Below are 72,089 nucleotides of genomic sequence, written 5' to 3'. Positions count from 1 at the left end.
TTTTCCGATTGGTACACGTTTGACTGAGGAAATCGAGGAGAGAGAGAGAGAGAGAGAAGTGACGGAGGAGAGAGATAGAGAGTGTAGAGAGAGAGAGAGCACAGAAATTAGTGGGGGGGGGTCTCTGCATTCTTTTAAAACAAATTGAATCCTGAAGGATCCTTTGAGATCCTCGAAGAACGTTTGGCCGAGGAAATCGATGAGAGAAAGAAAAGTGACGGAAGAGAGAGATGGAGAGTATAGAGAGAGAGAGCGTAAAAATTATAGGGGGGTCTTTGCATTCTTTTTAAACAAATTGAATCCTGAAGGATCCTTATATACATTATATTATATTATTTAATTATAATTATATTTATATTTATTTATTTTACACTTCCATGCATATTAATTTTCTGAGGCATTACATTCTCCCCTCCTTATAGGAAATTCGTTTTTGAAATTCGATAATTATGACCTCGAACGACATCAATTGTGATTCCCACAAATTTAAGCTAACTCATGAACAATCTTATCTTCCTATTCCTATTCCCCTCCTAACTCATCCTATGCCCTGGTAACATCATTTATAGAGTCTACAGAATTTATTTTATAAGCTCTAATACTAACTATAACACCCCGAATCGGAAACTACGGTCCGGAGTGTTATTTAAAATAAATCTATGATACCATATAACAAAACAGCGAAAAGTCTCCATAACAATTATCAGAACACTAAAAATTAATCTGTATTACAATAAAAATCCCAATACAACAGTAAGATTTTGAGATCATAAAAAATATAAATAAAATACTTAAAAATTCTAAACTAGACCTTCAATCCCATCCACGCTTCCACTGCGCACTCTGATTACTATCATACTCCTCATGGCATATGAAAAATGTTAGATATAGATAGGGTGAGACATTTCTCAACAAGGATAGAATAAATTATTATCAGTGCGTGACAAATGAGTTCCCGTGTATCACATATAAATAATATACAATACTTGTATCATATAAATAACCTTCTATACTGTGGTTCATGTTTACATATTAAACCATTAAAACTATCTTCTCAATTTCCTGGGTCATGTTTACATGTAAAATATTATATCCTTCGATGACCACATTTGGTACATATTCAGGCACTTACCGTCATTAAGGCGCCTTCTACATTGTACCCCAATTCAATAAGCCCTCAGACTACTCAAAGAATCGAGGTGTTACATATCACTGTCCCTCTTTGCCTAGATACCACCAAACAGATACCCCAAATATGCAACTTTACAATACCATGGTACCATATCCATAAACATATTTCATATTAATTACTTTCAACAATATCACAATTGATTTAATTTATACAATAACTTGAAATAATCTCATGCCACACGTTTAAATAATAAAATCATACTTTAATAATACTCAAAAAATCATATACCTCATAATATAATTATATATTCAAATTTAAAACCAACATATATTTAGATTAAAATGAGCCTAATATCCATATAATTATATTTTTTAATTTAATTTATTAATATTTAAAATAATAATTATTATAAAATCCTTAAGCTCACAAACATTAATTTAATCAATTCATAATAAATATAATAATCCAAAATCTAATATCCATATGCCAAAATATTCAAAAAAAAAAACGTACATATAATTACTGCAATCTCAAATTACAATTTAATCAGTTAAATTATAAAATTTATGAAATAATTTATTCCCCTTACCTCATCCCAATAGTGGTGCCTACGACGCTCTTACAACAAATCCACTCCGATTAAAATGTCGATGGCGGATAATGAAATCTAGGGGTATTTTTCGTTCTTCGACTAGTGCACGTTGGACCTAGAAAATCGAGGAGAGAGACAGAAGTGACACAGGAGAGAGACGGAGAGACAGAGTGTACAAAGAGAGAGAGAGAGCATAGAAATTATGGGGGTTTTTTCTACATTCTTTTAAAACAAATTGAATCCTATAGGATCCTTCATGTTACTACTTATATATATATATATATATATATATATATATATATATATATATATATATTATATTATATTATTAATAATAAGTATTATTTAATTTTAATTTTAATTTAATTAAAAAAATTTTACACTTCCATGCATATTAAATTTTTGGGCGTTACATCTTAATATTGCCATTTTTAGGAAAAAAAAAAAAACAACAATACAAACATGCTTCCTAATAATTTTATTTAATCATTCTTAACACAATATTTAAGGATTTTGAAAATAAAAGCATGCATAAAATGATATCATTTTAAAAGCATAGTTAATTGGGTTGTTTACAAATTTCACCCCAATATATTACAAATATATATATATGCCGAATTAAAACCACAACCAATTTAATTTCAGGTAATTTTTGGAAAATAATATGTTATATGTGACATATTTTCATAAATAAATGCACTAATATTAGTATTTTTTTTTTGAAAAATAAAAATAATGTCCTCTTGAAAGGCATGTTAATTAGGTCATATATGACTTTCACAAAGATTTGAAGAGAAATAAAATCATTAATTAGGTCATCTAAATTCTATTTTTATTTTTTTTGTCATCAAACATTGCAAATATCACGAGCAAAATAAAATCTCCACAAATTTCATTTTCTGGTGGCTTTTAACACATGTGTCATTTTTTTCATAAATAAATGCATGCATTAGTAAAACATTGACTGTAACAACCTGCTTATTTTATCTTATATTTTTTTTTTCCTTTTCTTCCATAATAACAAAACCAATATAATAAACCCATCATATCATAATCGACTTGAACCCGTAGGTACCAGGGATACAACAAAGACACAATATGGAAGCCTAAGCAGCAGGAAATAAAAAATTATATACATCCCATAGTATCATTTATCACAATACCAGAGTTACTATATTTGTCACGGTCCGAACCCCCGAATGGGACCCAAGGGTGAAAATGTAATCTAACCTATCCTTGTATCCGACCCCGTAGGATTCCCAGGCACCCTCAACGCATCCATACATAACAGAATATACACTGCGGAAGAGGTCATTCTATATATATATAGTACCATATCAGAGTCTATACAAGAGCAGAACATGACTCTATCAAAACGTACAAACGGGTGCCCAAATACATCTCAAAATGGCAACCCACCAAAATACAATCCTAGCACTTACCCAAGCACTAACCGCAGTACACCGACTACTACACTCCCTACACCAGGACGCTAGTTCCGTTTACTCGAAGGACCTGTAAAAATGTATGTATAGTAGGGGTGAGACACCTCTTAGTAAGGAAGAACATAGGTTATATCGGTGTGTGACATTTGAGTGTTATCATGATACACTAACATGCATGGATCAATAGTCAAAACAACCAAAACAGTTCCAGTATTTTCACAAACCAAGTAATACAATTTGGTGTCGTCACACCTTTCAGCTCGAAGTCGGACTGTCTGGTGGTATTTCACACCCTTCAGCCAACGCCGGCAGTCTAGTGGTATTTCACACCCTTCGGCAAACGTTGGTGCCCCCAGTAACCTGGCATAGCATTAGCATTGAACAGGTGCAGATATGGTGTTCGCACACCCTTCGGCTCGAAAGCCGACCAATCTAGTGGTATTGCGCACTCTTCGGTAAAAGCCGGATTTTCAAACCTATAACAATTCGGAACCCCATTCCTATTTCATCAAGATACAACATATGCATGCTCATATAACCAAACAAACCACACCCATTTGGTAATCTAAATCATGGTTTTCCAACAAATACAGTTTAAACAAGTCAAGGCACGACCATCCCAATATCACAGTATAAATCAACATATACCATCGGTTTTCAACAAAACCAGGGATGCAGCCCGTCGCCCCCTTTTTCCCAAAACTGTAATAATGAAAAACCCATAGTTTTTCTTGTTAGATCCCCCCAAATGAGTAGTCAAAACATACATAGGACCGTGAACCACAGTTCCACCAAGTTCGATTTCAAAAATAACCGATATAAACACAGTTCCCCTTACCTTTTCCCCGAAAGCAAATCCTGAACTCCAAAGCCCCTAAATAGCGAACCGAGTTCCAAAACCTATATATCATAGTACAGAATATACTCACAAGACTGTTATCTACAAAGCTACTGGATCAGAATTGAAAACCGAGCCTTACCTCGATTTTAAGCCGAAACCCGAAAATCTCCAAAACGAGATTCCGATCCGTAGAAGTTGTAGAGAATCCTTTCATGATCCTTGTGGTAACTTTAGATTTCCGATTCCATCAATGATCGGCGAAGAAATCTAGAGGGAGAGAGAGTAGGGAGAGGTTTAGAGAGAGAGCGATATATATAATTGAGTTTTCTTAATGAAGAAGTAATGAAAATTTCTATTTATAGACCTTTGAGCCGGCCCAATTCCCCGACGAAATGGTGCCTTCGTCGACGAATCTTTCATTGACTTCGTTGACGAATCGGTGGCCTCATCAACGAATTTGGCAGCTCCAATTTTTTCGAGACTCCTCGGCTTCTCCTTGTCGACGAGTCTCTGAATTTCGTCAAAGAGAAGAACAAAGGCTTCATCGACAAGAAATATGGCTTCGTCGACAAAATCTGCCAAAGTCCCAAATTTTCCCCTCTCTTATTTATTTAACCCATTTATCATGGTTCGGGTTCTTACAATATTCATCATATACATCCCAAAACAGTCAAAACTAATCCTAGGGTCGTCGCCTAAAATCCATCCGACCTTATCAAAATACTTACCCTTCAGAAATGGCAGACCAATTGTATCTATCTCAGCGGAGCTTTATTCGCCCTCCTATCAGAGGCTCTTGAAATGTTCATATAATTCGGGGTGAGACGTCTCTCAGTAAGGGAAAATAAACTAATACTAGTATGTAGCAATATGAGTTTCTCTATATTATACATAAAACCATATATAAACGTATTTAATAAAACTGTCTGTATCATATATAGGAAAACATATATAATCATAGCGTGACAGAACATACTGTATTTCCATAAGCATAATTCATTATATATAATAATAATACAAAACAACTCTGGTAGGTTAGCTGAATGTTGTCATGTATTACCCCCACATGATAAGGTTGTGTGGCCCGAAGGTGGGACCTGACAAAGGTTGGTCGACCACTGCCAAGTTAAAAGTATAGTCTGTAAGTTTGATGGGTTTGCCAGACCTCGTCCGTACACTAGGGGCACCAACACTTTTTATAAACCACATCGACTATCCATCCTCATGCTGCCTCATGCGACAACGTTAACACAGTATCATGATGATCATGAACACATAACATCGGTACTGTACAAGTGCTAGCCTAAACCAAGTCAATCAGGTTTTGATAATATATAACATATAATCAAACCGTGACACATGGATATTTCATTCTAATAATTGTCAAATTAATATCATCACATCATTTTGCATATGTATATAGATCATGAAAATCATCGGCCCGTACGCCGACATTTCACATTTTACCATTCACAGCTCGTACGACATCATATCATATTCATAGCTCGGCCCGTATGTTGGCAAATCATATCCATAGCTCAGCCCATACGCTAGCGAATCATATCCATATTTAAAACTCTATATTACTATTATGTTCCCTGAAAAGAATAATTCATAACAAATTTCACTCATGCCACACAAAATTAGGTTTTACGTATATTTAAACATATTGTTGTTTTTAGCAGTATTTCCCAAACGTAGTGCATATATAAATATATATTTATTTTCCTAAAATCAGATGCTGTAAAATTATACATATATATATATATATATATTTCATAAAATGACTAGTTTAGTTTATCCTCTTACCTGATTCCTAAAAAAAACCCGTAAAGTATATTAGTCCAACACCCATTGGGTTTCCCGTTCAACACCCTGGAAACAATATCTCCCATAACTAAACTTTAGTATTTTTTCATATATAACATTACCTACAACTATAGTAAAACCAAATTTTGAATAAAAGCCTTACCTTGAATTTGGGGTGAATTTCAAGCTCGCCCCACCGATGATCCACTATAGCAGATATGCAGAGAACTTTTTCAGGAGTGTCGTGGTGGCTTCGGATCGCCGATCCTATGAAGAACAAACCCAAAAAACTAGGGAGAAGGTGTGAAAACCGAAAAGGAAGAGAGAGAGAAAAAAGTTGTGCACGAAATTTAGGCCAAAAATGAGGTTTAGGCCTTTTTATACACTGGTCCTCGTCGATGAGCCACGTCACCTCGTCGACAAGGTCAAGAAGGTAATTCGTTGACGAACTCTCCCCCCGTTGACGAAATTCAAAATCGCCCAAAATATTCTCTCGGTATCTTCTCGTCGACGAGACACATCCCCGTTGACGAGTCCCTCTTGTGCTCTCGTCAACGAATTCCCTGTATTGGTCGACGAGGCCCTGTTCATTTCCTTTTTCCCCTTATTTAAATACCATAATTTCTCTAAGTTACTACATTCTCCCCTCCTTATAAAATTTCATCCTCGAAATTTGCTATTCATATGATTTATCATCTCTTAAAAGCAAAACGGTCTACTTGTTTTATTACTTACCCTCACTTATGGTGGAGGAATAGTGTGGTTACATTTCGAGTCCTAAAAGATTACATACACAAAATAAAATTCTCCCAAAACTAAAATACTACTTACTAATTAAACTGTTACATGTACCTGCAAAAGAAATGTTACCTAATTACTTACATTTTACTTGGTTAAACTTGTTGGAATAGATATGGGTACTTCTGGCTTATCTGCGCCTCAGACTCCCAAGAAGCCTCTTCTACTGCATGGTTTCTCCACAAAATTTTTACCAAAGGAATATTTTTATTACGTAATTCCTATACTTTCCTATCCACAATCTATACTGGAACCTCCTCATAAACTAGCGAACCACTAAGCTCTAATTCACTATAACTGATAATATGAGAAGGGTATGGAACGTATTTCCTCAACATAGATACGTGGAATACGTCATGCATCCTGGATAATATAGGTGGTAAAGCTAACTTATAGGCAATCGGTCTCACTTTATCTAGAATCTTAAATGGGTCAATAAACCTAGGGTTAAGTTTACCCTTTCTTTCAAACCTCATAATCCCTTTTAATGGAGCTATCTTCAAGAATACATGGTCACCAATGTCAAACTCCAATTCCCTACGACAGTTATCGGCATAACTTTTTTGTCGGCTCTGAGCTGTACTGATTCTATCTCTGATGAGTCGAACTTTATCACACGCTTGCTGTACCAGCTCTAGCCCCACAACTCACCACTCACCCATTTCATCCCAAAATAAAGGAGAACAGCATCTCCTACCGTATAGTGCTTAAAACGGTGTCATGCCAATGCTGGTCTGATAGCAGCATAAATTGAGTCTAACTACCCCCGAAATCTAACCCACATGCTCAAAGCATGTCTTCTAATATTTATATCTTCTCTCAGTTTGCCTGTCTGACTAAGGATGGAATGTCATGGTAAAAGACAACTGAGACCCTAATGCTTCTTGCAAACTCTTCAAAAAGCGTGACATGAAATGTGAGTCTCGATCTGACACAATAAATATTGGCACCCCATGAGAACGAACTATCTCCTGAATATAAATCTCTGCCAAATGGTTAAGGGAGTAGTTGATCTTGATAGGTAAGAAATGGGCAGTCTTGGTCAAATGATTCACAATCACTCAAATTGCATTTTGGCCATGCAACGCCGTTGGCAGCCCTGACACAAAATCCATAGATATATGATCTCACTTCCACTTTGGGATAAATAATGGCTGCAATTGTCCTGCCGGTCTCTGGTGCTTAACTTTTACCTGCTGGCATGTCAAACACTGGGTTACATACTCGGCGATCTATTTCTTCATACCACTCCACCAATACAACTCTCGCAGATCTCTATACACTTTCATACTACCGGGATGAACTGTGTACAAAGATCTGTGAGCCTCCTCTAAGATGGTCTTTCTAATGTCAGTATTAGTAGGAACACATAATCTAGAACGAAACTGCAAAGGTCCGTCATCCGCAATACAAAATTCCTCCCCTTAACCATTATGCACTCTGTCCTTCACTTCTTCTAATTTTAGATCATCTTTCTGAGCAACTTTAATCCTTTTTTGCAGAGTAGGTTGCAATATTAAACTAACAATACACACTGGAGGATCACTTTCTACCAACTCAATGCCGAGTCTCTCCAAATCCATCAGGATCAGATACTGGATTTCCATAGCCGATGCTGGTCCCACAGACTTTCTGCTCAAAGCATCAGCTACCATGTTTTGCTTTCCCTAGGTGATAACTGATGGTACAATCAAAATCCTTAATGAGCTCTAACCACCTTCTCTGTCTTATATTCAATTCTTTTTGAGTGAAAAAGTACTTTAAACTTTTGTGATCAGAGAAAATCTCACACCGCTCACTATACAGATAATGTCTCCAAATCTTCAATGCATGTACTACTGCAGCCAATTCAAGATCATGGGTAGGGTAGTTCTTTTCATATTCTTTCAACTACCTGGAAACATACGCTACCACTATGCCATGTTGCATCAATACACAGCTAAGCCCTTTTAAGGACGCATCACTGTAAATAACGTAACGTTTACCCCCTGACGGGATGATCAGTACTGGCGCCGTGATAAGTCTCTACTTCAGTTCCTAAAAACTCTGCTCACAGCTATCGCCTCATACAAATCTAGTATTCTTCCTAGTCAGTCGTGTCAGAGGCCCTAATAATGCTGAAAATCCCTCAACGAAACGACAGTAATATCCAGCTAACCCTAAGAAACTCCTAATCTCCTGGACGTTCCTCGGTCTAGCCCAATTCACTACCGCCTCAATTTTCCTAGGATCCACAGAAATACCATCTCCTGAAATAACATGCCCCAAAAGCACAACTTTCTCAAGTCAGAATTCACATTTACTGAACTTGGCGTACAACTTCTTTTCCCAAAGCGTTTGTAGAACCTGCTTCAAATGCATCTCATGCTTTTCACAATTTCTCGAATAGACCAGTACATCATCAACAAAAACAACAACAAACTAGTCTAAATATTGGTGAAAAACTCTATTCATCAAATCCATAAATACCTCAAGAGCATTCGTTAGACCAAATGACATAACGAGAAATTCATAATACCCATATCTGGTCCCAAAGGTTGTCTTTGAAATGTCTTCTGCTTTCACTTTCACCTGATGGTAGTCTGATCTGAGGTCAATCTTAGAATACACCCGTGCACTTTGGAGTTGGTCAAACAAATCATCTATATGGGGTAGAAGATATTTGTTCTTGATTGTCACTTTATTAATCTCCTTATAATCTATACACATCTTTATAGACCCGTCCTTTTTCTTCACAAATAATATTGGAGCTCCACACGGAGATACACTAGGCTGTATAAACCCCTTATCAAGTAAATCTTGTAACTGATTCTTCAATTCTACCAACTCTGCTGACGCTATTCGTGTAAGGTGCTTTAGAAATCGGCGCTGTAGCTAGAAGTAGATCAATAGGAAAATCGACCTCACAATCAGGTGGCAAGCCTGGTAACTCATCCGGAAAAACATCTGTAAACTCATTTACTACAGAAGTGCTAGCGAGTTTCAAAACATTCCCTGTCACTTCCTTCACAAATGCCACGAACCCCTGACAACCATTTAATAGTAGTCTCCTCGCTTGAATAGCTAAAACCAATTGGGGCGAAGGTTGCACTAGTGACCCTACAAACCTGAATTCTGCTTTTCCTGAAAGTATGAATATCACTTCTCGTGGATGGCAATCTATACTGACAAAATTAACTGCTAGTCAATCCATGCCAAATATTACATCGAATCCATGCATATCTAGCACTATCAAATCGACAGACAGAATTTCCCCTTGAATATCAACTGAGCAATCCTAGAGTACCCTACTACACTTCACTACTGACTCAGTTAGTGTAGACACTAACAATTCAGTATTCAACAGTTGTGTTTTTGCCCTACACAATTTAATATACTCCATAGATACAACCGAATGCGTGGCTCCTGAATCAAACAATGCAATAACTTTAAAAGGAAACATGCTAACCATACCTATCACCATGTCACCAGCTGTCTCAATATCATCCGGCGTCAGAGCGAACACTTTGGAATGAGCCTATTCCTCTACTGGCCTTCTCGTGGCACCTGGTAACCTCCCTGGTACGGTCTAAAAGTAGGAGCTGCATCTGGCAGTGTAGGACAATCTCGCACCATATGCCTTGATCTACCGTAGCGATAGCAAACAACTCCACCTACTCGACACCCTCCCCAATGTCTCCTCCCACAAGTCTGACTGACAGGAGGACTCTGCACTGCCTGAACCTCGCGACCTATAGTCTCCTGCCTCCGTCCTCTACCATGGTTTCCTCTCCTCCACTAGCTCTGTCTAGGACCCTGCTGGTAGCTCGAAGATGCAGATCTCTTCCTCTGTCCCTGATCCTTTGCATCCAAATGCTCTCTAATCTCTACCAAAGCTACTCTATTAGCTAACTCAGCAAAATCCTGGATCCTCTACACTACCACCTGCTTGAATATACCTCGCCTCAAACCTCTTTCAAACTGTCTCACTTTCCTTACCTCAACTGGAACAATATACGGAGCGAAGCGAGAAAGCTTTATGAAACGCATCGTATACTGCTGGACCAATAACTGCCCCTACTTTAGACTCAATAACTCTTCCACTTTAGTGTCCCTAACAGTAGCTGAAAAAATTATATCGAAGAACAACTCTTTAAACCGGTCCCAATTCATTGCTATCGGCGTTGTCCTCTGCTGCTTCAGAAGTCTCACGGCAGTCCACCACCTGTCGGCCTCCCCCGTCAGTTTATAGGTGACGAAGAGAACCCTCCATTCTTCCGTGCACTGCAACACGGCTAAGACTTTTTTGACCTCCTGCATCCAATTCTCGGCGGTTGTAGGATTGACTCCTCTTGAAAATGTCAGAGTATTCATCTTAGTAAAATTCTCTATAGTGCACCCATGGCCTGCAGATGAATTACCCTACTCTCTGGAGCTTCTAGCAATCTCATTCATAACCTATTGAGCCACACTGCATAGTACTGCGTTGGAATTAGTCCCGCCTACACTCGAGGGCCCTGCTCCATCATTGCCACTCGCATGGGTATTACCTTCTCCTGGATCCATCCTGAAAAATAATAAACTTAACTCAAAAAACTTATTCTTATAATTTACCCGCCTAACCTATCCTTTTATCTTAACATTCTCGGCTTATTTCTAACTCCAATCCTACATTCTAGGAACATAACCCGACAATAGTTTACTATGATTTTCTTGAAATCGTCACCCCGGGAAAAACACAGAAACCACCATGGAAGTCCTGCCTCTAGATTGTAGAACAACATCTCAAATCATTTTTCTATACTCTGGTATCGTTTCCATTGCACTTTAAAGTCTACAGAACCTAGCAGCCTAGGCTCTGATACCAAACTGTAACGACCTGCTTATTTTACCTTATATTTTTTTTCCTTTTCTTCCATAACAACAAAACCAATATTATAAACCCAACATATCATAATCAACCTGAACCTATGGGTACTAGGGATACAATAGAGACACAATACGGAAGCCTAAGCAGTAGAAAATATAAAATTGTATACATTCCATAATATCATTCATCACAATACCAGAGTTACTATATTCATCATATACATCCCAAAACAGTCAAAACTAATCCTAGGGTCATCACCCAAAATCCATTTGACCCTATCAAAATACTTACCTTTCAAAAAGGGCAGACCAGTTGTATCTATCTCAGCGGAGCTTTATCCGCTCTCCTATCAGGGGCTCCTTAAATGTTCATATAATTCGAGGTGAGACACCTTTCAGTAAGGGAAAATAAACTAATACTAGTGTGTGGCAACATGAGTTTCTCTATGTTATACATAAAACCACACATAAACATATTTAATAAAACTGTCAGTATCATATATGGGAAAACATATATAATCATAACATGACAGAACATACCGTATTTCCATAAGCATAATTCACCATGTATAATAATAATACAAAACAACCCTAGTAGGTTAGCTGAATGTTGTCATGTATTACCTCCACATGACTTGATTGTGTGACCCGAAGGCGGGACCTGACAATGGTTGGTCGACCACTGCCAAGTCAAAAGTATAATCCGTAAGTCCGATGGGTCTGTCAGACCTGGTCCATACACCAGGGGCGCCAACACTTTTTATAAGCCACATCGACTATCTGTCCTTACGCTACCCCGTACGACAGCGTTAATATAGTATCATGATGATCATGAACACATAAGATTGGTATCGTGCAAGTGCTAGTCTAAACCAAGCCAATCAGGTTCTGATAACATATAGTATATATAATCAAACTGTGGCACATAGATATTTCATACTAATAATTGTCAAATTAATATCATCACATCATTTTGCTTGTGTATATATATCATGAAAATCATTAGCCCGTACGCCGGCATTTCACATCTTACCATTTATGGCCCGTTTGCCATCATATCATATCCATAGCTCGGCCCATACGCCGAAAAATCATATCCATAGCTCGGCCCGTACGCCGGAAAATCATATCCATATTTAAAACTCTGTATTATTATTATGTTTCTAGAAAATAGTAATTCATAACAAATTCCACTCATGCCACACAAAATTAGGTTGTATATTTAAACATATCGTCGTTTTCAGCAGTATTTCCCAAACATAGTGCATATATAAATATATATTTATTTTCCAGAAATCAGATGCTGTAAAATTATACATATATATATTTCATAAAATGACTAACTTAGTTTATCCTCTTACCTAATTCCTAAAAAAGCCCTTAAAGTATATTAGTCCAACACCCGCTAGGTTCCCCATTCAACACCCTGGAAACAACATCTACCATGACTAAACTTCAGTATTTTTTCGTATATAACATTTCCTACAACTACAGTAAAGCCAAATTTTGAATAAAAGTGTTACCTTGAATTTGGGGTGAATTTCAAGCTCGCCCCACCGACGATCTACTCCAGCAGATATGTAGATAAATTTTTCAGGAGTGTTATGGTAGCTTCAGATCATCGATCCTGCGAAGAACGGACCTAGAAAACTAGAGAGAAGGTGTGGAAACCGAAAAAAAAAGAGAGAGAGAGAGAGAGAGAGAGAGAGAGAGAGAGAGAGAGAGAGAGAGAGAGAGAGAGAAGTTGTGCGTGAAATTTTGGCAAAAAAATGAGGTTTAGGCCTATTTATACAATGACCTTCGTTGACGAGTCATGTCATCTCATCGACAAGGTCAAGAAGGTAATTCATCGATGAACTCTCCTACGAAATTCAAAATCGCCCAAAACATCCTCTCGGTTTCTTCTCGTCGACGAGTCCCTCGTGCGTTCTCGTCGATGAATCCCTTGTGTTCGTCGACGAGGCTCTGTTCATTTCATTTTTCTCCCTTATTTAAAAACCATAATTTCTCTGGGTTACTACATTGACATTTAAGGAACTTCACAAACAACCAAATGTCTATAAAAAAAAAAAAATACAAACTACTTTCATTTTTACTTTGATCCAAGTCAAAGCTTGCAAATGTTATGATATTGAAGAAACAACAAAGTTTAAGAAGATTTTGAAATAAAGAATCCATAAACATTATTGGGACAAGTATTTATCATATAATGACTTGAAGAAAATTGTTTGGTTGATATTGTCAATATTATAAACGTTACAAATTTAGTAGTCATTTGATTGTAAGCGAGACAAAAACGGAGTAAAATAACACAGTAAGAGAATGCAAAAATTGAGCAACCATCTTTCTACTTTTTTTTTTTGTTTTCGCATTTTAATAAATAATATTAATTTTATCTTGCAACAACTAGTGTGAATAATTTTATTATGTTTTAAAATTTGGTGCTGATGTAGTACGAACAATCTCTTTTAACAAATTTTCACTGCACGATCACACTAAAAGTTAAAAAAATATTTTAAAAAACCACACATAAGTTTTCTATTTAACTTTGAAGAGTTATTATCAACATTTTAATTAATGAGGAATTATTTTTCTCTTAAAAAGCATAATTCACAAGCAACAAATATTTTTCACAATTAAATATATATTAATACATTGTGCAATCAAACATCCTAATTATTAATAACCGGAAGGATGTGTATGATAGTTTGGGTTTTGAAGTTTTTATAAATTAAGAAGAATTTTTATTAGGGTGTACACAGTTTGTTTGGATTGGATCTTTTAAAATTTATACACTTAAATCAAATTATTAGGTTCCTAATATTTATGAATATGACATAACCAAATGATGACCTAAAATAAAACCAAATCAAACTAAAAATATTCGATTCAATATTTTTTCAATTTGATTTTTGTTGGTCGGTTTTACCTTATATTGAGTCTTGATTATGCTAATTGAAAATTAAAATAGATCTTTTTAAATCATACCAAAATAATTATAAAATTTGATCAATAGATTTCTCATTGAAAATACAATTGAATATGCCTTGTGAAAAGTTAATGGTTGAATTGAATTTTAGGGACATGTAAAAAAAATAAAAATTCAATTAATTATGTTATTTAGAAAATTTAAAATGGGTACTTAATCTGTAACGACATGAAAAATAATGGTATTTAAATAAAAGAGAGAGAGAGAGAGAGGGAAATGAAATCAGTAACAAAATGAGGCAGTAGACTTTGTCGATAACATCGCATTTTGGAGACGATGATAATTTCGAGGAATTTACCATGACCTCGTCGACGAGAAGAATATAGGAGATTTGTCGACGAGAAAATACCGAAAGAAGAATTTGGGCTACTCTGAATTTCGTCGACGAAGGGTAAGGTTCGTCGATGAGATGACGTGGCTCGTCGACGAATTCTGCAGTATAAATAGCCCTAAAATCATTTTAATCACAGAAAATCAATCGCAAACCCTCTCCTCTCTTCGATTCTGGCCTTGTCGGTCGCCGGATCGACGATCTGAGGCCACCACAACGTTCCTAGTGGAGTTCTTTTCAAGCCTGCCGAAGCGGATCGTTGGTGAAACGAAGTCGGAATTCATCCCAAATCCAAGGTAAGGTATTTCATTCAGAATTTGGCTTTCTAGCAATTGTAGAAAATATTATAGACGTAGAAATAGTAATATTTTGTTTTGGGATTTATGGTTTTCAGGGTGTTGAGTGGAGAACCCTTCAGGTGTTGGACCAATTATAGTAGGGAATTTTTAACAAGAAACAGGTAAGAGAAATATGCTATGTTAGGTTATTTGAGAATGTTTTCAGTATAAAATTATAAATGTTTCACCAGAGTATTGTTTAACACAAAGATTTATACAGTTTATCAAATAAGATTAATATGTTTTAAAATTACCGTGTGGCTTTAGAATATAGATATAGTATAGAAACATGCTTTACAATATTTTTTAGAGATGTGTTTTACAAGATATATAGAGAATGTATTTTACAGCAATTACAGAAATACCATGATACAGTACCATGACATACAGATATATAGTTAATTACAGAAACACAGTTGAGATAGTTACAGTTTTCCACAGCGTCATGGCTTATACAGTCATTACAGAATCATGGTAAAACAGATAGTTGTATATAAAGATGTATTATATAGTATCAGACCTTATTGGACCATATAGTTACAGAGCACGGTACCGTAGCTACATACAGTTTATAAAGTGCAACCACCTATTTAGATAATACGTGGTATAAAGGTCGATCGTATAGAGCCCACGAGTGGACAGACTCCCCATCAGATATGGGTTGAGGAGGGCTGATTAGACTATGAAGTATAGTGATTTATTCTTGGTTGGCCAGTTAGGGTAAATTCTGCCTACGGGCCGCACAAACCTGTCATGAAGGATTAAATCATGACACACAGTTATCCACAGGGAAGTTTACAGTTATTATCATGTTTATACAGTTTTACAGAAATAGAAAAAAAATATATATATATATATATATATTAACAATATTGTGAATAGAAACCTAAAGTACAGAATTGTTAAGTAACAGGTAAAAGATGAAGATTATATTACTAGTATTGTGCTTTACAGATTCAGTGATACATGATTATATAGTCATAGATTTTCACAGTATTATAACTCATTTGCCACACACTAATAATAATATATTTTGTCTTACTGAACTTTGACTCATCCCAGTGTTGAATTATTTTTCAGGTAAGCCAGTTGGGCGAGCGAACAAAGCTCGCAGATAGAGGGGTCACAGTACTGCCCTGTCAGAGAGAGTGAGTATATTTTTGGGAGTATTTTTGTATAGCTCTCACTAGTTGAGGATATTTGGGGGACAGTCATATATGTGTATTTTGGGAAACCTATTAGTACTCTGGTATTGTATATAATTATATATGAATATGTTTATTTGATTTTCGCTTCTCGCTGCTTAGGTTGATGATTGGGTTCAATCCAGTATGATATCAGAGCATTTTAAATGTTATAATATAAAAAAAAAACCCATTTAAATAGCAAGATGTTACATAATCTGTCTTCTGGATTCCAACCTTCCATTTGATTTTTTAAAATTTAATAAAACTCAAAATAAAAATAAAAATCGATTAGTTCCAATTTAATTTGGCATGGTTCGTTTCATTCTTCAGTTTTTATAGGCTTTCATATGCCCCTAGTTTGTGTCGCGATAAAAGTAGACCTGACAAAATAGATAAAAATTCGCTAATTCAAACTGAATTCGATCCGCTTTAACTGATTATAATAAAACCGTTTGTTAAATGAGTTAAAAATGGTCTTCCATTTTATATCTGCTCCATAACAGATCGGGTCGCGTTTATTCGGCGGATATCCGCAAACCAACTCAAAAGCCCATTAATGATTAACGCATAAAGCCCAACAGCCCCCCACCCCACTTACCCACGTCCGATTCACTGCCAACTGCCCGGTGCCCATGCGCACGCGGCCACACAGCCCACACCCCCGGGCCCAGATTATCAGCACAGGCCACAGACAGCACACAGCACTCACGTGACCACGCCTCACTCATCTGAATCTTTTGATCTTTCTCAATTCTCTGCGTTCTCCCTTCCCAGTTCCCGTTCACTTTCGTTTAAGGTTTCATACTTTCATTTTTCGTCGCCGTCGTCGATTGTCGCCCATCGCTCGCTCGTGGAGCCTTGCGAGTCTGTGACAACCCTCGCCTTGCGGTGTTGCCGTACCTTCGCCAGTTCGTTGTTCGCCCATCGCTCTCTCGCTCGAGTCGCTCGTTGTTACAGTGTAACAGAGTTGGATCATTTTGGGTTTAGCTTGGGTTTTGCGAAAGAGTTGGATCATTTTGGGTTCTGTTCATCTACATCATAGACGTTTTGTCCAGCTTAAGTAGGGTTTGTAATATAATTTTTGCATTTTAGGGCTGCGGTTTGCTAAACCCTAGATTGTCTTGATTTAGGGTTTTCTTACTGCCGTTTAGACTTAAATATGGCGCATCTGGGAGGTGGCGCGGAGGCGCATGCGCGGTTCAAGCAGTACGAGTACCGAGCCAACTCCAGTTTGGTTCTGACCACCGACTCTAGACCACGTGACACTCACGAGCCCACCGGCGAGCCTGAGTCCCTTTACGGCAAGATAGACCCTAAAAGCTTTGGTGATCGGGCTTACAGGGGAAGACCTCCGGAGTTGGATGAGAAGCTTAAGAAATCGAAGAAGAAGAAAGAGCGGGACCCCCTCGTGGAACCTGTGCCGGGTCGGCAGAGCAAGAGACGACGTCTGCAAGAAGAAAGCGTCCTCACTGCCACTGAGGATGGAGTTTACCAGCCTAAGACTAAGGAAACGAGGGCAGCTTATGAAGCAATGCTTAGTGTTATTCAGCAGCAGTTGGGCGGTCAGCCCCTGAATATAGTCAGCGGTGCAGCGGATGAAATATTGGCTGTTCTTAAGAATGATAATTTTAAGAACCCTGATAAGAAGAAGGAGATTGAGAAATTATTGAACCCAATACCAAACCTTGTTTTTGACCAGCTGGTTTCAATCGGAAGGCTTATTACAGATTACCAGGATGGGGCCGACGCTGCTGGGGCTGGTGGAACTAATGCTGATGATGCTCTTGACGATGACGTTGGTGTTGCAGTTGAGTTTGAGGAGAATGATGAGGAAGAAGACGAGAGTGATCTTGACATGGTACAGGAGGACGAAGAGGATGATGATGATGTTGCTGAACCGAATGGGACTGGGGCCATGCAGATGGGTGGTGGAATTGATGAAGATGATATGCAGGAAGCAAATGAAGGCATGACACTAAATGTTCAGGACATCGATGCTTATTGGCTTCAAAGAAAGATCTCCCAAGCTTATGAACAACAGATCGATCCTCAACAGTGCCAGAAACTTGCGGAAGAGGTGTTGAAAATACTTGCTGAAGGTGATGACAGAGAAGTTGAAACCAAACTGTTGGTGCATCTTCAGTTTGAAAAGTTTAGCCTCATTAAGTTTCTCTTGCGTAACCGTTTGAAGATTGTGTGGTGCACCCGTTTGGCAAGGGCTGAAGATCAAGATGAAAGGAAGAAGATTGAGGAAGAAATGATGGGGTTGGGCCCAGACCTTGCTGCAATTCTGGAGCAGTTGCATGCCACTAGAGCAACTGCTAAAGAGAGGCAAAAGAACTTAGAGAAGAGTATAAGAGAAGAGGCTCGTCGGCTGAAGGATGAGAGCGGTGGAGATGGGGAGAGGGATAGGAGGGGACTCATTGATAGAGATGCAGATGGTGGTTGGTTGAAGGGGCAGCGCCAGTTGCTTGATCTTGACAGCATTGCCTTCCACCAAGGTGGTCTTTTGATGGCAAACAAAAAATGTGAGCTTCCATTGGGGTCATATAAAAATCATAGCAAGGGATATGAAGAAGTTCATGTGCCGGCCTTGAAGCCAAAACCCATTGGGCCAGGAGAAGAGCTTGTAAAGATTTCTTCTATGCCAGATTGGGCTCAACCGGCTTTCAGTGGGATGACACAGCTGAATAGGGTGCAGAGCAAAGTTTATGAAACTGCTCTTTTTACAGCAGAGAATATTCTTTTGTGCGCACCGACTGGTGCAGGAAAAACTAATGTTGCAATGCTTGCTATACTCCAGCAGATTGCATTGCACAGAGATGCTGAGGGTTCGTTCAACCACAGCAATTATAAGATAGTCTATGTCGCACCAATGAAAGCTCTTGTTGCAGAAGTGGTTGGTAATTTGTCTAATCGCCTGCAGCATTATGGTGTCAAAGTTAAAGAGCTAAGTGGAGACCAGTCTTTGACGCGGCAACAAATTGATGAAACTCAGATTATTGTGACAACTCCTGAGAAGTGGGATATCATAACAAGAAAATCTGGAGATCGCACCTACACACAGCTAGTTAAACTTTTAATTATTGATGAAATTCATCTTCTTCATGACAACAGAGGACCTGTGCTGGAAAGTATAGTTGCTAGAACTGTTAGGCAAATTGAAACCACAAAAGAGCATATTCGATTGATTGGATTATCTGCTACACTACCTAACTACGAAGATGTGGCATTGTTTCTTCGTGTTGATCTAGGGAAAGGATTGTTCCATTTTGACAATAGTTACAGACCATGCCCTCTTGCTCAGCAGTATATTGGGATTACAGTAAAGAAGCCATTACAAAGATTCCAACTGATGAATGATGTCTGTTATGAGAAGGTAATGGCTGTGGCAGGAAAGCATCAAGTTCTAATTTTTGTCCACTCCAGGAAAGAAACAGCCAAAACAGCTCGTGCAATTCGGGATACTGCCCTTGCAAATGACACTCTTGGAAGATTCTTGAAAGAGGATAGTGTTAGTCGTGAGATTCTCCACAGCCAAACAGAATTGATCCGGAGCAATGATCTTAAAGACTTGTTGCCTTATGGTTTTGCAATTCATCATGCTGGAATGGCGAGGGCTGACCGACAACTTGTCGAGGAGCTTTTTGGTGATGGGCATGTTCAAGTGTTGGTTTCCACAGCAACTCTTGCTTGGGGTGTCAATTTGCCTGCTCACACCGTCATAATCAAAGGGACCCAGATTTACAACCCAGAAAAAGGAGCATGGACTGAACTGAGCCCTTTGGATGTCATGCAGATGCTTGGTCGAGCTGGAAGACCTCAGTATGATTCTTACGGAGAAGGAATAATAATCACGGGTCATAGTGAATTGCAGTATTACCTTTCTTTGATGAATCAGCAGCTTCCAATTGAAAGCCAATTTGTGTCCAAACTGGCAGATCAACTTAATGCAGAAATTGTTCTTGGAACTGTTCAAAATGCTAGGGAAGCCTGCAACTGGATTGGGTATACATATTTGTATGTTCGCATGCTGAGGAATCCTACTCTCTATGGTCTAGCACCTGATGTTCTGACGAGAGATATTACTTTGGAGGAGAGGAGAGCAGATTTGGTAAGACATCGACATCCTCCAGCTTATTTATTTTTATTTTTTCTTGTAGATCTATAGTTAAGCATCATAATTTTTTCCTGTATTCTCTATCTCTGTTGCTTTAGTTGATATTTACTTTTAGGTCATCTTTTGTTCTCTCTCTCTCTCTCTCTCGCTCTCTCTCTCTCTCTCATTGATGTGCTGAAGTCCTAATTATGTATTATAAAATATATAGTTTCCTCATCAATAGGTGGAAATTTTGCAATTAAATGCTAAGGCAACTGCATAATCCAGTAAGCAAGAAGAGCAAAAATATGAGGTCAAGAAAACTTTAGTTTCATTATCAACAATGTATACGCTAACAAACAAGCAATATGTTTCCCATATTGATTATTATGTAAAATTGTACCTGGCTTTCAGTAGAATTTAAGTATTGTTTGTATGTGGCCATGAAAAATATTGTTTTGTTTTGATCATTGTACGCATTATCGCAAACAGTGGCTAGAATGCATTAGTCTTAAAAGTTATGGCTCACCCGTAAAAAAGGAATGCCTGGATTGTTAAATGATTTAGCCCTTACTTCTTTTGATAGTAAAAGAAGATAATTTATAGAATAAGAAAAATAAGGACCGGAAATCCTCCACAACAAAAGAAAGGAAAAACAGAAAATAAAAATAAAACAAGAATACAAAATCCAATGATCAGACTAGCAGAGCTCACCAATCCTTTTGGATATCATAGAACCTCACCCCTTTAAAACGGCTAGCAGAAGCACACCAGAACATGCCCAAATAATGGGTTGTTTCCCATAAGAGATAAGTTCAGATTTTCCCCCATAAATATGCATTTTGTTCAGTGCATAAACCCCACAGAATTGCAAAAACCACACACAAACATGAAGCATATGCATCCTTCTTTTACCAAAACCAGAAAGAAATGCCTAGCATGTGAATCGTAGATTGTTAAATGATTCAGCCTTTGCTTTTAAAAGCAAAACTTGTAACAACATATCCAAAAAGCAAATGTTGCCGCAATGAGAAAATGCTAAGGTGGTTGAGTAGTACAATGTTAAAAGGTAAATTAAGGAATGAACATGTTGGTGGTAAATTAGGCATATCACCTGTGAGATAAGATCACGAGTGGCAGATGAGATGGTTTGGGAACTAGCAATGGAGGTCAGGTATTGCACTAAGTAGGAGGAGTGAGCTAGTTACTGATAGTGGTAGGAGTAGGGTAGACCTAAAATAACTTGGAGTGAGATAGTAAGGATTTAATAACCTTCAAATTATAGAGGATATTGTCCAAGATCATGTAAATTGGCGGAAAAAAAGATTCATGCAGCTGACCTCAGCCGGTAGCAATTAAGGCCAGGTGGTCATTGTTGTTTTTTTCAGAAAAAGAGTGACCCAGGCCCTCTACTTTATTTGCAAGCCCAAAATTTTTTTCTTCTAGAAAAACTCTGCCCATCTTCCGTAACATCAAACAGAAGGCCCTTGTTTCTTTCCTTTTTCATTTTTTTCCAATACTCAAACCAACCCCCTACTCTCACTGCTACATCTTCATTCGTCATTTATCTCATAACCCACCACCTGCAGCCATGCATCGACCCCACCAGCAGACTGGCCACATAATGCCATTGTCAGCAGCGGCATGTCTGCATGTTGTTCATTCCATACAGTAAATTGCACCTGAAGTGTGGTTTAACTCGAACCAGATGTTGCTGAAGCAATACTGTTTTTTTTTTTTATATATGCTCTCCCCCTCTCTCTCTCATGCCCACGTGCATTCACACACACAGATAGTCATTGTCTTAAAAATGATTGAATTTCTATGAAGTCAGTCTTCATTTGATTCCTAAGGTTTAGTTATGTTTCCCCCCCCCCCCCCCTTCAATTCCAATATTAGTAAGAAGCAATTGACAATGGCAAAGTGAAAGTTGTATATGGAACCCATGATAAAATTTACAATGAAGAGGAAAGAAAGGTAGATAGAGAGAAGAGAAGGAAGAAGGAAGAAGGAAGAAGGAAGAAGGAAGGAAGGAAGAGATACAAAGGGGAACACATGTTGACTTCACAAATGAAATTCACATAACCCTACAACAATGCAACCCACCGATATATAGAGAAAAACTGAAATATATAAAAGCACGGAGAACCCTTAATTTTTTTACCAAACTTCTAAGACGCATGTATTAAAAACAAACCCCCACAAAACATTGCCCTAATTAATTATTCCTGATTATTTTTTTTCTTCAAATTCAAAAAATTCTTCTTAGCTTTATACATATGTCATCGATCCTACATTGGATCCGCCTCCAACATGTGCTGAAATCTTATAATTTCTTAATCCAATTATTAATCAGCCACCAACAAGGGCCATCCATTGTGCAGCTTCTTGTTCTACATCACATTGTTTTGTTTCCCTCTAACCCCATCTTTGATATTTCATTCTTCTCCTCCTCTTCCGAAGATAAGTTGAAACACCAGTGGCATATAAGATGTTTTTTTGTTTTTTCACAAATCTATTGGATCTGTGATCATTATTGCTATATATTTACCAAACCATGACAATTTGTTGGGTGCTCTTCATAATTTAGTAGCATGGATTTTGACTTCTGATCATAAAAATTTCCTTAGTAGGTGAAATGGCACTTTTTTTAAAAAAAATAACCGGGATGGGGTTGAATTGATGCATTTTCAGTTTTAGAATTATATTAATATTATGGTTGTAGGGGCTTAGTCATTTTGAAAAAAATTACAGAGGCTTTCCTAAACTAAATTGTGGGCATTTTGTGTCATCGTACTGTGGTGTCCTTTAACCATGGCAACTCTGCAGTATTTAGTAAGATATGCCTGTGACGTCCCGATTTTCGTACAGATTTTTTTTTCAATAATAAATAAATAATTTACATGTCATCGACCATATCCACAAATCGGCCACGTCAACAACCCTACTATCATTCATACGATCCGATCCGCATTGGGTACCGGGTAAAAAGTTATTTTATTATACAACCTAACAGCAGAAGATAGTATATACATATCACTCAGAATACAATACCCAGAGTATCAACATACATAAATACACAATACTATTTCATATCCAAAAATAATACAACCCTAGGGAATCACACTTGCCTAGTCCAAACTCACCCTGTATATCAGGGTTCTAGCTCCCTATGATCACGGAGTTCTATCACCCGATCTATCACTGTTTCCTGAAAAATTTAGATAATTTGGGTGAGACACATCTCAGTAAGAAGGAATAAATTATTTACAGTGTTTGGCTATATGAGTTCAGTTATAATGCACTTTACTTTTCAAACCATCGTTTCCTCTAAGAAAATACATTGATATACACATTCTTATAATCATATAGATATACAACACAAACTTTTATAAGCTTTAAAACCATTTCTTAAATTCAATAATTTCCAACACACATTTACCATGAAGTTCTTGAGAATAGGGAAGGTTACCCGTCCATACAGATAGCTTCTCTCTACCCTAACATGTTATGCAGTTAGATATGGTCACATCTGATACCTATTAGGACGCTTACTAACTTCAATAAATAAAAACAATAATCATAACCAACTTAATAATAAAAGAAGAAATAAAAGAAAAGCAAAGAGAGAGAGAGAGATAGAGAAGGAGGAGAAACAGAGTCGTGGCCTTACTGGTTGTGTTTGGGGAAGCCGGAGCTTCTGGTGCTGCTCGGGTTCCAGCAGGTGGCTGTAACAGAGGAGGTTGATCTGGAGCTGTTGCAGGCTGCTTTGATGGGTGGTTGGAGGATGCCCACTGGCTCGAGTGGTGGCTGTTCTGCACGCTGGAGCTTCGGAAGATGGTTGCTGGAAGTGGTCAGGTTACAGCTGTGGTTGGTGCAGTGGGTTGGGGTGGAACAGCAGATGGCTGCTGGTTTGGCTGTGTGCGGGCTGTTCTGGTGGTTTGAACAGAGACCTAAGGGGAAGGATAGAAGAGAATAGAGGGCAGAGAAGAGAAGAGAGGCAAGAATAAAAGAAAACTGAAGTAGGAGAAGAAGAAGAAGAAGCAGATGGAGAGCAGCCCGCAGAGCTGTCTGGGAAGAATCAAGAGAAGAAGAAGAATTTAAAAGATATTGGGGGAAGCCCTAGACCCGGTTTAGCCAACCCGACTCGACAACTTGACCCAACCCGGCTTGCTTGGCCGGGTCACATTTTTGCTCTCTGTTCACCGCAATATTTGACCCTTCTGAAGCCAGTTTCTCACAAAACTCAAAACACGAAAGTTGTAGATAATCCTTTCCTCTTTCTCCAGAAATTTGAATCGCCTCAATCGGAGTTCGGACGGAAAAGTTATGCATGAAATACGAACAGGTGTCAGTTTTGGTTCCCGGGGCTTTTCCTGCGATAAAAGAATTATCAAAAACTCGTAAATTGCACAATAAAAGTCAAGAATGATAATTTCGGCACTTTATTAAAATATTGGACAAATTTGGACACTTAATTAAAAATATAAGCCGTAAAGACCGGATTAAAGTGCCCAATTACGCAGTTTTGACGCGTAATCACTCACCTTACTCAGTAAGCCCTCAGGTGGAAAGTTTCACTTCGCCACAATTATTTATATTATTAACTCACACGGTTCTATTTCTCAATTTTATTATTCTTTATTTCTCAATTTCTATTCTTTCTTTCATTTCTCATTTTAGCCAATTTTATCATTCTTTCACTTTCCATTTTCATTTTATTTTCCGACTCATGCGTATCCTTGGTATCAAATATCAACATCGTGTCTGTAACTCATGACCACCCTGAGGATTTTTCTATCCACGCCATGCTTCCCCCATGGTCAGGGTTATGCGGCCCGAAGGTTGGATTTAATTGTGGTTGGCCGACTTGGTTAGATCAAAGTATCATATCACATATCGCGTCTGTAGTACGACTAGCCGACCTATAACTCTGATCCGGACTCAGGGGGCCCCACAACCCTACACAATGGCTTAGTCGACTGTCATGCCACACACTCCAAGAGTCTGTGTGGTTGTACTAACACCACTAGCAACGGCACCGTGCTTAATATCATAACCATCCGACAGGGTTTACTATCACATACCTGCAATCATTATCCGGTATTGACATTTCATCAATCATATTCCAGTATATCATAATTAAGTTCAATATAAATATTCTCATTGTTTTCTGTGCACATTTCATCATCTCGTAATAACATATATCATATTTCACGTATTTTTCACTTTTTCCTAAAATACTCATATCAATAATTTGTACAAACTCATCTCTCATGCAAATAATTTCTACTCACAAATAAATACCACATTTCATTATTTTTAAATATCAGAAATTCACAAAATCTCATCTTTCAGGCAAAACATTTCTACTCACATATAAATATCATATTTCATTATTTTTCACTAATCACATCAATAATTCTCATTTCAATATTTTTTTTAGAAATTACTCATCATTATATTTTACACTCCAAAATATTCCAATTTAAAATTGCTCAAATGCTACACAATTTATCTGATATTTATATAATAATAATTTTCAGACAAAATATCATATGCTCATTTTCACATATTAATTCAAATAGTAATTCTAAAAACATTATTATAATTTATTCCCCTTACTTGACTTACTGAGAATCTCACTAGAACCCCAAATCCTACGCCCTTGGCGCCTGAAATTCAATTCCTATAATTTGCATTTTTCTCAGATTAATTAATCTATTTCTCCAAAACAATACCCATCTAACCTTTCCTGGGCTTCATATACCTCAAATTAATATTTAAACTAACATTTAACAGCCCCACTTAATTTTTTAAATTTTGCCTGTGGGTCTCAAAATTACATCTGCGGTGCTCACCTGGACCTTAAATTTCAGAAATTCTACTTTAACTCCAGATGCTCAACATTTTATCATTTTTAAATTAATCTTAATTAATTGAAAATAATTCTCTTAATAACTCTCCTACCCCAAATTTGGGGTTTTGCCCACGACGACTGTACGAGAATTTCATCCCACTAGATTTGTAGAGAATCATCTCTAGATTCTCATGGTGGTGTCCGTTCGTCAATTGAACTTATAATTTGTAAGAAATTAATGAAAAAAGAAAAATTGGCTTACCCCAGGAGATACGTTTATACCGCTCCTACCCCTGATCCGCTCTGATAGAAATGATGGCAACAAAAAATATTTAGGATAAAATATAATAATAAATATTTAATTAATATTAATAATAATATATTTTTTTTAATAAAAATAAAAATAAAAATAAATTTTAATTATTTTTTTCTTATTTTTTTTTCTTATTTTTTAAAAATCCGATTAATTAATTAATTAATTATTATTATTATTATTTTTGGAATCACTCCACTAATCTTCTATATCCCTTTTTGGGGTTATTACAATGCCAGTATTGATTTGATCATGTTGCATGAATACTTTGGTGATAATGGCAGATTAGGATAATGTATCCATTGTATGATTTTTAATTTGATTTCACCCTAATCTTAGATGCTTACTTGCCTCTATCTCTCTGTGTGTAAAGTTTGGATCTTGGTGCCATTTAATGTTTTGTTTTATTTCAAAATGAAGGAAAATTTTGGAAAAAAAAATTTCAAACTTGACCTTAACTTCATGGATGATTTATGCAATTATCTATTTATATCATGACACACATCATAGATACCTGTATGTTTAGGTCTGTTGGATATGCGTGCATCATATTGAACTGAGGCTTAGATTCTTAAGGGGGGTGGTTTAATGCTTGGGAGTAATAGGAAGATTATTTCTTGCATTAGAGCTAAACTTTTTTCTTTTTTTCCTTTATGCTTGCTTCTAGTGAGTGGTAATTTGGCTAGATAAATTATGACCAGTAATAATTTCTAATGTCTTCAGTATATGCGACTAGTTACAGTTTGAGGATTTAACAATCCCAGGAGAACTATGAACAGGTAACAGTAAAGGAGGTAGAACTGTTATTCTGCACTTTTTTTCCTTAAAAAAGAAATAATAAGAACTATTCTATTGCATGTTTGGCTGATTGTGGATGCTTTGCTTTGTTTTACAATTCCCATATGGGATGGGATCTTCAGGTGGTTCTGTTTAGTGTTTGTTGTCAGTCATGGTTCTCCTTTTGTTATGGTAATCTTTACCTTTCAGTTGTCATCAATGCGATTTCATGAGTCTATGATTTTTCTTTTGTATCACTATATGCTTATTTCACAGTAATCTTATGATTGTATGCATTGTATATCTGTGTACTGATGTTCTGATGTCCTCCTGCAGATTCATTCTGCTGCAATCATCTTGGACAGAAATAACCTGGTAAAATATGACAGGAAAAGTGGATATTTCCAGGTTACTGATTTGGGTCGAATTGCCAGCTTTTATTACATAACTCACGGGACGATATCTACATATAATGAGCATTTAAAGCCAACAATGGGTGACATTGAACTTTGTCGGCTGTTCTCTCTCAGTGAAGAATTCAAGTATGTGACTGTGAGACAAGATGAGAAGATGGAACTAGCGAAACTTTTGGATCGTGTTCCCATTCCCATCAAAGAAAGCTTGGAGGAGCCTAGTGCCAAGATCAATGTCCTGCTTCAAGCATATATTTCACAGCTAAAGCTTGAAGGGCTTTCACTGACATCTGACATGGTGTTTATAACTCAGGTTTGTTAAGTCACATTTTGTTTTCCTCCCTTTCTCTTACTTGTATTTGTTGCTTAACGTATGAACACATGTGTGTATTTATATTTATATTTCTATTTGTTCACTTGTTCCTTTTTTTTTTTTGGGGGTGTTCCCCTCCCCTTTTGTAGAGTGCGGGACGTCTTATGCGAGCTCTTTTTGAGATTGTCCTAAAAAGAGGGTGGGCACAGTTAGCTGAAAAGGCTTTGAACTTGTGCAAAATGGTTACCAAAAGGATGTGGAGTGTCCAGACCCCGCTCCGTCAATTCCATGGAATTCCTAATGAAATTTTGATAAAGATGGAGAAGAAAGATTTGTCCTGGGAAAGATATTATGACCTGTCCTCGCAGGAAATAGGAGAGCTCATTCGATTCCCCAAGATGGGGAGAACACTGCACAAATATATTCACCAGTTCCCAAAGCTGAACCTTGCAGCCCATGTTCAGCCAATTACTCGCACCGTTCTGAGGGTTGAACTGACAATAACACCAGACTTTCAGTGGGAGGACAAGGTGCATGGCTTTGTAGAGCCTTTTTGGATTATTGTGGAGGATAATGATGGGGAATATATTCTTTATCATGAATATTTTTTGCTAAAGAAACAGTATATTGATGAGGACCATACGCTGAATTTCACTGTGCCAATCTATGAACCCCTGCCTCCCCAGTACTTTATTCGAGTTGTCTCTGATAGATGGCTTGGATCACAGTCTGTTTTACCTGTTTCTTTCAGGCATCTTATTTTACCTGAAAAGTATCCTCCACCAACTGAGTTATTGGATTTGCAACCACTGCCTGTGACTGCATTAAGAAATCCATCATATGAAGCGCTTTATCAAGAATTTAAGCACTTCAATCCCGTCCAAACTCAGGTTTTCACTGTCTTGTACAACACAGATGATAATGTCTTAGTTGCCGCGCCAACAGGTAGTGGGAAGACCATATGCGCTGAGTTTGCAATATTGAGGAATCATCAAAAAGGTCCTGAGAGTGTCATGCGTGCTGTTTATGTTGCTCCTATTGAAGCCCTTGCAAAGGAACGATATCGTGATTGGGAGAGGAAGTTTGGGAAGGGCCTTGGTATGCGTGTGGTTGAGTTGACGGGGGAAACAGCTACAGACTTGAAACTCCTTGAGAAAGGTCAAGTGATAATTAGTACCCCTGAGAAATGGGATGCTTTATCCCGCCGCTGGAAACAGCGGAAGCATGTTCAGCAGGTCAGCCTTTTCATTGTTGATGAACTCCACTTGATTGGGGGTCAAGGTGGTCCTGTCTTAGAGGTGGTAGTCTCTAGAATGAGATATATTGCAAGTCAGGGTGATAACAAGATTCGGATTGTGGCTTTGTCAACTTCCCTTGCTAATGCCAAGGATCTTGGAGAGTGGATCGGGGCTACTTCTCATGGCCTTTTCAATTTTCCTCCAGGAGTCCGCCCTGTTCCTTTGGAAATACACATTCAAGGGGTTGATATAGCTAATTTTGAAGCGAGAATGCAAGCAATGACGAAGCCAACATACACCGCAATTGTGCAGCATGCCAAGAATGGAAAACCTGCTCTAGTGTTTGTTCCTACAAGGAGGCATGTTGGGCTTACTGCTGTGGACCTGATGACATACTCTAATGCAGATAGTGGAGAGAAGCCACTATTTCTATCGAGGTCTCCAGAGGAACTGGAACCATTTGTTAGCAAGATAAAGGATCGAATACTAGCTGCAACACTAAGTCATGGTGTAGGCTATTTGCACGAAGGGTTAAACAGTATGGATCAAGAAGTTGTGACACAGCTTTTTGAAGCTGGGTGGATACAGGTGTGTGTGATGAGCAATTCAATGTGCTGGGGGGTGCCCTTGTCAGCACATTTGGTGGTTGTAATGGGAACACAATATTATGATGGTCGGGAGAATGCTCACACTGATTACCCAGTCACTGATCTGTTGCAGATGATGGGTCATGCCAGTCGGCCTTTACTAGATAATTCTGGGAAATGTGTCATCCTCTGCCATGCACCTCGTAAAGAATACTATAAGAAGTTCTTGTATGAAGCGTTCCCAGTTGAAAGCCATTTGCAACACTTCCTACACGATAACTTGAATGCAGAAATTGTTGTTGGAGTCATCGAAAACAAGCAAGATGCTGTGGATTATCTCACCTGGACATTTATGTACAGGCGGCTCACTCAAAATCCAAACTACTACAATCTTCAGGGGGTCAGTCACAGGCATCTTTCTGATCACCTATCAGAGCTTGTAGAGAACACATTGAGTGATTTGGAAGCCAGCAAGTGTGTTACTATTGAGGATGACATGGACCTCTCTCCTCTAAATCTTGGCATGATTGCATCGTATTATTATATCAGCTATACAACTATAGAGCGATTTAGTTCATCTTTGACTTCCAAAACAAGGATGAAGGGCCTTCTAGAGATTCTGGCTTCGGCATCAGAATATGCACTTCTTCCAATTCGACCTGGGGAGGAAGAGTCAATACGGCGGTTGATTAATCACCAGAGATTTTCCTTTGAGAGTTCCAAATGCACTGATCCACATGTAAAGGCCAATGCACTACTCCAGGCTCATTTCTCACGCCATTCATTGGGTCAAAACCTAGCATCTGACCAGCGAGAGGTGCTTTTTTCTGCAAGTCGATTGCTTCAAGCAATGGTTGATGTTATTTCCAGCAATGGGTGGCTTAGCCTTGCTCTTCTTGCAATGGAGCTGAGCCAAATGGTGACACAAGGCATGTGGGAACGTGATTCAATGCTTTTACAGCTTCCCCATTTCACGAAGGAATTGGCTAAGAAATGCCAAGAAAACCCTGGGAAAAGCATTGAGACTGTGTTTGATTTGGTGGAGATGGAGGATGATGAAAGGCGGGAGCTATTGCAGATGTCGGATCCACAGCTGCTTGATATTGCTCGGTTTTGCAACCGTTTCCCGAACATTGATTTGGCATATGATGTGCTGAAGAGTGAGAATGTGAGGGCTGGGGAATTAATCACCCTCTCGGTCACCCTTGAACGGGATCTTGTCGGGAGGTCTGAGGTTGGACCTGTTGATGCTCCTAGGTACCCCAAAGCCAAAGAAGAAGGATGGTGGCTTGTGGTTGGGGATACCAAAAGTAACCAATTGCTTGCCATCAAAAGGGTTGCTCTGCAAAGGAAGTCGAAGGTCAAGCTTGAATTTGCTGCTCCTGCAGAAGCTGGGAAGAAGCCATATACTCTCTATTTTATGTGTGATTCATATCTGGGCTGTGATCAGGAATACAGCTTCACTGTTGATGTCAGAGAAGCGGGAGGGCCTGATTATGACAGTGAACGGGAATAGAGGGCACACAGTGGTTGTCTTGATCATTCTAAAAGGATCCCTCATAATGGCGTTTGACCTGTTCGGTAAGTTTCAGTATGCTTTACTCCTAGCATCTTGCTCTTTTGTTTTTTTGATCTAAAATGTAAGTGTATTGATCAAAAGTGTATATACAAAAAAGGCCTTTCCAACATTTAAGAAAGACCCCAAAAGCCACAAATGAGTACACAAAAACCTGGGCATACCCAAGGCCAGTTAGGCACTTACAAAAAGGAATTACAAAGGAAATGCACTTTACTTTCTGCCAAACAGAAACAGACCAATCAAAACAAACTCAGAAAACTACGAAAACCAATTAAACTCAGTTTTCATGTCTCCAATCAGCAAGGTGGGGAAATCTATTATAGATGACTCTGTATGTTTGTCGATGAATAACTCTGATTATTGCTTCAGGAGGCGTCACTGTCCCTTCAAATTGTTTCTTGTTTCTAAAATGCCAAATGTAATATACTGTGGCAACAAAGCAGATTTTTTTAGCCACAGCCTGCACACCAGTACCTCTCAACTCTTTATGAAGCCATTTCATTGCTGCCTTAACAGTAGACATTTTTCTTGTGATACCAAGCCAATTTCTCAAGGAAGCCCAAACTGGTTCAATGCATTTACAGTTAAAAAACAGGTGCTCATGAGATTCATTTTCAGTTCTGCACAGCGAACATCTTCTGTCCAGGCCTTCCATCATTAACTTGTCATTTGTAAGGAGCTTGCCTTTAACACTGAGCCAGAGAATAAACATGTGCTTTGGTGAACTTCCAGATTTCCAAACTTCAGCATACCAGGGAGTCTTACTGCCCTTGACTCTCCAATGGTCATAAATCTTTGAACAACTCAGCTTATCTTCCAGTAGCCACTGCCTGAATTTTCCTTCAGCAGTACACTGATTCCTGCAATCACAAACAATCTGGTTTTTGATAGCCACTAATCTTTTAAGTAATGGAGAGTCTTCATGTCTGCTGGCGGCTTCCCAGATATTCCCTCCCCTTAAACAAAACTGATTTACCCACTTCGACCAGAGAGAGTCTTTCTTCTCATGAATATTCCAAAGAGCATTCAACAAGGGAGTATTGTTCCAGGAATTAAGATCAAACACACCCAGCCCACCTTCTTCTTTGGGAAGACAAACCTCCTTCCAAGCAACCAAAGGTTTCTTCCTACCACCCCAGATGAAGGCCCTGCATAGCTTTATGATGTGGTTTAAAACAGCCTTTGGAATTGGAAAGATAGCCAGCCAAAAGCATTGCACCCCTTGGATTACAGAGTTCAATAACTCAAGTCTGCCAGCCTAGGAGAGTGTATTTCTGTGCCAAGCACTAAACAGATTTGCAATTTTGTTGGCGAGGGGCATAATGTATAGCATTTAATCTTGTTGAGGCAAGTGGAATTCCCAAATATCTGAAGGGAAACTCCCCATCAGAAAACCCAGTCACCCTTCTTATTTCCTCCAAACTTTGCGCATTAATACCAGCTGAATAAAGGTTGGACTTCTTGTTGTTAGCTTTCAGACCAGAGCAATCTTAAAACCTTCTTAAACATTCCATAATCAATTTAATTGAAGGCACATCACCCCTCGCAAATGATATCAGGTCATCTGTGAAAGCTAGATGAGTTATCTTCAGCTCACTGCATTTAGGGTGGAAGTTAAAATCTTTATGATCCTCCAGCTCTTTCAGCATTATTGACAGACACTCCAAACAAAGGACAAACAGCAGAGGAGAGAGAGGGTCCCCTTGCCTCTTGCCTCTTGCCTCTTGCCTTGGAAATAACCATGGAAGTCACCATTTAGGGCAATTGAATATGATGTGGTCTCCACACAATGCATAATTCTGTCAACCATCATGCTTGGAAAATTTAAATGAGTGAGCATTTGTCTAAGGAAAGTCTAAGACACAGAGTCATAGGCTTTCCTCAAGTCAATTTTGAGCAAGCATCTTGGGGAAATTCTTTTTCTCGCATACTTCCTTACCAATTCCTGAACCAGGTAGATGTTCTCTATCATACTTTGCTTAACAAAAGCTGACTGAGCTGGGTTGACAAGAGACTCGAGGCAAGGCTTGACTCTGTTTACCAGGATCTTTGAAATTACTTTATAGACCACATTACAACACGAAATAGGTCTGAACTCCTGAATGCTAGAAGCATGGTTTGATTTAGGAATTACTGCAATAGCAGTGTGGTTGATCTGCTTTAGCAGGATCCCTTTCCTGAAGAACTTTTTAACTGCCAGAGTAACATCCTTCCCCACAACTCCCCAAGCCTTCTTAAAGAAACCTGAAGAAAACCCATCAGGTCCAGGAGACTTGTCTTCCCCGATATTAAACATGGCTTCCTTGATGTCCTCATCCGTAATCTCCTTCATCATCTGGAATGCCTGAACATCACTCAGTTTTTTCCCTTTATCTACAACCGCAGGATTAACTGACTCACAGATTTCCCCTTCACCCAGTAGAGATTTATAGAAAGTCAGAAAGTCTTCAGCAACTTGGGATTGAGATGTGGTAGACTCTCCATTGTTTTTAGTAATGGCTGTAATATGGTTCCTTTACATGTGCCTTTTCATCAAAGAGTGGAAATAAGAGGTACTTCTATCACAATTCTTTAGATGATCATTCTTTGCAATCTGAGCCAGGAAAGACCTATTTGTAGTATCTAGCTTGCTAGCCTCTTCCTTAGTGCAAACTGCTCTTTGTAAAGCCTCATTTCCTGGGTGATTGTGCAGGTTCTGCGATAAGCTCTGTTAGCTCTTTCAGAGATGTGGGAGCAGTGGACTGAATTCAGACATCTCTGGGACTTTTTCAATTCTTTCGGTTTTCTCACCAACCTGAACTGGCAACTGCCCTTAACTAACTTCCAACCTTAACTAAATCCTGAAATTTCTCATGCTGGGACCACATATTGAAGTATTTAGAAGGTTTTTTTCCTTCCTTTTCAATCCCAAGCAGGCTGATAATACAGGGAGCATGTTCTGAGTGGTGGCCTGGCATCAGGAATTGAGCATGGGCCCTGAAGTCAGACTGAGCCCAGACTGAGTTAACAAGAGCTCTGTCCAATTTACTCCAGACCTTCCCACTTGTCCATGTTAAATAGCACCCTGAGGATTGCATATCCACCAGACCAGACTCCATAAAACAGCTTAGCATATCTCTTGTTTCATAAGGTTTCACTGGGAGGCCATTCTTCTTTTCATCTCCTGGAAAGACATTGTTGAAATCCCCCAAGAGAAGCCAGGGGCTTGTACACGACCCACTGAATTGATACAGATCCTGCCACAAACTTCTTCTTGCAACAATAGAGTGAAAGCCATACACAAAACTCACATAGAAACACTTCGAAGAGATTAAACTTTTAAGCTTACAGTGTATTACCTGAGCATTACTTTGTAAAACCTGAATCTAAACTTTCAGGGGATCCCAAATCACCGGAATTCTTCCAGCTCTGTGCTGGATAAAATTATTGACTTGCGTCCGTTTGAATAATTGCTTCCTCATTACCTCTTCAAGACTTTCTGAAGTCAGTTTTGTTTCAATAATGCCCATAACATCAATTTTATTTCTCTTAATGAGGTCCATGACCCCATTTTGCTTCAGGGGTTTGTTAAAACCCCTGATATTCCAAGAAGCAATCTTCATGGGTTCGGCAAGAGGTGAGTCCCCCCATTCCTTTGGACAAACTTGGTTGCTTTGGCCTCTTTGGCTTTCTCCTTCTTGCTCTTTACCACCATCCCTAGATGAGCATGATGCTGTCTATAATCATGTGATGCATAACTTGAAGCTTTGACTTGGAATTGAGTGGTTAGATAAGTTTTGCTGATAATTGTTGGTGTTGTTTAAAATCTGTGTTGGAAAATTTCCCGACATGTTTTAAATCGCTGAGCACTTGTTAATTGACTGATACTGAGTTGCTAGAAATCCTTGTATGTTGGCTTGACGGATTTAATCTCTTTATGTAGGAATTTACTGAAGACATCTTTGTTGATCCCCAGGGTGGGGGGCAGGCATTGGAGTACTTGTTTCTTGCACGGCCAGCGTAGAAAACACGAAGATCCAAAAATCATGTGTTGTGTTGCGGTTCCTAACTAGTAGAACACAAGTTATGTATGTTTCTCATTGAAATATTTTGTACTTGTGAAGATGCCTTACTCGTAGCTGTGGGCATGAAATCCCAGGACATCTATTATGTACATAGTAACCATGCTGCCGTTGCTGGATGAAGCTTAGATCATAATTTAACTCTGCTGGATGATGTTTAGATCGTTTATTGAACTTCACATCACAAAAGTTGATTACATTATCTTGGAGCCTCAACTTGTTTATTCTGTTTGAGTTTGAATTGGAATTTAGATTACGTATTACTCGTTAGTTTAACCAAAATTTTGATGGCTTTTATATATAATTATATGTATAAAATTAAATTCAGCTTAGTTGAATTTATTTTGCACTTTTCAAGAATGTTGTGTTTGAGAGCAATGATCTAATTTTAAAAAAAGAGTTTAGAATTTTATAATTTTTTAAGACCAGAATTAAAACTACTTATGGTTATATTTTGCCCAAATTCATACAAATATTTAAGCCCTCAAAATATATAATCAAATCTAACAGTTGTAAAATTGATTGAATGAGATTTCGAACTTAATTTTGGGAATTCGTTAAAGTCGAATCAAATTTGAGCATTTTATTTGGGCATCACCCAACATTATTACAGAAACACAACGTACTTAGATGACCCCTACCTAATTTTTACATATAAGAAGTAGCAATATGGACTCTTAGTAGTGGAATGAGCAATCTTAAGACCACTATTATATAATCGACGGCATCGTTGCAGTAGAGCAGGTAATCAGCGGCGGAATTGAAGCTGCTGCAGCTAGCCGGCAAATTGAATCCGATCAGTCTTCGTAAATTCGGCACTCGTCGGTCTCCGGATTCTCCTGGCAAAAAGACTCCAAAGGATCTTCTTTGTCCATGATCTTCCGGCGGAGGTCGGCCTTGGCTTGGCTGACCTCCTCCACCTCGTCCCAGGCCACCTTGCATTCGTCGGAGCTCTCGTTTCCCTCGCACACCTCTTTCGCTTCCATCACCTTCTCCTCGATCATCTCCGTCAGCCTCTTCTCCCTCATCTGCGTCCCTTTGAACTTCACCGACTTACACACTACCTTCTCCCCGCCACGGCTCCCCTTCCCAACGCCGGAAAACATACGCGCCTTCGAAGAAGATATCATGATGTGCCCAGTAAATGCGTCGGATAGCGAAGAGCAAGACGGAGAGCAAGTAATCTTTAGATTCAAAACAGGGAGACTCGCCATCGACTGATTTCTATCTCTATCTTTAGAAGCACCCACTACGAACAATCAACAGACCGATCTCTAATATTCCGAGACTCTCAATGTTTACGGTGATCGCCAGTCGGCAACTAAAGCAACCCTAGCTGATTTTGTTTCATCATCTTCAGTTTAGAACTTGAATAATTGCAGGTAGCCTCTCTCTCTCTCTCTCTTCCGGATGGGTGAGTACTGTAGACTGTAGTCTGCAGGAAGGAAAAGTTAATTTTTAATAGGGCTAGTTTGGCCAATCACGGGCTGCTAGTGCCTTGTGAGTGTACATAAATGCCCTCGTGGGATTGCTATTTTTGTGATTTGGTTGGTAGATTAGTCCATATGAAACTTACCCCTGGTTGGTTTGTGGGTCCCTCTCCATTTATAATTCAATAACTCTTTTATTATTATTATTATTATTATTATTATTATTATGGCAAATATAACAATAATTTATTATTCTTTTATATTCAACACCTCTCCTAAAATCATTTATAAAATATGAAAAATTAATTATTGAGTCAATATTTAATTTTTAATTAATTAATTAATTTAACTATTTTATCTATTATTTTTAAGAATATTAACAAGATAGTTATTGAAAATCACAGTAACCTTATAATCATTGGAATGAATGTGAAAACATTAGAAAAATTTAATTTTTAGAAAGATATTGAATAGTAATAATGAATCTAAACCTTTAAATAAGTTTTTATAATCTTTGAAATCTTGAAAAAAATTATTATTTTTTATCCAATTTTGTATAGTGATGTATTTATAGTACTCAAAAAATTGAAGAGGACATACATATATATATGAGTGTTTTTACTTTTGGGAACATTGGGACATAGCTGAGGTGTATGGATTGACAAGTGGGGGGAATTGGAATTGGATAAGATTTTGCTGCATCGGATTAGTTTGGACAATCTCTCTCCTCATACCCTCCTGGTTTTTTTAATAAATTTATAATAATTTTAAATAATTTATATTCTAATTCCACATTTAATTTATGGACTGTCCATTTCCAAAAAAATATTAATTACAATTTATTACTTATAATTAAATTTATTATATTTACATCTTATTTATTAAAATATATATTCTACAAACCAAACGAGTCATATATTAGAATATAAATACCTATATTTAGAAATATTTAAGCATTTAAAACAAGCACAACGTTTAATTATATGTAAAATGCTAAAATTATGAATATGACCTCAATTGCAAATGATAAAAAATTTAGGAGCAATATCTTAGCTTTTCACTAGTATATTTATTAATTCATCTAATTGAATTATTAGTACATTACTTGGTTCATGTCTTATGAGGTGAAACTTATAAGGCTACACTCACAATATTCTATTCAAATTTTCTATGTTTAAATTGTTTCTTGACAATAAAATGAAATATGTAATTTTTTGGTTACTAAAATTGTTGTTTAGAAATTTGGAGTTTAGATATTGAATTAAAAATTTATATATTTAAATAAAAAATAATATAAAATTTACAGGTAAATAAAGAGCCTCAAAATTTATATTTTGAAACACAACTTAAAAGCCAAATGGATAATTTTCTTTACAGCAATAAGACTCCATTTGAATCAATGGTTTGCTTAAGAAAATAAGGGAAAAAAAAATAGAAGGTAGTGTTTGTGAGCATAAATTTTGAGTCTTATATTTAAATTTGTTTGAGTTTGAATTAAATTCTGTTGACGCGCAGCGATTTTAGTCTTCCGATCAATAAAATTAATCACACAAAGAGAATTCATAGAAAAATGGAGACGTGAGATTTTATGTGGTTCGGCAAAGTTGCCTACGTCTACGGAGCGTGCACCTGGAGAAAAATCTACTATGAAACGATGGTAATACAAGATCTCTTCAGTCTCTCCCCGATCCTATATCTCCTGTACACCCCTTCACTTTCTACCCGTTGAAGAAAAGTTCTTCCTAGAGAGAACCCCTCTCTAGCTCTCCTTGTACAAAATAACAAGCAATCCCTATATTTTCCTATGACTTACAAACATATATATGACACTACACAACTGTTGGATTTAGAGACAATCGAACGGCTATGATAAAAGACACAATAAATAAATAAAAATAAACATATTTTTTTACAATCTTCACCTTGACTTTTAATCACAACCAAACACAACATTCCATTCCCACACTCTGGGATGCTTTATCAGCAATCAACAAGAGACTACATTAACTAAGTCCGGACAACGCTTGAACTTAGCTAATGTAACAGGCTTTGTGAGCATATCTGCAGGATTTCCATCTGTGTGGATCTTTAATAACCGGAACTTACCACTTTCAACCCAACTTCTAACTGCATGGTACTGCACGTTAATATGCTTCATGCGAGAGTGGTAGACCTGATTCCTTGTCAAGTGGGTCGCACTCTGACTATCATAGAATACGTGTAACCTATCCTGCATAACGCCAAGTTCCTGAATCAGTCCAGCTAACCACAAAGCCCCCTTATCTGCATTTGCCAAAATTATGTATTCAACTTCTGTAGTAGACAAAGTTGTAGTAGGTTACAAACATAACCTTCCAACTAATGGAACCACCAGTCATGGTAAAAATGAAGCCAGAAGTAGACCTCCTCTTATCCAAATCACCTGCATAATCAGAGTCCACATAATCTTGAACATTACAATCATTAGTACTTTCAAACAGGATACCATAATCAGAAGTGCCATGCAAATATCTGAAAATCCATTTCACCGCATTCCAATGCATTCTATCTGAATTAGTCATATATTTGCTTACCAAACTAACTGCATATGACAAGTTTGGTCTACTACATACCATAACATACATCAAACTCCCTACTGCACTGGCATAAGGCACACTAGCCATATCCAACTTATCCTCATCAGTAGAAGGACATAGTTTAGTAGACAACTGAAAATGAGCAACTAGAGGTGTACTTACCGATTTAACCTTATCCATGTTAAACCTTTCCAACACTTTCTCATTATACTTACTCTGTGACAACCACAACTTCTTCTATTGTATTTCCCTCTTGATTTCAATGCCAAGGATCTTTTTAGCTGCACCAAGATCCTTCAACTCAAACTCATCAGTATTGTTAGAGGCAATCAACATGTCATGCACATATAGCATAAGGATCACATATACACCACTGTTAAGCAATTTTGAAGTAAACACAACTATCATAACTACTTCTAAGATACCCAATCCTCAACATATAAGAATCAAACATCTTATACCATTGCCTAGGGAATTGCTTTATACCATAAACTAAGAGACCTATTCAACTTACATACTAGGCGCTCTTTACCTTCTTCCACAAAGCCCTTCGGTTGCTTCATAAAGATATCTTCCTCCAATTCACCATGAAGGAAAGTTGCCTTTACATCCATCTATTCCAGATCTAAATCATGCATAACAACCAATGCTGACAAGGATCTAATAGAAGCATGCTTAACAATAGGAGAAAAGATTTCATTATAATCTATATGTTCTTCCTGTTTGTAAACTTTTGCTACTAACCTGACCTTATATTTTTTCCCTTCTGATTCTAAAGTAGGTTCTTTCTTTCTAAAAAGCCACTTACAACCAATCAGCTTCCCGTCCTTGGGCTTCTGAACCAACACCCAAGTGCCATTTTTATGAAAAGACTCCATCTCCTCAACCATGGCTCCAAGCCAACTATCTCATCTAGAACTCTGAACTGCTTTCTGAAAATTAGAAGGATCTCCACTACTAGTTATCAGAGCAAATGCAACTAAGTCCTCAAACTCATACCTAACCGGAGGCTTAACATTCCTCCTTTCTCTATTGGTGGCGAGCCTTGTAGGCTCATGTCTATTGCCTGTTTGAGGAATTTTCTAAGAAACTATAGCATGTCTCACTGTATCCTCAACAAAATCAACAACAGTAGTCTGAGTATTACCCATACTTGAATTTTGAATACTATCTAACTCCACCTAAATAGGTACTACCGCTGAATCAAACTCCACCTTCTTAACAACATTCTCCTTCAACATGGCTTCCTCATCGAAGACCACATTCTTGTTAATGACTACCTTCCGTGCTATAGGGTCCGACAACTAGTATCCCTTTTGTAACGACCCTAAAATTACACCATTTTTTTTTCATATAAAATATAAATTACTCTAATACCCCTGTAATACCTGCTATAACATCTCAGACCCCAGATGAGCACGAAGGTATCTCTGTACACAAATTGACACACCTATGCAGCGGAAAACATAAAGTCATACACCCATATTTATGATACCAGAATTCAGTGTTTCCGAACCATATATACATATTTACACATCACCCCAGTATCATCTGCTCAAAAATATAATCCCTTAAATACACTTACCCTATAAACAGGGCAAAATAAAAGATCTCTATATCTACGAGCCTGACCTGCTCGCCTAACTGGATCACTTGAAAAATGTTAAACCACTGGGATGAGACAATGCTTAGTAAGAGAAAATATGCTATTACTAGTGTGTGGCGATTGAGTTTCATAAATATAATAATGACAATATCTGAAACTGTATAAGCTGGTAAATCAATATACTATATAACTCACATTTATCATAATTTAAAGTATAACTGTAATATCTGAGTTTTCTACTTTTCATATTTGTAGTATCATACGATATTACTGATATTCTATAAATTTGTATACATATACATAACTGAGATTTTATCCTGAAAAATTGTACATCATGATTCAACCCCTCATGATAAGGTTGTGTAGCCTGTAGGCGGGACTAAATCCTGGTTGGCCTACCAGGTAAGTCAACTGTGCTCTACCAATCCTCAGTTCGGCCCAAACTGCAACCTCTCCTAGGCCCGGAACTGGTAACTACCTCGTCAAACCGGCCTCCTCAACTCATAATACTAGGGAGACTGCAATTTCTCCATAGACACGGTTGACGGAATTCACATACTATCTGAGATATGTGGTTGCAGTCTGATATGAAAATAGCAATGGTACCGTGCTCTGCTAGTTGAACATAACTTGATTCATTAGGGTCTGATACTGTAAATACCATTTCTATAGATATTCTACTGTTTTCATCATGATTCCAAAATAATCATAACACTATAAATTTGATATGAAAATACTATATTATCTGACTGTAATATCTAACTGTTATATCTGACTAAATAATCTATAATGTCTGAGTGTTATGGTTTTGGAAAACATGACATTCTGTAATTAATGTAAAATACTGGTCTGTATAATATCTGTAAAATATCTGTCTGGTACATATATCTGTCTATATATACTGTAAATCATGATATTATGAAAAACTATACAAATTCTGTACTAATCGAATATCTACTCAGGCCACACAATTATTAAAACTCATGTTCTGAAATTTGTAAAATTTTATAATTTATACCCCATATATTAATAAACAAATACTATAATTTACTAATAATATTTATGAATTTCCTAACATAGTATATTTCCCTTACCTAACTGGCTGGGAGGCTTGCCTCCAACTTAATCCTCACGCTCACGGCGTACTATCCCCCAAATCCTGAAATAATACACATGCATATTTCCAATAAATCAACTATATTTCCCCGAACCTACATACTCATAAATTTTCTAAATTATAATTTACTTGAGCTCCTGAAAATATTCTCTGGGGTCCCCAACCTATGTCTACAGGGTCCCAAAAACACCCTATTCCAGAAAATATAATATCCTAATTTATTTTACAAAACTCCAGTATATTCCTATATTACTCAAAATTTAAACTCAAATAAGCCTAATAAAACTGAAAATACCTAAAAAAATCTACTTATCCTGATTCTGGGATGGTGTCCAAGTTTGCCAAACCAACAATTTGTTGCGGCAGACTTGTAGAGAATCTCCCCAAGATTAATGTGGCGGCTTCTGATGGTCGAAACGGAGAGAAACAAGGTGAGAATCGTAGAGAGAAGGAGAGAGAACCGAGTGAGGGAGAGAAAGAAAAGAGAGAAATGATTTTCTCTCGCTGAAACCCAATTTTCTACTATTAATAGACCTTTTTCCACGTGGCCACGTCACCTCGTCGACGAGTTCAAGAAGGAAGTTCGTCGACGAGCAACTAACCCTCGTCAACGAATTTTAGGCTTCGAAAAACAGCCCCTTGGTAAACTCTTGTCGACAAGACACGCGTCCATGTCTATGAGCCCAAGAAGACTTTTCGTCTTCGAGCACTTTGCGTTCGTTGATGAGGCCCTGCTGCGTCCCCCTTTAAAATTCTTTGTCCTTCTCTTTTCTTTATTATTTAATTCCAATAATTATCTAGGTTATTACATTCTCCCCTCCTTATAAAATTTTCATATTTAAAATTTACTATCTGTATTGAATACCATCCATTAAGGAAAATAGACTACTTATTTTATTACTTACCCTCACTTATGACGAAAGAATACCGTGGCTATATTTAGGGTTATGGAAGATTACAAATATGATCATAAAAGAAAATTATCCCAAAACCAAAACACTACCTACCCTATAATCTAAAATACAATTATACATTCATTACCCTATATTAAACAAAATAAAACTATCATTATTTAAATTTTACCAATCATTACTGTAACCCACTAAACATGTGTGAGTATTTCTGTCTGATTTCCTCTTCAAGCTCCCAAGAAGTTTCTTCCATCGCGTGGTTCCTCCACAGAACTTTTACTAGTGATATTTTCTTACTACACAATTCATGTTCTCTTCTGTCTAAGATCTGCACTCGAGCTTCCTCCTAAGTTAGAGCATCACTGAATTCTAATTCTGCATAACTAATGACATGGGAAGGATCTAGAACATATTTCCTTAACATAGAAACATAAAATACTTGATGTATTCTGAACAAAGCTGGTGGTAAAGCTAGTCAATAGGCGACTGACCCAATCTTCTCAAGTATCTTAAATGAGCCAATAAACCTAGAGTGCAACTTATCCTTCTTCCCAAACCTCATAATTCCCTTCAGTGGTGCTATTTTCAAAAACACATGGTCACTCACTTTAAATTTCAATTCCTGGCAGCGAGTATCTGTAGTGACTTAGAGAAATTATAATATTTAAATAATAAAGAGGGAGGAAAAGGAAATTTAAAAAGGGGACACAGTAGGTCACGTTCATCGATGATGTGACATATTGGGCTCATTGACGAGTGTGCTCTCTGTTGACGAGAAAATACCGAGAGGAGGTTTTGGATGATTTTGAATTTTGTCGACGAGGCAAGAGTTCGTCGACGAGTTCTCTTCATGACCTCGTCAACGAAGGCCAGTGTATAAATAGGTTTAACCTTCATTTTATGGCCGAAAAAGCTGAAGGAATGTCTCTCTCTCTCCTTATTTCATTTTCCCTTACTCCTTTCTAATATTTAGGGCAGATCTTCTACCGGTTCGACGATCTGAGGCTACCACGACACACCTAGGGAAGTACTTTGCATATCTACAGGAGTAGATCGTTGGTGGGGCTAGTTCAGAATTCATTCCAAATTTAGGTTAAGGTTTTCTACTCAGTATTTGACTTCTTGACAGTTGTAGGAAGTGTAGTATGCATAGAAATACTAAAATTTAGTTATGGGAAATATCATTTTCAGGGTGTTGAATGGGAAACCTTGTGGGTGCAGGACTATTTTTATTAGGGGTTTTTCAGGAACCAGGCAAGAGGATAAATTAAGCTAAATGTTTTATAAAAAATAAGTATAATTTTATAGTATTTGATTTCAAGGAAATATATGTTTATATAAATATGATTATGCATTATGTTGGAAAATACTGTTAAAAATGATGATATGTTCTGGACAAATATAATACCCATTTTGTGTGGCATGAGTAGATATTATGATGAATTACTGTTTTCTGAGAACATGATAATATTATGGATATGATTTGCCAGCGTACGGGCCGAGTTATGGATATGATTTGCTGGTATACGGGCCGAGCTATGGATATGTTTTGTCGGCGTATGGGCTGAGCTATGTATATGATTTTTTGGCGTACGGGCCAAGTTATGGATATATTTTGTCGGCGCACTAGACGAGCAATGGTAAAATGTGAAATACCGGTGTACAAGCCGATGATTTTCATGATGTATATAAGTGCAAAATGATGTGATGTTATTAACTTAGCAAATATTAGTATGAAATATCCATGTATCACAGTTTCATTATATGTTATATGTTATTAGAACCTGGTTGGCTTGGTTTAGGCTAGCACTTGCACGGTACCGCTGCTATGTGTTCGTGATTATCACGATATTGTATTAACGCTGCTATACGAAGTGGCGTGAGGATGGATAGTCAATGTGGTTTTAAGAAGTGTGAGTGCCCCTAGTGTACGGACCAGGTCTAGCAGACCCATTGGACTTACAGACTGTACTTTTGACTTAACAGTGGTCGACCAACCATTGTCATGTCTCGCCTTCGGGCCACACAACCCAGTCATGTGGGGGTAATACATGACAACAACTAACTAACCTACCAGGGTTGTTTTTACTATTACTATTATATGAGGTGGATTATGCTTATGAAATTGCAGTATGTTCTGCCATGCTATGATGATATATGTTTTCCCAGATATGACATAACAGTTTACTAAATATGTTTATATATGATTTATGTATAACATGGAAAACTCATGTTGCCACACACTAGTATTAGTTTATTTCCCTTACTGAGAGGTGTCTCACCCCAAATTATATGATCATTTCAGGAGCCCCTGATAGGAGAGCGGATAAAGCTTCGCTGAGATAGATACCGCTGGCCTGCCCTTTCTAAAGGGTAAGTATTTTGTTAGGGCCGGGTGCGTTTTGTGAGAAGTGACCCTAGGACTCTTTTGGAATGTGTATTTATAAATACGATGGATGTAGAAACTCTGGTATTGAGATGGATGATATTATGTGTATGATATTACGATATGTTTATGATTTTATGTTTCCTACTGCTCAGGCTTTCGTTCTATTTTATGATGTATCCCTGGTACCCACGGGTTCAGGTTGATTATGATTTGTTAGATTTGTTATTGTGGTTTATTATACTATGGAAAAAAAAATTTATGAAAATTAAGTAGGTCATTACAGTATCTGCGTAGTTTTTCTGCCGACACGATGCTGCACTGATTCTATCTCGAATAAGTCAAACTTTATCATACGCCTGTTGCGCTATTTTTGACCCCAAAACTCGCCTCTCACCTAACTCATCCCAGCATAAAGGAGAAAGACACCTCCTACCATAAAGCGTCTCGTAAGGTGTCATGCCGATACTAGACTGATAGCTGTTATTGTAGGCAAATTCTATTAGCGGCAAATACTAGGTCCAGCTACCCCCAAAGTCCAATACACACGCTCGCAGCATATCCTCAAGTATTTGAATCATTCTCTCTGTTTGAGGATGAAAAGCGGTGTTGAATGCTAATTGAGACCCCAAAGTGTGATGACCCGAATAATAATAATATAATTTAAATAAAGAGGAAGGGAAATTATTAGGGTCTCGTCGACGAAGATAAGATTCGTCGATGAGAAGATACTGAGATAGGGTTTTGGGGAAGACTGAAATTCATCGACGAAGGTGCAAGTTTGTCGACGAACTTTCTACAGGACTCGTCAATGAGGTGATGTATCTCGTCAACGAATCCAAATATCAAAAACCTGGATTTTAACTTCAAAATTAAGAAATCTCTCACCCTCTCTCTCTCCCTTCGGCTCCCTCCTCTTCTCCCTTCAATTTCGGGCCAGATTTCCGCCGATTGGAGGATCTGAAGCCACCACAACGCTCTTGGGGAAGTTCTTTTCAAATCTGCCGGAGCAGATCGTCGGTGGAACTTCGTTGAAAATCATCCCTGAGTTGAGATAAGACTTTTTATGCTGAATTTGGTCCTACTGTAGTTATAAAAAATGATATACACGTGAAAATACTGAAGTTTAGTACTAAGAGTTTTCATTTTCAGGGTATTGAACAAGAAATCCTACGGGTGTGAGTCTAGAATTTATAGGGGCTTTTTCAGTAGTCAGGTAAGGGAATAAATTAAAGTAGCTATTTTTTATGCAAATTATTATTATGTATGAGTAAATTTATTTTTAGGAAAGCCTGTATTATATATGTATATTACAAAGAAAATGCACGTTTGGGAAAATACTGCTATTATGTTGAAATGTATATATATGTATGAGGTGCCAGAAATTATGATTTTTAGAATACAATGTATGGCTTTATACAGTAAATGTGTGGCATGAATATTACTTTACGTGAAATATATTACGATATGACTTTATTACGAATGAAGCATGTTTTCAGGAATATGAAATGTTACAGTGCAAATGATGTTGAAAATACATGATAATTGATCTATTTTCAGAATGGTATTTATGAAATAATTTCGGTGCGAGGTCGTATTTATGAAATGTTCGGCCCGAGGTCGTATATATGGAATGATTTTGGCGTAAGGCCGTATTTATGAAATGTTTGTGCCGAGACCGTATATGTGGAATGATTTCGACGCGAGACCGTATTAATGAAATGATGAGAAATGCTATAATATCATGTATTATATGTTTTCATAACTTGAATGTTAATTTATTTCAGTTCAAGAGCACGATACCGTAGCTTATAGATCAGATATCTATGATCAGATTGGTGCTAACCACCCCACGAGAGGGTGGGAGATGGATAGTGGATGTGACTTTCAATAGAGTGTGGACGTGCACCTGGCAGTCCGGACCAGGGTGTGGTGGACCCATCGTACTTACAGAAATTTTTGACTCAGCAGTGATCGGCCAGCCATTATTGGATCCCGCCTTCGGGCTGCACAACCCGTCATGGGTGGTAATACATGACATCAGCTAACTATTCATCCTAGGTATGTTTTTCAGTATTATCAGTTATAACAGACGTTTTATGAACGATATGATTTATTAGCAAATATGAAAGTATATGATTATTCCACCATGTTATGATGTATATTTTTAGATATATGAAATGTACTGAGTATGTATAACTGCAATAAATATTCATGTTGGCATACAACTATATTTAGTTTATTTTCCCTTACTGAGAAGTGTCTCACCTTCGAATATTAAATGATTTTCAGGAAACCCAGAGAGACCGGCGGGTCAAGGCTGCCGTTGAGCTTATTGAGTTACCCCACTAGGAGGGTAAGATTTTGATCTAGGATCAGGAGATTTTTGTTGTATGATCCTAGGGTTATTTTGATGTTTTAGAAGTTGTATATAAATACAGTAATTTGATGATGTAGTAAACTCTAGTATTATGTTTTATAGTTGGATGATTGAGATTTTATACTTACTGCTGCTTAGATTTCTGTTATGATTGACAGGTGTCCCCGTTACCCACGGGTTCGGGTTGACTTTTCTATTTATTATGTTACATTTTATATTAAGGAATTTGAGGACGTTACACAAAGCCTCCTACAAGCTCTTTCAAAATTGTGATGTAAAGCGTGGATCACGGTCCGAGACTATAGACATTGTCACTCTATGGGGTCAAATAATCTCCTGAATGTAAATCTCTGCCAATCTATTCATAGGGTAGCTAACTTTAATAGGTAGAAAATGAGCTGTCTTCGTCAACTGATCAATAACTACCCAAATGGCATTCTGACTATGCAGTGTTGGCAGTAGCCCAATGACAAAATCCATGGATATGTTGTCCCACTTCCACTCAGGGATGAAGAGTGGTTGTAACTACCCTGCCGACCTCTGGTGTTCAGCCTTAACCTGCTGGCACGTCAAGCACTGCTACACAAATTCGGCAATCTTCCTTTTCATGCCACTCCACCAGAAATACTCTCGCAAATCCCTATATATTTTGTTATGTGTCTATATTTGTACATTACCTTTTCATCAAAAATCACATCTCTACTTCTGATCACCTTTTTGTTTTCATCGTCCCAAATACGATACCCATATTCATCTCCACCATAACCGACGAAGGTGCATTTTCGGTATTTTGGATCAAGCTTATTTCTGACATGATCATTGATATGTACATATGCAACACAACGAAAAACTCTCAAATGTGAAAGTCTTACCTCTTTACCGCTTCATACTTCTTCTGGTAGTCTATAGTCCAATGGTACTGATGGACTCCTGTTAATTAAGTAAGTTGCTATGTTGACAGCTTCTTCCCAAAACATCTTTGGTAAGCCTGACTGCATACGCATGCTTTTGGCTTTTTCTGTCAATGATCTGTTCATCCATTCGGCTACGCTGTTGTGCTAAAGCGTACCTAGCACAGTTCTTTCTATTTTGATACCATGCTCATAGTAGAATTTCTTGAACTCGGTGTCATCATACTCACCACCGTTATTGGTTCTCAGCTTCTTGATTTTAAAACCAGTTTCATTTTCAACCATTGCTTTTCAAATTTTAAAAGCATCAAAGACATTAGATTTTTTTTTTTCAGGATGTAAACCCATACCTTCCGAGAATGATTGTCAATAAATGTTACGAAGTAATGCTTCCTAGTTGTGGATGAAATGGTCGTTGGTCCCCATACATCTAAATGGACTAGCTCAAGTCTCTCCTTCTTTGGGGTATTGGTGTTCGTCTGGAAACTGACCCTCTTCTGTTTCCCAAGTATGCAATCCTCATATGTGTCAATCTTCACTAACTGTAAATCACTTAACTTTCCTTTTGAGCGCATCACCCTGAATCTCTTCTCACTCAAGTGTCTAAGTCATTGATGCCAAATGTTGCTATCATCATTTCCTGTAGCGAGTGTAATAAATATGCATGCATTAGGGGTTACATAAAGAGTTCCACTTTTCTTACCTCGTGTAATTGTCAGTGCACCCTTCGAAATATTCCATTCATCACCAATGAAAGTTGTGTTATATCCTTTATTTGTCAGTTGACCAACTGATATCAAGTTCTTCCTTAGGTATGGAATATATCTGACAACCTCAGCTTCCATACTGACCCGTTCATCTTGATCTTCACTATCCCCTTGCTAGCAATGTCACAAGGTTGATCATTGCTAAGGTATACTTTACCGAAGTCACCTGGTGTATACTCCTCTAGGCAATCTCTACTACAAGTGGCATGAAATGAAGCTCTAGAGTCTAACACCCAAGACTCCTTTTTGCTATCCAAAAAGCAGATCAACATATCATCATTTTCTAAAGTAACATTTGCTTCTGTCTTTGCCTTCGTCTCATATTCTTTCTTCGGACCTTTGCAATGGTTTCTGTAATGACTAGTTTTTTCACAGTTCCAGCACTTAATATTTTTGTGCCCTGGGAACTTGTGTCCTGAGAACCTCTAGGTTTTCTGGATTTGGACTGCCTAGACCTAGATTCGCTGTGATTGTTTGATCGTCCATGCCTGCGTCCTCTGCCTCGACTTTCCATGTTTAAGGCTGAACTCGAAGTGGAACCATGGTTTGACTGCATTCTGATTTCTTCCGTCAAAATCATGCTGATGACCTCATCATATACTAGCTTTGATTTCCTTGTAGAGCTACTAATTGTAGTAACAATACCATTCCAACTTTTAGGCAACTTAATGAGAATTAGTAGGGCACGAATCTCACTATCAAATGTAATCCTGACTGAAACGAGTTGATCCGACAACTTGTTGAAACTATTCAAATGTTTGCTAAAACTTTCACCTCCAGACATGGTCATAATAAATAACCTTTTCATAAGATGTACCTTATTAGCGGCTAACGGTTGTTCATATATGTTAGAAAGCGTATCCATTAGAGACTTGGTGGATGATATGTGTTTGATATTAAATGCCACAGATTTTGACAACGTCATTCTGATAGCTCCGAGAGCTTTCCGATCAAGCAACTCCCACTTTTCCTCATTCATAGATCCTGGCTTTCCCTTTAATGGTAAGTGCAACTCCTTCCCAAATAAGTAATCTTCAATCTGCATTTTCTAGAAACCAAAATTGTTGTCGTTAAACATCTCGATCTTTGAGCTTTTTTATTCTACATCTTGATTCTTTAATTTAGAGATGAAATTAGTTCAAATGGATAGCACGATTAGATTCGGAACGGTTGAAAATCTTAGAAATGGTTTAAGTCTTTCAAAAAATGGTTCCGAAACGACTTCAAAAAACCTAGTCAAATCCTCGGTCAAATATGGTCAAACACAGTCAAACATAACGGAATATACCTCTGACTGACGGAATATTCCTGACGATGTCACTGACGCCGTTAACAGACATCGTGTAACAACTTGCTATTTCTTTAATATTATTTTTTTTAATATTCATATACACAAATATTCTCTGTCTGTAATACTACTAATAATTTCTTAAGCTTAAAGGAGCACTGAAGAAACTCTATGCACCATACATATCTAAACAGCGGTATACAAAAATTGAGAACTACTATATACAATACCAGAAAAACTACCATGTTTTGAAATTTATTTACAATACAAAAATACTCAGTGACGTCACTATAATCTAAAAACTATCCCAAGACACTGGTATCTTATAAACACTTACCCTTCCAGCAAGGGCAGCTCAAAACAATCTCTACCCGCGAATCTGATCTGCTCGCCTAGCTGGTTCTCTTGAAAAATAGAAAGTCACTAGGATGAGTCAACACTCAGTAAAAGGAAATATGTTATTACTAGTGTATGGCGACTGAGTTACACATTTGAAATACTAAAATAATATTGATACTATAATCTGAGTAGGCTGATAAACTGTACAGAATATATGGAATATAATTTTAAAACATAGCTGTGTATTTGAGTTCGCTATCTGAAGATACTGCTAATATAATAGTATAAACTGCTGCTGTGTGATTTATCTGTACATAGGAACTTCTGCTATACCCTGGGATCTGTAAACATGATATATCCCCTCATGATAGGGTTGTGCGGCCCGTAGGCTGGACTTACTCTGGTTAGCCCATTAGGTAAGTCAATCTGAATCTCTAACATCCGTCAATCTATATAAATCTAGCCCATTGCAATCACTCCGGGCCATCTCTAACCTTTGTCATTGTCTAACCGGCTACCTCAACCCAGCATGTTGGGGAGACTACAATCTCTCCTCGCACGATTAGATGGAATCCGCATACTATCTAAGTCATGTGGTTGCATGTGTCTGAAATAGCAATGGTATCGTGCTCTGCTGTATATCTCTATCTGTAGTATCCACAGGGGTCTGAAACTATGTAATACTGTATACATATATAAATATATAATCATTTTGCTGCTTTTAACATGATTTCAAAACAATCATAACACTATAAATCAAAGCTGTAATATCTGAAATATCTATCTGAATTATCTGTAATATCTATTTAAAATATTTGAAATATATTTCTGTAATAACTGTGATATCTATATGAAATATCTGTATATCTATCTATAATTTCCATAACATCTGTCTGAAATATCTGTATGTCTGTCTGTAATATCTGTCTGAGTGTTATGGTTTAGAAATCATGTTATTCTGAGAAATATTGTAAGTCTCATTCATTGCTATAATTTGTATAACTGATTATCTATAATACTGTAAAATCTACATACTATACTGTAATAAACTCATGCCACACATTTGGGTAATCAAAATATCATTCTCAATTTCTGTAATTCTACTGTAAAAATAATATTCATGCTATTTTGGAAAAATAATCTAATCTGCATGCTTATAAATACTCATTTACAATTTTCTGTTATACATATAAAAATCTCTAGCATAGCATATTTCCTTACCTAAACTCTAGAAAATCCCTACTGTACTCTGGCCCTATACCTGCAGAGTTCCCTATTCAACTTCCTGAAAACATCATCACCCAGAACAAAATATCAGTATTTCATTACATACTACATTTCCTATAACTGTGGAAAAGGTAAAAACTAGATAAAATACCTTACGCTGAGATTGAGATGAATTTCAAACCATCTCCACGAATGATCAGCTCCGGCAGACTTGTAGAGAACTTCGACAGGAGTGTCACGGTGGCCTCAGATCTTCAATCCGGCGAGAAATGGAGCCGAGATCGAAGATAGAAGGAGAGGAAGACGTTTTAGAGAGCGAAAAAGAGTTTCTCGCGAGATTTCCTGTTGAAAAATCCGAATTTCAACTATTTATAGGGTCGGCTTCGTCGACGAGACACGTCGCCTCGTGGACGAGTCTTATAGAAAGTTCGTCGATGAACTTGCACTCTCGTTGATGAGTTTCAGTCTGCCTTAAATCCTTTCTCGGTATCTTCTCATCGACGAGACGGGTCTTCGTCGACGAGTTCTTGAAGAACCCTCGTCGACGAAACCCCTATGTTCGTCGACAAGGCTTGGAAGAATTTCTTGGGTTAGTACACATTGGCTGCTGACGTGGCAAGGTGTGGGGTCCAATACTGATGTGGCACTATGGGGCTCACATGTTGACAAATTCTGTGGGTCCCACTGTAATAGCTCAAAAAATTTTACACAGGACCTCGTCGACGAACACAGGGAGTTCATTGATGAGGACATAAGGAGGTCTCGTAGACAAAGTCATGTTTCGTTGACAAGAAGATACCGAGAGAGGGTTAAGGCTGACTGAAACTGGTCGATGAGGGTGCAGATTCATCAACGAAATTTTTATAGGACTCGTCGACGAGGTGACGTGTCTCGTTGACGAATCTGGCCCTATAAATAGTCGAAACCCAGATTTTTCAGTGAAAATTAGCGTGAGTATTTCTCTCTCTCTCTAAAACGCCTCCCTCTCATTCTTTCTTCAATTCCGGCTCTGTTTCTTGCCGGATTGAAGATCTAAGGCCGCCACGACGCTCCTGGCGAAGTTCTCTGCAAGTCTGCCAAAGCTGATCGTGGGAGAAGTTGGTTTGGAATTCATCCTAAATCTAGGGTAAGATATTTTATTCAAATTATGCCTTCTTTATAGTTATAAGAAATGTTGTAGGTAAGAAAATACTAATGTTTTATTTTGGGGGATGTTGTTTTCAGGGTGTTAAGTGGAGAACCTTGCGGGTGTAGGACTAGAGTTCAGTGAAAGGCTTTTCAGATTTAAGGTAAGGGAAATATGTTATGCTAGGAGATTTACTTACGTTATCAGAAATTTATATATATATATATATATATATATATATATATATATATGTCATGACCTCCTTATTTTTCCACATATATTTTTTTTTAAAAACATATCAACATCACATATCCCATATTCCAGTTCAACAGATCACAATCCACCTGGGCTCGTGGGCACCAGGGATTCATCAGAACACAATCGGAAGCCTAAGCAGCAGAAAATATATATATTCACAATATTGTAAATACAAAACATCCATCATTTTACAACAAATACCAGAGCCACTACAACCACCGTATTTCCATATATACATCTCAAAAATAAGACTTAGGGACATTTCCCACAAAATCTAACTGTCCCTACAAAACTTACCCTTCAAAAAGGGCAGATAGACCATACTATATCAGCGGGGGTTTTTCCGCTCTCCCATTCGGGGCTCCTGAAAAGTACATGAAATTTAGGGGTGAGACACCTCTCAGGAAGAGAAAATAAACTAATACTAGTGTATGGCAACATGAGTATTCAGTGTTCTACATATATCATACATAACATATTCAATACTGTATATCAAATCTGGGAAAACATATATATATCAAAACATGGTAGAACATACTACATTTCATAAGCATATCTCATCTCATATCATAATACTAACATAAAAACAATCCTAGCAGGTTAGCTGGCTGTTGTCATGTATTACCCCCACATGACTGGGTTGTGTGGCTCGAAGGCGGGACCTGACAATGGTTGACTAACCACTGCCAAGTCAATAGTTTAATCTGTAGGTCCGATGGGTCTACCCAGATTGGTCCGTACACCATAGTGATAATAGCACACTTCTTGAAAATAACCACATTGACCATCCAATCTCACACCACTCCGTACAGTAGCGTTAACACAAATATCAGGATCACGAAGACCATGGACACATAGCAACGGTACCGTGCAAGTGCTAGCCTAAACCAAGCCAACCAGGTTCTGATATCATATACATATATTAAAATCGTGATACATGGATATCTCATATCACTAATTTTTACATCAATTATATCATTTGCACATATACATATATCATGAAAATCATCGGCCCGTACGCCGGTATTACATATTTTATCATAGCTCGGCCCGTACGCCGATAAATCACAGTCATATAGCACGGCTCGTACGCCAAAAAACATAGCACAACCTGTACGCTGGCAAATAACATCACGTAGCATGGCCCATACGCCGGCAAACCATAGCACAGCCCGTATGTTGGCAAATCACATCACATAGCACGGCCCGTATGCCGGCAACCATAGCACAAGCTAGCAAATTATATAAAAATCTCGGCCCATACCCCGGTTTTCCATCATAAAAATTCCATATCATCCACATTCTCATAAAAACAGTATTTCCCAACATTTTTTACTCATGCCACACGATAGATTTTCACATATTAAATCATACGATCATTTTCACAGTATTTTCCAAATATAGAACATATATATATAAACATTTACATTTTCCATAAATCAAATGCTAAGTATATATATAAGCATTTTCTCAAAACAGAACTAGCTTAGTTTATCCCCTTACCTAATTCCTGTAAAGCCCCTAAGAAAATCTTCCCTGCACCTGCAGGGTTCCCAACTCAACAACCCTAGAAACGAAAATTCGCAGAATTAAAGTTCAGTATTTTCGTACGCACAATATTTTCTATAACTACCACAAAGTCAAAATTGGCTTAGAAAGCCTTACCTCAACTTAGGGATGATTCCCAATGTTCCCAACTAACACCCCTGAAAATGAAAATTTTCAGTATTAAACTTTAATATTTCAACTCGTATAACACTTTTCTCAACTGTCACAACTTCAAATTTGACTTAAAAAGTCTTACCTCAATTTAGGGATGATTTTCAAATTGCTTTCTCCAATGATCCGCTCCGAAAGATTTATAGAGAACTTCGCCAGAAGCGTCGTGGTAGCTTCGGTTTGTCGATCCGGCGTAAAAATAGCCCAAAAACGAAGAGAGAGAGTGAGAGAGAAAACCGAAGAGGAGAGAGAGAGGAAACTTAGCTTCTTTAAGAAGTTTAAAAAAATCCGGATTTCCATATTTATAGAACAAAGAAATTCGTTGACGAGCCTGACCTTCGTCGACGAATTCTCATTAATTTCGTCGAAGAAATTCAGTTTTCGTCAACGAAATTCAGTCGGCTTAAAACCCCCCTCTTGGTATTTCTTTTTCGATGAAATTCAATCTTCGTCGATGAAATTTCTTAAGCCTTCGTCGACGAATCCCCTGTATTCGTCGACGAAGCCCTGCTGATCCCCTTTTCTGTTATTCTTTCCAAAGTTTAATGTTGTCAGTCGACTGCCTCCTTCTGTTTCCAGTTTCCATTTCCCTTTCTTTATTATTTAAATACCATTTTAAATTCGGGTCGTTACAATATATATATATATATATATATATATATATATATGCATGTATACCAAATTTTATACAGAATATGAGTTTTTAAAGTATGTGTGACTTGAGTACATGATATTGATATGGAATTTTATGCAGTTTTTCAGTATTTCAAGTTATACAGATATAGCTAGATATTTGCAGATTTTATACAGTTAGAATATGTGTACATATACAGTTTTATTCAGATGATTACACAGACAGATATATATAACAGTATACAAATATTTATTCAGAACAGTATATATAGTGTAGATAGAAAGTTATGTTTTTATAAATGCCATAACACTCAGAGTATATAGATAGATTATACAGATAGAAGATACAAACAGATTATACAATTATAGCACCAAGATGCTACAGATATTACAGTATTTACAGTACAAAAATATAGTGTTATGGTTAATTTGGAAACATAATGAAAACAGTATATAGTATGTATATATATAGTATTAGATCCCTGTAGAAAGGTTACAGAAAGATACAGTACAGATACAAAATATAGAGCACGGTACCGATGCTAATACAGATAGAGTGTGGCCACATATCTCAGATAGTGTGTGGGTAACGTCAACTATGCTTGGAGAGTATGCAGCTCCCCAGTTCGCTGGGTTGAGGGGGCCAATTTGACGAGGTAGCAGACAGTCCCGCGCCTAGGAAAGTATGCAGTTTGGCAGGGCTGAGGTAGTGTAGAGTCTAGTGAATTTCCTAGAGGGCCGATCAGGTTAAGTCCCGCCTACGGGTCGCACAACCCTGTCATGAGGGGTCAAATCATGACATACAAAGTCCCAGGGAAAGCACACAGTTATTTATATATATATGTACACAGTTTTACCGCTTTTGTTATATATACTATGATATTAGCAGTATGAATGATAAAATGTTTAGATAATACATATATTTTAAGCTACTATACATATGATATATATGTTTTACAGATTTTCCAGATCATGTAGTTTTACATACTATAATTATGGTTTTACGACTCGGTCGCCACACACTAGTAATAGCATATTTCCACTTACCGAGCGTTGTCTCACCTTATTACTTTATCATTTTTCAGGTGAGCCAGCTAAACGAATAGATCAGACTCGCAGATAGAGTGATTTCTTGATAGCCCTGGTTTTAGGGTGAGTTTGTGACTGAGTTTTGCATTTTTGAGATAGGTGATACTGGAGGGAGTTGTTTTATATGACTATGGTTCGAATGTATTGAATTCTGGTATTGTATGGTATATATGGCTGTATGATTTATGTTTCTGCTGCTTTGGTATGATGATTGTACACATGATTACCCCAATGCCTTCTGGGGCCTAAGTTCTATGGTAGGGAGTATCAGATCAGTTTATAAAAAAAAAAATATGATATAAATTTGGAGGTCGTTACATTTTGGTATGAGAGCCTAGGTTGTTATATGATGTAAACTCTAGAATGCGGCAGGAAACAATACAAGAATATAGGAAAATAATTTGAGGTTTTGTTCTGTGATCTAGATACATGATTTCGTGGTGGTTTCTGTGTTTTTTCTAGGGTAACGATTTTAGGAAAGCCATGGTAAACAACTGACGAGTTGTGTGTTTAGATTGCAGGATTGGATTTTGGGGTTAGAATCAGGAGAGATGGTTAATAGAGAGTTTGAAGTTTTAGTTAAATGAGATAAGTTAGGTTTGTATGGGGAATAGGATTCAGAAACAGTGTTCTATATGTTTGCAGGATGGACCCAGTAGGCAGTAGTGCTCACGCCAGTGGTGATGATGGAGCGGGTCCTTCTAGCGTAAGAGGCATAGATTCAAATGTTGTGCTACGTAGTGTGGCTTAGCAAGTTATGACTAAGATAACGCGGAGCTTTAGGGAGTAGGGAGGTCCACCCCCAGTTCAGGGATGCACCATAGAGAAATTTATGAAGATGAACCCGCCAGCATTCTCTGGAGTAGCTGACCCTGCAGTTGTAGAGAATTGGATGTAGGAAATGGAGAAGATCTTGACAGTATTTCATTGTATGAACGAGCAGAGAGTCTTATATGCTACATATAGGCTGGCGGGGGAGGCTGAGAGATGGTGGACGACCACTAGACTGTTGGAGGAGCAGAAGATAATTCCAGTGCCAATGACCTAGGCACGATTCAGGGATGTGTTCTTTGATAGATACTATCCTGCCTCAGTCAGAGAGGCTCGAGTACATGAGTTTTTGAGTCTGTCCCAGGGGTTGATGACCGTCCAGTAGTATGCGGCAAGATTTATTGAGCTCTTGCGTTTCTGCCCATATATTGTCCTCGATGAAGTAAAGAAGGCGAGAATGTTTGAGAGGAACCTGAGGCGAGATATTTATAGGCAGGTAGCAGTATTGAGGATCCAGGATTTCTTAGAGTTGGTTGTCAGGGCTATTATAGTAGAGGAAATTTTGCTGAGGGAGACTGAGATGCAGAGTTAGAAGAAGAGGAATGCACCCTCGAGTTTTCAGGCGGGTCCTAGTCGGGGCCCTTGGAGAGGTGGTAGATCTGGTGGAGGCCAAAGGCAGATGGTAGAGCACGGGGGATCTCAGGGCGGATAGCTTCCTGCCATTTGTCTTAGATGCGGAGGGAGACATCCGGGTGAATGTCGGCTGCGGGAGAATGTTTGCTACCGCTGCGGGAGACCCGACCATATGACTCGATCGTGTCAGATGCCATCGAATTATGCACCGGATCCTAGGTTGTTTTGGGGAGGTTATTAGGTGCCCCGTGGAGGCCAACAGAGGAATACTGTGCCGGCGAGGGTTTACGCATTGACGCCGAGACGGCTGGAGACGTGGTTACAGGTATCCTTACTGCTTTACCATATACGATTATAGTTTTGTTTGATACAGGTGCCACTCATTCCTTTATATCGGTGGGATATGTGAAAATAGCTGGAATAGAGACATAGTCATTAGATATAGAACTGTCTGTGGGTACGCCGATGTGGTCTGTGGTGAGATGCAAAAGGATACTTCGGTATTTTCCAGTAAGTATTCAAGAGAGGGTATTATCACCTGGTCTAGTGGTTCTAGATATGCAAGGGTTTGATGTGATACTAGGCACGGACTGGCTAGCTACTCATTATGCCAATTTAAATTGCCATCAGAAAGAAGTTATTTTCAGACCCCCGAGCGAGCAGGAATACAAATTCGTGGGTTCACTTGTACGTGCCTCATCACAGCTAGTATCGGCTATTCAAGTAAGGAGACTGCTACAAGATGGTTGTCAGGGTTATGTCGCATACATAAAAGAATTTCCAATAGAAGAATTGAGACAAACTGACATACTAGTAGTGAGGGAATTCCCAAATGTCTTTCCAGAAGAATTGCCTGGTTTGCCACCTGACCGTGAGATTGAGTTTACCGTAGATCTGTTTTCAGGATCCGCACCAGTATCTAAAGCACCGTATCAGATGGCTCCAGTCGAGTTGAAAGAATTGAAAGATCAACTACAGGAATTACTGAACAAGGGGGTTTATCAGGCCTAGTGTGTCGCCCTAGGGAGCGCCAGTTCTATTCGTGAAAAAGAAGGATGGGACTATGAAACTGTGTATCGATTATATGGAGATAAATAAACTGACGGTTAAGAATAAATATCCTCTTCCTAGGATCGATGACTTGTTTGATCAGCTTTAGAGGACCTAGGCTTACTCTAAAATTGACTTACGGTCGGGTTACCATCAAGTGAAAATTAAAGCAGAATATATTTCGAAGACCGCGTTTTAAACCAGATATGGGCATTATGAGTTCATGGTGATGTCGTTTGGATTGACTAACGCACTAGCAGTATTCATGAATTTGATGAATTGGGAGTTTCATCAGTACTTGGACCAGTTTGTGGTTGTGTTTATTGATGATATACTGGTCTACTTGAGGAGTTTTTAGGAGCACGGGCATCATTTGAGGCTCGTGTTGCAGATATTGAGGGAAAGAAAATTGTATGCAAAATTCAAGAAATGTGAGTTATGGCTAAGGCAAGTTACTTATCTAGGCTATGTAATCTCTGGAGTAGGTGTATCAGTTGATCTAGGTAAAATAGAAGTAGTGGTGAGTTGGGAAAGGCCAGGAAGCGTTTAGGAAGTTAGAAGTTTTCTGGGATTAGCAGGCTACTACCAGCGCTTCGTAGATGGATTCTCTAGTTTATCAGGTCTGTTGACGCAAATCACAAGTAAAAATGTAAAATTTGAATGGACTGATGACTGCGAGCAGAGTTTTCAGGAGTTAAAGGGACGGTTAGTTTCAGCTCCGGTATTAGCTATTCCATCAGGGGATGATGAGTTTGTACTATATAGTGATGTCTTTTTAAAGGGTCTTGGATGCGTGTTGATGCCGCACGACAGAGTTATTGCGTATGCATCTAGACAACTTAAAAAATATGAGAAGAATTATCCTATCCATGATTTAAAGCTTGTTGCGGTGGTACATGCTCTTAAGATCTAGAGGCATTACCTATATGGTGGAAAGTGCAAGATTTTCACGGATCATAAGAGCCTGAAATATTTTTTTCATCCAGAAAGAGCTAAATATGAGACAAAGAAGGTGGCTAGAGCTTATTAAAGACTATGACTGCACCATTAGTTACCACCTAGGGAAAGCGAATGTGGTAGCTGATGCTTTGAGTAGGAAATCAATGGGACTAGTTGTCACGCCTCGAACCCCGAAAAGGGACCCAAGGGTGAAAATGTAATCTAACCACTCTCTGTATCCGATAAAACATACAAAGATACAGTACAATGGATGAGGGTCCGACCCCGAGGGGTTCCCAGGCACCCTAAACACATCTAGTCACAAACATATACGCAACGGAAGAAGGTCATTCTATATATATACATATGCAGTACCATACCAAAGTCTATACAAGAGCAGAACACGACTCTATCAAAAACGTACAAACGGTTGCCCAAACACATCTCAAAATGGCAACCCACCAAAATACAGTTCTAGCACTTACCCAGCGCTAAACGTAGTACACCAGCCACTACGCTCTCTATACCAGGACTCTAGTTTCAGTTACTCGAAGGACCTGTAAAAATGTACATACAGCAGGGGTGAGACACCTCTCGGTAAGGGAGAATACAAGTTATATCGGTGTGTGGCATTTGAGTGTTATCATGATACAACAAACACGCAGTTAAATGCATTCCAGTACTAATTTCCACAGTGCATATAAGCACCCATACACATACACATGATCAGCAATCCCGGTGTCGTCACACCCTTTGGCCCGAAGCCGGTCCGCGACAATTCGGTGTTGGCCCGTAGCCAACCTACGAAGCATGGCGCCACCGGCACACGGCTAGTCCCAGACTCCCATGGCATCATACCGGCGCATAACTGGTGGATCCACACCCTTCGGTCTGATCTGCCGGTATAGGCTTACGCCCTCAGATATAGAGCTGGACACTCTTGCCTACGTGGTAGGCGATAAACACACGCCCTCGAATATAGAACCGGACATTCTCAATACCTAGACAATTCGGAACCCCGTTCCTACTAGCCATTTAACATATCACACACACATGCATGCTCATATAACCAAACAAATCACACTCATTTGGTAATCTAAATCATGGTTTTCCAAACGAATACAGTTTAAATAAGTCAAGACATGACCATCCCAATATCACAGTATAAATCAACATATACCCACGGTTTTCAACAAAACCAAGGATGCAGCTCATTGCCCCCTTTTCCCAAAACTGTAATAATGAAAAACCCATAGTTTTCCTGTAGCGACATGCTTAATTAAATGGGTATATTTTTTTTTATATACTATAACATTCTACATGCTCTGATACCATACTGGGAGTAAACCCAATCCCAATCAATAACCTAAGCAGCGAGAAGCATAAATCACATAGACATAACTATATGAAAATATATACAATACAACACCATTACCACACAATACCAATACCAGAGTACTAACATGATTCCCAAAATATATACATATCACTGTTCCCCAAAATACCCTCTACTAGTTAGGGTATACAAAAATCATTCCCAAAAATGTACTCACTCTTTGATAGGGCACTACTGACTCGTTCTGAGTTATGCTTCCAAGTGCAGAAGTGTCAAGTTGTATCAAGGATGAGTCCAGGATCGTATTCCACAGGGACCACTGAGTATCAAAGTATTTACGCAAGTTTAGTGAAATCCTGTTGCTGAAAAATGGGGTTTGAAAATCTTTTTGGTCTTTTATGATTTTGAAAACAGTAAACAAAGTGAGAAAAGGTTGAGTAAACTATCAAAATGAAACTAAAATTTTATCAATTTTCCAAAACTGTAAATCTAATAACGCAACCAAATTAAACGGATTAACTGAAACAATTTACCAAATACTCGGGTTACGGGTCAATGTCTACTTGCTTCCATCGTTTATTAATTTCCTAGGCCTTACTCCTCTTCTTGTTAATCCAATCAAGGCATTAATAAGATGAAATTTTGTCACTAAAGATCGAGTAAATTGGCCACATCCAAACGGAAGAAAATAAAAACTCTTATTACGCATCAACCGAATGTCGTATAAATTAGTTGATGAAAATCCTAGATTAAATCAAGGTTTTGATGTGCCTAACGTCAACAACAAAACAAGAAGCAAGAGCTAGCGATTTATCAACGATGCCTTCAATTTTCGGTTTTAACCAAATAAAAGTTTAACAATGATATTTTAGGGAAACTAATAAACCATGAAACGCAAACGACATCGACCCACAACCCGAGTTACCGAACTTAGCCACTCATGCTTGCAATAAAAAAAATCAAATATGGAAATCCTAGTCTACTTAAGGAAATATTATTAAAGATAGCAACTACAATTAAGGAATTAAAACATGCAATGGAAACTCAATCAAACATACACACTCACACTAAAAAAATCAAACCTTTAATATGGATCAATAATTCAAACCAAGAACTCGAACGAAAAAATGCAAACACATCGAGAAAAAAAATCTAAACTTTGAACGATACCGAAAACATAAAAATACGAACTTTAACCAAACTGTAAAAAAATTTGAACTTTGACGAAACCGACCCTAATTAAATTTATTAAATAACTTGGAATGTTAAACTACTCTATGGAAAAAGAAATTAACCGAAAGAGAATAATAAAAAAAAAACAATTAAACTTCACTAATCATGAAACACCCTATTTAATATTCAAAACCAAAAAAATAACAATAAACTCAAATAACAAGTTAACAATATTCAAAGTAATATTCAAAGAAAGAGAAAAGATAAGAGAGAAAGAACATAAGAATTTGAGGCCGGAGAGATGTGCAGAGGCAGCTTGCTTGCTGTGGTGCTTCACGGGTCTTGCAGCAGGTTGAGCAGGAGTGGTGGGGCTGGAGGATGAAGTTGTCTGCTGGTGTGGACGGGCCTTCCAGCAGGTTACTGCTGTAGCAGGGGCTGTGCTCTGCTGTGTAACTGCTGGACGGAGGAGCTCTGGCCTGGGGGCTGTGGATGGGAGTTGCAGAGGGGATCCGTGGAGTTTGCAGAGCTGCTGTGCTCTGCTGGAGAGGAGGCCAAAGCTGTGCAGCAGGGGCTGCAGGTGGAAGTTGGTGTAGGGGCTGGTGTGAGGAAGAACAGAGGAGCAGGATAGAGAGGCCAGCGGGAAAGAAAGACAAGAAAAAAAACTAAGTAAGAGAAAAATAAGATGAAGAAGATGAAGAGGATGAAGAGGAAGAAGAAGAAGAAGGAGCGTGAGAGAGCCCCCAAGGGCTGCCTTTTTTTCTAAGGAGGAGGAGGAAGAGAATATTTAAAGGGGATGGGGAAAAACCCTATGACCCGGATTACCCAACCCGACCCGGCCATGCATGGCCGGGTCACATCAAATACCCATTCATATATATTTTTTTCTCATTTTATTTGTTCTCTGTTCGTCGTAAATTCTGCTCTTCTGGAGCTCGTATCTCACAAAACTCAAAACATAAAAGTTGTAGATAATCCTTTCCTCTTTCTCCAGAAATTTGAATTGTATCAATCGGAGCTCGGACGGAAAAGTTATGTACGAAATACGAACAGGTGTCGGTTTTGATTCCCGGGAATTTTCCTGCGATAAAAAAAAATTACCAAAACTTCATAAATAGTGCAATAAAGTTCAAGAATGATGATTTTGGCATTTTATTAAAATATTGAACAATTTTGGACATTTAATTAAAAATATAAACCGAAAAGCCCGGGTTAAGATGCCCAATTAAGCAGTTTTGACCCGTAATCAACTACAGAAACCCCTCTATCTGCGAGCCTGGTCTGCGAGCCTACCTAGATCACCTGAAAAATAATTCAACACTGGGATGAGCCAATGCTCAGTAAGACAAAATATGCTATTACTGATCATGGTACTGAGTTTTATAAAATCATGGTACTGAAATATCGTAAAATCAAGACACTGAAATATCGTAAAACATATTTTCGTACAATATTCTTATTCACAAGCCACACGATACTTTAATTCATAATTTTCGTAATTAAATAAATTGTATAACATTTTAAAAATACCTTGCATAGCATATTTCCCTTACCTGAAGACCATAAAGTCCCCTACGATTTACTAGCCTTACACCCACAGGGCCTCCTACACAACACCCTAAAAATAATATATGCCAAAACATAATATCAGTATTTCTCCACCTACATCATTTTCTATAACTATCATAAGGCCAAAAAGGGACTAAAAGGCCTGACCCTGAATTTGGGATGAAATCCAACTCGGCCCCACTGACGATCCGTCCTAGCGAACTTGAAGAGAACTCTTCCAGGAACGTCGTGGTGGCTTCGGATTATCAATCCGGTGTCTGGCGGGGCCGGAAACGAAGAGAGAAGGGAGAGGGTTCATAGGTGAGAGAGATAAGAGAGAGAGAGCGGCACGAGAAATGAGTAAAAATATGATTTTTAGCTATTTATAGGGTGGGATTCGTCGACAAGACACGTCACCTCGTCGATGAGTCCTTCATTAAATACGTCGACGAGACCTTGTGTTCGTCGATGAAATTCAGAGTAGCCATAATCATCTCTCGATATTTTCTCGTTGACGAAACCCTGTGTTCGTCGATGAAATCCTGAAGACCTTTGTCGACGAAATCCTAAAGACCTTCGTCAACGAAACCCTATATTCATCAACGAAGTCTACGGCCTCTTTGTGTTTCTATTTCTATTTCCTCTCCCTCTTTATTATTATAATGCTATTATTCTTCGGGTCACTACATTCTCCCCTCCTTATAAAATTTCGTCCTCAAAATTTACTATCTGTATCGCTATCAATACTCTCCATCATCCCGTAAAGAAAAGGGTCTACTTATTTTTTTACCTGCCCTCACTTATGGCGGAGGAATACCGTGGTTACATGGATAGTTCTGGGAGATTACAACCATAAAAGAAAATTCCCCCAAAACCAAAAGACTACCTAACTTATAGTCTACATTACAAATACATTGTACTCAAAAAAATAAAATTACCATCTAAGCATATATATCAATACTATGATCCACAAAACAAGTGGGGATATTTCTGTCTAATCTCACTTTCAAGCTCCCACGAAGCTTCTTCTATAGCGTGATTTCTCCATAAAACTTTCGCTAGTGGTATTCTTTTGCTGCGTAATTCTTGTTCCTTCCTATCTAGGATCTGTACTGGAGCTTCTTCATATACTAAAGCCTCACTGACTTCTAATTTTGCATGGCTGATGATATGGGAAGGATTCGGGACGTATTTCCTCAACATAGAAACATGAAGTACGTCATGAACTCGAAATAGAGATTGCGGTAAAGCCAGCCGATAGGCTACTGACCCAATCTTCTCAAGTATCTCAAATGGGCCATTGAATCTAGGGCTCAACTTACCCTTCTTCCCAAATCTCAAGATTCCCTTCAGTGGAGTAATTTTCAGAAAAACATGATCACCTACTCCAAATTTCAGTTCCCAGCGGTGAGTATCCGCATAGCTTTTTTGTCGACTCTGTGCTGCACTGATCCTATCTCGAATAAGCCGAACTTTATCACATGCCTGCTGAATTATCTCTGGACCCAAAACTCACCTTTTACCTACCTCATCTCAGAAAAGAGGAGATCGACATCTCCTACCATACAATGCCTCGTAGGGTGCCATGCCGATGCTAACCTGATAATTGTTATTATAAGCAAATTCAACTAGCAGCAAAAACTGAATCCAACTACCTCCAAAGTCTAGCACACAGGCACGAAGCAGATCTTCCAATACCTGGATGGTTCTCTCAATTTGACCATCGGTCTGAGGGTGGAAAGCTATGCTGAATGCTAGCTGGGTCCCAAGTGCCTCCTACAAACTCCTCCAGAACCGTGATGTAAAACGTGGATCACGGTCCGAGACTATGGATGCCAGCACTCTATGGGATCGAACAATCTCCTATATGTAAATCTCTGCTAACCTGTTCATAGAGTAACTGAGCTTTATAGGCAAAAAATGCGCTGTCTTTGTCAATCTATCAATTATCACCCATATAGCATTCTGTCCATGCAACGCCGGCGGCAACCCAGTAACAAAATCCATGAATACATGGTCCCACTTCCACTCGAGAATGAAAAGTGGCTGCAACTGACCAGCCGACCTCTGGTGCTCAGCTTTAACCTACTGGCATGTCAAACACTGCCGCACAAACTCTACTATCTCCCTCTTCATGCCACTTCATCAGAAAAAATCTCGCAGATCCCTATACATTTTTGTATTGCTAGGATAAACAGTGTATAGAGACCTGTGTGCCTCCTCTAGAATCGTCCTCCTGATGCTATCATCTGCAGGCACACACAATCTGGTGCGAAATCTCAAAGCCCCATCATCAGAAATACTGAACTCCTCCCCCTGACCATCCTGAACTCTGGCTATCACCTCCACTAACTCTGGATCATCTCTTTGAGCAGCTTTAATTCTCTTATAAAGTGTGGGCTGAACAATCAAACTAGCAACAAGCGCCTGAGGATTATCCTTCACTAATTCCACACCGAGTCTTTCCAATTCCATCTGAATCCGATGGTGAACTACTGCTGCTAACTATGCTGTATCTCCTGACTTACGGCTCAGCGCATCAGTTACCACATTTGCTTTACCTGAGTGGTAACTGATGGTGCAGTCGTAATCCTTGATGAGTTCCAACCACATCCTCTGCCGCATATTCAATTCTTTCTGTGTAAAGAAATACTTGAGGCTCTTATTATAAAAAAATATCTCACACCTCTCACCATAAAGATAATGCCTCCAGATCTTCAGTGCATATACAACCGCAGCCAACTCCAGATCGTGAGTAGGGTAGTTCTTCTCATATTCTTTCAACTGCCTGGACGCATACGCCACTACCCTACCATGCTGCATCAGCACAAAACCGAGCCCTTTCAAAGACGTGTCACTGTAGATAACATAACCATCACCTCCCGATGGAATCGTCAGAACTGGTGCAGTGACGAGCCACTGCTTTAATTCTTGGAAGCTTTGCTCGCACTCTTCACCACACACAAATCTGACATTTTTTTCTAGTCAACCGCGTGAGAGGTCCTGACAATGTTGAAAACCTCTCAACAAAACGACGGTAATAACCTGTCAGCCCTAAGAAACTCCTAACTTCCTGCACATTTCTCGGTCTAGCCCAATCTACCACTGCATCAATCTTGCTGGGATCCATTGAAATACCGTCCCCTGAGATCACATGGCCTAAAAATGCCACCTTCTCTTGGTAGAATTCACACTTGCTAAACTTAGCATAAAACTTCTCCTCCTTGAGAGTCTGTAACACCTGCCTCAAATGCGCCTCATGCTCCTCAAAACTCCTCGAGTACACTAGTATATCATTAATAAAAACTACTAAAAACTGATCCAGATACTGGTGAAAAACTTTGTTCATCAAGTCCATTAACACAGCCGGGGCATTCGTCAGACCAAACGACATAACGAGAAATTCATAGTGCCCGTACCTGGTCTTGAAGGCTGTCTTCGTGACGTCCTCCGCTTTTACTCTCACTTGATGATACCCGGATCTGAGGTCAATCTTGGAATATACCCGTGTACCCTAGAGCTAATCAAACAAATCATCTATACGGGGTAGAGGATATTTATTCTTAATAGTAACCTTGTTTATCTCCCTATAATCAATGCACATCCTCATGAACCCGTCTTTCTTCTTTACGAACAACACTGGAGCTCCCTATGGCGATACACTAGGTCGTATAAATCTCTTGTTCAACAAATCTTGTAACTGCTCCTTTAATTCTCCCAGTTCAACTGTAGCCATACGATAAGGAACCTTAGAGATCGGCGCAGTCTCTGGAGGTAAATCTATAGGAAAATCTACCTCGCGCACAGGAGGCAACCCTAGTAACTCCTTTGGAAAAACGTCTAGAAATTCTTGTACTACTGGGGTGCTGTCAATCTTCAATTCATTTTCAGATGCTTTTTTCACAAAGGCTATAAACCCCTGACCTCCATCCAAGAGCAATCTACTCGCCTACATGACTGAGACTAACTACGTTGGAGCACGTACCCATGAACCAACGAATCTGAATTCCTACTCTCCAGGAGGTCTGAAAATTACTTCCTTTTGGAAACAATCAATGCTAGCATGATTGACAGCCAACCAGTCCATACCCAGTATTATATCGAAACCACACATATCAAACACAATAAGATCCGTTGGCAACACTTTTCCCTGAATTTCTATCAGATAGCCTCTAAGTACCCTCTGACATCTGATCACTGAACCTAATGGTGTAGCTATCGACAGCGATATATCTAATGACTAGGTCTCACTCTCAGATCATTTAACATAGGATGCAGAAATGAAATAATGAGTAGCACCCGAGTCAAAAAAACAATAACTGGATATGATAAAACAGTAAATATACCTATCACCACATCCGTAGTAGCCTCTACATCTCCAGGCGTCAAAGCATATACCTGTGCTGGGGCCACATTCCTCTACTGGCCACTCCGAGGCGCTTGGTATCCTCCCCGAGCTGCTTGTTGTCCTCCCTAATAGGGCCTAGGAGCTGGGACCTGGTCCTGCTAACCTGGGCACTCATGTATCACGTGACCGGGTCTCCCACAACGATAACATATGCCCTTACCTACTCGAAATTCCCCTAAATGATGTCTCTCGCACATCTGACACACTGGGTAAGCCTGCGCACCCTGGTTTCCGCGAGGTCCTGCCATCTGCCTCTAGTCACCCTTATCACGACCTCCTCTCTATGGACCCCTACTGGAACCAGCCTGAAAATCCTGAGGCACAGACCTCTTCCTTTGACTCTGAGCTACCACACCCCTCTAAATACCACTCTCGATAATCGTAGCTCTATCTACAACCTCTGTGAATGTCTAAGCCCTAAAACCAATCACCTGCTCAAACAAATTCTACCTCAACCCCTCTTCAAACTTCTTTGCCTTTTTCTCTTCATCAAGTGCTAGATGTGGAGCAAAACGCGACAACTCGACAAACCGAGCCACATAGTGGGATACAGTCAACTGTCCTTGTACCAAATGCAGGAACTCTATTGCTTTCGCACTCTGAACAATAGTAGGGAAATACCGCTCAAAGAACATATCCTTGAATCGCTCCCACGTCACTGGAACTAGAACCAGCCTCTGCTCCTCTATCGGACGCGCTGCTCTCCACCAACACTTCGCCTCCCCTGTCAACTTAAATGTGGCAAATGCTACCTTCTGCTCGTCCGTACATGGAAGTACTACTAATGTCTCTTCGATATCCTGGACCCAATTCTCAGCTACAATCGGGTCATCTCCTCCAGCAAAGGATGGGAGCTTTATACGCGTAAAATGCTCAATCGACACGCTCCCCCGAACTCCTGACCATCTCAGCCGTCACCTGCTGAGTGACACTGCGCAGTACAACATCTGTATCTCCTCCGCCTATGCTGGAAGGTCCTGGCCTATCCTCCCTAGCATTTGTGCCACTGCTTCATGGGTCCATCCTGAAAACAAGAAATACACTTAAGCACTTTATCTTCTATACGAACCTATCTTGTACCAACTCAAAATTAATTACCTTCCCTGACCTTAACCAATATCCAGTTTTGTCACCTAGACACACGACCTGACAATAGTTTATTATGGTTTTCTTGAAATCGTCTCCTCAGGAAAAACACAAAAACCACTATGGAAATCCTGTACCCAGACACAAAACAAACCCTAAGTCCTTTTCCTATACTCTGGTATTGCTTCTGCTGCACTCTATAGTCTACAGAACCTAGCAAACCTAGGCTCTGATACCAAACTATAGCGAACTGCTTAATTAATTGGGTATTTCTTTTTTTTTTTTTTTATACCATAACATTCTACATGCTCTGATACCATACTGGGAGTAAACCCAATCAATAACCTAAGCAGTGAGAAGCATAAATCACATAGACATAACCATATGAAAATATATACAATACAACACCATTACCACACAATACCAATACCAGAGTACTAACATGATTCCCAAAATATATACATATCACTGTTCTCCAAAATACCCTCTACTAGTTAGGGTATACAAAAATTATTCCCAAAAATGTACTCACTCTTTGATAGGGCACTACAGAAACCCCCCTACCTGCGAGCGTAGTCTGCCCACCTACTTGGATCACCTGAAAAATAATTCAACACTAGGATGAGCCAACGCTTAGTAAGACGAAATATGCTATTACTAGTATGTGGCAAATGAGCTACTATATCATGAAAATCTGTTCCAAATAAACATATATAACTGAGTATATAAATAAAGCACAAGTGATAAAGTACACCCCCCTTTCCCATATTGCTTAACATAATAGTATCATAAGTAACTAATCAAAATACTTCTATTATACATAGGTATATTCCCTGTTTCTGTAAATTTGTACATACGTAATAGTAACTGAAAATGTTCCCTGTAGCTATCTGTGTGTCATGACTTACCCCCTCATGACAGGGTTGTGCGGCCCGTAGGCTGGATTTACGCTACCTGGCTAACCACCTCAACCTATATCTATATAGGGAGCCTAACCTCTTCAAGGGTCTAGGTGATCGACCTTACCACGTATTATCTAAATAGGTGGTTGTACTCATAAAGTAACATAATATCTATAGCAACGGTACAGTGCTCTGTAGCTGCAAGTCCAATAGGGTCTGATATCATGTAATATATTTCTATACATATCTATCTGTTTTATCATGATTCTGAAGTAATCGTAATAACCATGATGCTGCATAAACTGTACTGTAAATCTGAGAACTATATAATCATAATACTGATATTCGTATAATCATGGTACTGAAATATCGTAAAATCAAGACACTAAAATATCGTAAAACATATCTTCGTACAATATTCTTATTCACAAGCCACACGATACTTTAATTCATAATTTTCGTAATTAAATAAATTGTATAACATTTTAAAAATACCTTGCACAGCATATTTCCCTTACCTGACAACCAGAAAGCCCCCTACGATTTACTAGCCTAACACCTGCAAGGCCTCCTACACAACACCCTGAAAACAATATATGCCAGAACATAATATCAGTATTTCTCCGCTTACATCATTTTCTATAACTATCATAAGGCCAAAAAGGGACTAAAAGACCTTAGCCTGAATTTGGGATGAAATCCAACTCGATCCCACCGATGATCCATCCTAGCAAACTTGAAGAGAACTCCGCCAGGAACGTCGTGGTGGCTTCGGATCGTCAATCCGGCGTCTGGCGGGGCCGAAAACAAAGAGAGAAGTGAGAGGGTTCGTAAGTGAGAGAGAGGAGAGAGAGAGCGGCGCGAGAAATGAGTAAAAATATGATTTTTAGCTATTTATAGGGCGGGATTCGTCGACGAGACACGTCACCTTGT

The 72,089-nt window shown here is 38.4% G+C and overlaps 2 protein-coding genes across 3 annotated transcripts; one reads left to right on the top strand and one right to left on the bottom strand.

Moving 5' to 3' along the window:
* Positions 1-16,929: 16,929 nt before the first annotated feature.
* LOC131162976 (DExH-box ATP-dependent RNA helicase DExH12) lies at positions 16,930-35,752 on the top strand. 2 transcript variants are annotated; one of them, XR_009138888.1, is made up of 4 exons: positions 16,930-20,424; positions 27,696-28,085; positions 28,235-31,491; positions 35,412-35,752. XR_009138888.1 is itself a non-coding variant. In XM_058119627.1 (3 exons), the coding sequence occupies exons 1-3, from the start codon at positions 17,470-17,472 to the stop codon at positions 31,424-31,426; spliced, it is 6,537 nt and encodes a 2,178-aa protein (XP_057975610.1). In that variant the 5' UTR covers positions 16,930-17,469; the 3' UTR covers positions 31,427-31,667. The 2 variants fall into 2 exon arrangements, 1 of the variants encoding a protein (XP_057975610.1); XM_058119627.1 differs by lacking the exon at positions 35,412-35,752 and having other exon boundaries at positions 28,235-31,667.
* Positions 35,753-36,107: 355 nt separating this feature from the next.
* On the bottom strand, positions 36,108-37,181 carry LOC131162975 (calvin cycle protein CP12-3, chloroplastic). The gene has a single exon (XM_058119625.1). It carries the CDS (start codon positions 36,762-36,764, stop codon positions 36,348-36,350), a length of 417 nt encoding a protein of 138 aa, XP_057975608.1. The 5' UTR covers positions 36,765-37,181; the 3' UTR covers positions 36,108-36,347.
* Between the last annotated feature and the right edge of the window lie 34,908 nt (positions 37,182-72,089).

The sequence above is a fragment of the Malania oleifera genome, chromosome 8 (assembly GCF_029873635.1).
Source record: "Malania oleifera isolate guangnan ecotype guangnan chromosome 8, ASM2987363v1, whole genome shotgun sequence".
Classification (NCBI taxonomy): Eukaryota; Viridiplantae; Streptophyta; class Magnoliopsida; order Santalales; family Ximeniaceae; genus Malania; species Malania oleifera.
This window is presented reverse-complemented; position numbering and strand designations above follow the sequence as displayed.

What these genes read in the sequence shown, in the direction of transcription:
- LOC131162976 (XM_058119627.1), top strand. Translation starts at nt 17,470, where the DNA reads ATGGCGCATCTGGGAGGTGGCGCGGAGGCGCATGCGCGGTTCAAGCAG. An exon ending in AGGAGAGGAGAGCAGATTTG is followed by an intron (nt 20,425 to 27,695) that starts GTAAGACATCGA and finishes GTCCTCCTGCAG; the next exon opens with ATTCATTCTGCTGCAATCAT. An exon ending in ACATGGTGTTTATAACTCAG is followed by an intron (nt 28,086 to 28,234) that starts GTTTGTTAAGTC and finishes CCCCTTTTGTAG; the next exon opens with AGTGCGGGACGTCTTATGCG.
- LOC131162975 (XM_058119625.1), bottom strand. Translation starts at nt 36,764, where the DNA reads ATGGCGAGTCTCCCTGTTTTGAATCTAAAGATTACTTGCTCTCCGTCT.